The 72,089-nt window shown below is 32.9% G+C and overlaps 3 protein-coding genes across 7 annotated transcripts in view; 1 reads left to right on the plus strand and 2 right to left on the minus strand.

The window, feature by feature from the left end:
* The first annotated feature begins 978 nt into the window (after positions 1-978).
* Positions 979-31,650, plus strand: LOC142983447 (uncharacterized). 2 transcript variants are annotated; one of them, XM_076130320.1, is made up of 5 exons: positions 980-1,432; positions 14,186-14,284; positions 22,322-22,517; positions 29,384-29,634; positions 31,149-31,650. In XM_076130320.1, the coding sequence occupies exons 1-5, from the start codon at positions 1,090-1,092 to the stop codon at positions 31,226-31,228; spliced, it is 969 nt and encodes a 322-aa protein (XP_075986435.1). In that variant the 5' UTR covers positions 980-1,089; the 3' UTR covers positions 31,229-31,650. The 2 variants fall into 2 exon arrangements, with proteins under 2 accessions (XP_075986436.1, XP_075986435.1); XM_076130321.1 differs by lacking the exon at positions 29,384-29,634 and having other exon boundaries at positions 979-1,432.
* Positions 31,651-38,941: 7,291 nt separating this feature from the next.
* On the minus strand, positions 38,942-45,718 carry LOC142983446 (uncharacterized). The gene is made up of 2 exons (XM_076130319.1): positions 43,049-45,718; positions 38,942-42,533 (listed from the first exon to the last, which is right to left on the minus strand). The coding sequence occupies exon 2, from the start codon at positions 42,526-42,528 to the stop codon at positions 39,607-39,609; it is 2,922 nt and encodes a 973-aa protein (XP_075986434.1). The 5' UTR covers positions 42,529-42,533; positions 43,049-45,718; the 3' UTR covers positions 38,942-39,606.
* A 5,492-nt stretch (positions 45,719-51,210) lies between these two features.
* The window catches only part of Osi3 (Osiris 3), a 31,250-nt gene continuing 10,371 nt past the window's right edge, over positions 51,211-72,089 (minus strand). The window contains exons 2-6 of one of the 4 annotated variants that reach the window (XM_076130353.1): positions 67,575-67,729; positions 65,377-65,576; positions 62,119-62,333; positions 61,101-61,187; positions 51,211-51,947 (exon numbers count right to left, since the gene is read on the minus strand). In XM_076130353.1, the coding sequence (XP_075986468.1) occupies positions 61,113-61,187; positions 62,119-62,333; positions 65,377-65,576; positions 67,575-67,729 (645 nt within the window). In that variant the 3' untranslated portion in view covers positions 51,211-51,947; positions 61,101-61,112. Of the gene's footprint in view, positions 52,048-61,100; positions 61,188-62,118; positions 62,334-65,376; positions 65,577-67,574; positions 67,730-72,089 lie in introns of all 4 variants that reach the window. The other 3 variants (XM_076130352.1, XM_076130355.1, XM_076130354.1) reach the window with 3 other exon arrangements.

The following is a 72,089-nucleotide window of genomic DNA, read 5'->3' on the forward strand; positions in this document are numbered from 1 at the left end:
AAGGTTCTATTGAATATTGTGAACTTTAACCTCCAAAGTCTAAGATGGATCAGTAAATTATTCAGGCATCAAAGAATCAATTTAAAAGGGCTGGAAACTTATTTAACAAGTAAAGCGCCGCAGCCGCTTAATGATATGCGCAATTAGGCAAAGTGTCAAGTTTGAGGCAACAGATGTTGCTTAGACAATATTCTTGAATTTCTAATACTTTAGCCTTTTCTATAGACTTGTTTCGATGTAAATGAAACCAATATTTACAAAATAAACTTGTGTTTTCAAACTGTGAACTTTATTTTACTTTTATGAAAGACTTTTGTTCATTTTTTATTGTGGAAAAAGGTTAATAATTTCGCAAGGGACATTTGCTGTCTTGTTACTCCTTTCAGCATCGGTAGTGCAATAGATGGGAAGACAACTCGTGGCAAATAGATCGATAGTCAGGGACTACGTAGTCCAGAGTCATCACTACCGTCATATTTCATATTAAATGCTCATAGTTTCACGCACATTTCATTTATTACTCAACATAATAATATATACGACGAGTGACTGTCTTAGTAATAATAAGGATAACCGAAATAAAACCAAATAACTACCTTAGCAACTTAAAAACTAAATGAAACTAATGGCAGCTTAATCAAACTAATTTACTATGTCTAATATATTATTGTCAATCTAACCGCTATATAAATTTGCTAACACTACATATGAAAGTAAAATATTGATTCACTATACCTATTAGCGACGTATAGCAAAGCGAAACGAATTTTTTTGTGTAGCACTACAAAATATTCAATAAAGCACCTTAAACGTGCGGATCACGGAAAATTGTCGAACAAAAACATTCACTGTGGAAAGAAAAGTGGTATACGGCAACATACACATGCAAGTAAAGAACTCAATGAAAAAAATAATGCACACGCCGCCCGCCGTGGTCAGTGCAGCGTGACGGTAGATAAAAATGATCAGGCGGCCATACAGGGACTCATTAACCAAGTAGCCATCGATCTAGATGGTACGGTAAAACGTGACCCACAAATGGATTGGTGAATTCCTGTGACACAGTGTTTGTGAAAGACGTAGGTGAAAATGAATCCCCTTATCCTATTTGTCGCTTTTATGTTGATGAGGGATGTGAGGGCGATAGTTGAACTGGACTGTAGTGATAATGCTACGTGTATCGATAATATGGCAAAAGAGATAATAAGGAGTGTCAGACAACAAAGAACTGTGAAGGTGTTCGACGTGCTGACGATAGAACCGCTGCAAACGAGGCAGGCGAGGATGGCGAGATCGACTGATTCTTGGCTGGATGCATTCCTGGAGGGCAACGCGTTCAGTTTTGACTGGAACGACTACACCTTCAGAGTGTCCCAGGCGGATGACACGAACGCTCTGGATCTAGAAATATATCAAGGGCGGACTGCTAAAGGTAAGGACGAAATGAAAAAAATACCTCCGATATTTAAAAATTGTAAAGCTAATAATCAATCAAAAATAGGTCAGATTTATATAAATTCATCAAAATCTAAAAAGTGGCCACAATAACCAAATAGGATTCCAATTTCAATTTACACAAGAAAATAAATTAAGTAATTTTAAAGTTAAAAATCACGAATCAAATTCTCCTATATTTTTATAACCATTACCAAAAGTAATATTAACGTCTACGTTTTGACCTGTTTCAAGTTATTTAACGATTTTGTATTAAAAAGAAAGTTTGAAACATTGGCAATGACTAATTGAATGCGCACAATCAGATTAATGCTTAGTGTGTGTTAATTCTATCTATGAGTATGAGCACGCTTCGTTGAGTTTAGCAGACCGTTACACAGTAATGCGTTGTATACAAGATGTTGCTTTAAAGAATCTTTCTCGAATATAACTTCTATGTAAAATTTGGCTTTGGGATATAGACACTTTATTTAGTGATGTTAATGTTTCTCAGAGGAGACAATTGGTTCTATTTCCTTTCTCGATATTTTGCTATGTGTATGGTATTTTTGATTCTTATTGTTTTCTTTATTAGCGTCTATCTCATCTCCCGACTGGACCAGCTTTCTTTCTCCATTTCGTTCTATCTAGGACATCACATTTTTTTAGACGACAGCCTATTATCCATGTGACTTTTCGCAAAATTTTAGCCTGCTCTAAAGTTTCTGGAAGAAATCTGATAACAGCCACCTGAATGTTAGTAATTATGTAAATGCCCTTTTACCACCAGATAGCATTTCTGAACTTTCATGAACATCGTCACATAAAAGTTAAATTATCTATAGAGTATGCTAGAAACATCTAAAATAACCAATATTGAAGAGTAGTTGCTCCTCTAAATCCAATCATACGCGAATTCTATGTTTTTTTTCACGTCATTCCAAATCACAATTATACATTGTACCACTTTCTGAGAAACATTCACGCAGTAATTACTGTGTAATTGGTCATATAATCTAATTGTAGTTCTTACGTTAGATTTATTAGTGTCATGATTTAATTTTGCTGCACGCAAAAGTGATTCATCATCATTAGCAGCATCCACAGATTTTCTATCAACTGCAAGGCATAAGTCTTTGAATTTTATGTCCACTCTTGTCCACATATTTTCTTAGAAAACGATAATTTTAATTTTAACTATATTATTTATTTTGCCAATTAACCGAATGTGTATTAAAATCTACTTCTGGAGTAATATATTCACCAACAATATATTTATTATATATGTCATGTTTGCAATTAAGTTCTATTATTTAGTATTTCTTCAAGTTTTACCTTGGTTTCATATCCTACTACATCAGAATGTATATCAATTGTGCTACCAAATTATTCACTGCTATCAAATGAATAAGTTCCTATATTAAAAATAGTCACTGATAAACCGACAAGTTGCTGTTTCAAAATCTTGCCTCTAAATAATTCCTTCTTAAAATTCTTTGACACAAATGTGAACACCGACTATTTCATGTTGAACAGTAATTATCTCCGTGAAATCTCGTTCCGGCTTTCCTTCAAAAGAATTTAGTTTAGAATCATCGTCTTGAACACTGTTCGTTAGTGTATCAATGAATTATTTATACATTTCGTTTATATCGCCCGCGATCTTTGAGTTTTAGTCGGTCTGAGCACGCGTTTTGAATATTTCATTAACATTACACTGCTTATTTCGAAGTAGCCTCTTGGGTGGGATAAAATGTTTTGTTTGCATTTTCGAGTACAATGTTCAGGTTTTGTTCATGGCTGTTTAATATTATTAAGCGTTTTGATGTATTACACTCTTGTGTGTGATTCGTTTTTTGTTTAACAGCGTATCATGTATAGTAGAATGTTTTGGAGCGGTTTGAAAATTGGGTGTACGGATTTGATGGAAATTTAGTGACATGCAAAGCTTGAAAAATAAAAACCTTTGAACATAACGAAGCAAATTGCGCCCTATTCTTTAGAATTGAAATGTGCTTAACTATTTGTTTTAGTTAGTTTTGTAGTTCTTTTGTCTTGTGCTTTGCACGTTATTAAAACAAAAATTAATTTAAATTACCAATCTCTATGTTCATTTTAGAACCAGCAATAGCATAATATTGTATATTTACTATTAATAACTGTATTAATAGTAACTTCTTAAGTCTAAACAATAAAAAAAAACATTAAAAGTACTGCTACTTATAAAATCGTAATGTGACTAGAAAGCGTGAAATGTAAGTACAAACCTATAAATTAAATAATTAATTAGCGGACAGCTGTTTAGTTTTTAATTACCTCATCTCGAGTTGTAGTGGTTATAATTAGCAACATACTTATTAAGTTATTGTGTAATTTTGTTAATTTTTATTATTATATGTGCGAAATAAGCATATTTTTCTTGAGTAAACTATTGTTCTCCTTTCAATGAAATACGCATATAAGAAAATATATTTATGATCTTGAAACGGCATAGATTAAAAAAAGTGAATCGATTTTATTAGTTTAGTTTCCGATTTGATTGATACGCAAACATTAAAATTGAATTTCAATTAAACTATGAAAATCACTCATTTAAATTTTGATGTTAAGAATTAAAAAAATGCTCACATTTTGATGAAAAATAAATATTGCTGCTTTGGTTGAACCAACTAACTGAAATCTAGGAAAGATTTACTACACACTGAATTTCAAAATCTTCGGTATTATGAAAAAAAAATCTACTATCTGAAGCACTTAATGCCTAAACAAGGCTTGACAAGCGACATCTCCTTTATCCCGTAGAAAATGTAAATGATTCCGCCCACCATCGATTATTGGCCTTTATAATAACTTTTCCAATCTGCATACAAATTTATTTTGATTAAACGTATTGAGGTGAAACGTAATTATGCCATTATAGATTATATTGAAAATTAATATCTTTGAAATTGTGGATGTTTTTTTTGTGTACTTATTATTATTTTTTGTTGGTATAGTATCTATGTTAGAATATAATTTGGTAGTTTACAAACACAAAAAATCCCTAAACGGAGTTTATATTTTGTCATTAAACAGGTCTTATTAAGATAGATAGATCTACAAAATCTACAAGTATGTAGAACTTTTCGTAGCCGATCAGCTACGTCGTAGACCTGTCGTTAGATCAGTCGGATATACATGAATACCTTTAGCGCGATGCTTAAAACTATTTCCTCAAAATTAAATAGAAGTTTATCATTATGGGAACAGAGGAAACAGTTAAAGTCAAGGTATTTTTATATACCTTTGTTTACCTCCTCTTTAAAAGCCGGTGCAAAAAAAATGAAAGAAAATAGTTCAAAATAGCTATAAACATAAAATTTGATTTTATAGGATTCAGAATAAATATTTAATAGTTTTATTAAGCTTTACTTAATAAATTTACTCATAGATAATCTTTCCTTTACTTTAGAGATTACACGATCACACCTTCCTACCTTTAATTACAATCGAATAACTCGATCACCACTATTCCTTTAAAGCAAAAGCCGCAGTATTTTAATTAAGAACACGTGTCTCGATAAACCTTCCACGTAATTGATGAGACGAATTATTTTATCTCTCTACGTATCGAAGAACGATAAAATATGTTAACTATAGGTATAAAAAAAGAAAAAAAATAACAATCCTATACAAATAGTGCAAAGTCTATGCTCTCTGTCTATCTGTTACATTTTAAAGGCTAAATGGCTCAACCGATTAAGATCAAATTTGGTAAAATTACGTTAATTTAATAAACAATAACACCTAAATAAAATTCGCTAAAACCGATACGCCCTCAATTCAATAAATTGGCGAATTATATTATATTTTTATTGATGATTTAGAGGAGAATGATGAGAATATTTTGTTTTGAGACCAACCTAATTTATAATCAATGATAAAATCAGAAAACTGATTTATTTTTACAACGTTGTTTTTTGTTTACTTTCCAGTTCCAATAAAATCCAAACAAAACACTCTTTGTATAGACACCCTTTTCACAGAAAACACACATGAACGTAACTCATTACCACACACAAATACATGCGCACAGACACATTCATACATTGTACCTACATACGAAAATTTGTCTGTTTGCTTGTCTGTTACGCTACACTACACCAATGTTACTGTTACTAGTCTATACTATAATACGTATCTACATATATACTAAAACATATTCACATTATCAGGGTGTGCATAAGGATGTACGAATGTTTGCTACATACGTCTTTTGTCATTTTTGACCATGTTTAAAGCTAAATTAGTATGTTTGGAGAAGATCAAACACTGTATACTACTATTAATCAGATCTTACAAGACGATTATTAGTAAGAGAGATAGTTTATTACCTGGATTAACACACAGAAACCTTTTTACCTCTGTAAATCTTAAAACACGGACGAAGTCACAGTCAGAAGCTAGTAGCCTAATAAACGCTAAGACGAAACTCATCACTTGCTTTAAATGCGAAAGCCTCCTTTCAGTTCGTAATTACAAGGATTTGATTCAGTATACGTTGTGATGTACACGTCTATCTTTAGAATATTTACCACGAGTTCTCACTTTGTATGGGCTCGTTCTAGAATCCTTTGTTTACTAAGATCTCTCTTATTTAGACTAGGTATTCTAGGTTTGGAAATTAATTATGTTTGTCCTGGTCTCTTAACGGCATAAGTGTATGGAATAAGGTAGTAAAAATGTAGAAAATACCAATTCAATTTTTTTATTTTGTTATGTAAAAGCCACAATAATATATACTAGTCTTGTACAAAAATTCATACATAATTATATTACGTCTGTTATACTCGAAGACGTAGACAAAGGTGTATCAAATGTACATACCTTCATTTTTCTATTGCCATAATTTATTATTACACATGTTTAAATAGTAGTAGTAAGAAATGAAAAGTAGTATGCTTCATACGTATTTACAGCTACTCTATTCATATAACTCTGTTCTTAGAATCATAGATTTTGAAGTTAAAATGTCTAAATAGTTCCAGTCACCTTTCCGTTAATTAGCCTTTTAGCAGTAGTTGTTCCTTGTTAATTTTAAACGAAAAAACTGCATGAATTTGGAACCTCAAGTTGAGACTAGCACAAGCTTACAGTAAAGACCGAAGCAGCCTTGAATTGAACTGAAGCGTCAAGTGTGTAAACTTACAACCGGATATTAAAACTGAAACAGACGTTTGAACTAACACAAAGACGTTTCAGTATTCTACCAATAAGACTGTATTCAGGGATTTACTTGTTGTCTTACGCGAGGAATGTAACTTGATGCTATACAACATCCCCTGTCAGTTAGCCATTTGTAAGAAACTCAATAACGACAATACGAATAGTTTTGTATTCGGTTTCACCCAATAGACAAAATAGTTTTTAAGGAAATTTTAAAACACTTAATTTTCCAATTTGACTATAGTTATCCAACTTGAGTATTATATAAATAGGTTAGCAGCTTACGGAGGTATACAAAAATCTGCATTTAGACGATCAGTAACCCGCATATAAATTATGCTTTCCAAGGTTTTCTACTGCGTTATCGGAATATAGTTCTATGTAAATTCGCCGAAATTGATGATTGTTGAAATAACTAAATTTCTTTAAAGAACTCTCTTTTGTTCCTAAATTCCTGCACAAATAGAAGTTTCGATAGATAGAGTACTCGACATCAGATAACAAAAAAAATCTGAACTCCTAACAAACTTGTATTGTGGGTGTAACATACCTGACCTTTGAGAAAAGTAGGCGTTGCTAAGTATATCTTTAGTACAGATTAATATGATAAAAGCAATAATCGTGAAGTATATTTAAGAAAGCATTTCCAGTTATCTGGATGAAATAAAAACATATTATAGTAAAGTCGCTGTTGCTGTGGTGACATACGGAGGTTGAAATTAAAAATGGGCACGGCAAGACTTTTCTGCGCAACGTATTTTTAAAATATGTAAAGTAAAAAGTCTTACTGGTTGTTTTTTCCTTTTGAGTGCATGTCCATGTTAAAATACCCATATCAATTTGATACACATCTTATCTACTACAATTTACTACTATTATAAAGAATAAGTAAAGGTTTACATTCTTATATTTTTTTGGTATAATGCGCTGCCAATTTTAAAAAGGTTTGTAGACTCTAATATAACTAATCAGAGTTTAAAGCTTTTGCTATTTTTGTATTCCGAAACGATTTTTGTTAATTGAAATAAAACTGTACCAATGCTCTCTTTTTCCTTAAAATGGAGCAAAATTTGCAGTACATCAACCGTGAAGGTTTTAATCGATTCTAACCCACGAATTATAAAGACAAAACGCGGCTGCCCAAGATTCAACTCAGTGTATTTACAAAATAGTTTATGACATAATATTATACTTATACATCGTCGCAGAATGTTGGTTGTAATATACTTTTATTACAGGTAATCTAGTTTTCGTCGACATTACCTCAAAGCTATGCTACCTTACCTTTATAATGGTTTCCAGCATCTTCGGGTTTGTTGCTGTTATTTCTCAATTATAATTTAGGTGCTTCTGTGTTTTCTCCAGTTTTATTTCGTACACTACTGACGAATAACAAATATGTATTTGACTTTTGAAATATCTAGAATACTAGTTCCTACGAAAAACAGTTTTGCTGATCAGTTTTTACAGCAAATATCTCTTCGCTTTTCTTCCAGTTCCTATTTACCTACTAAGATAAAAATACGGAAATTTATCAATTTATTTATAAAGGTTAAACTTCTCAACACATTTGAAGATTTTTGGTATATAATTATTATTATAGTAAAAGATTCCGATTTGTAGGTTTCTTTATATTCCAAAAACCAACCTTTGGAAAACGTAGTTAAGCATTACCTGTGTAAACTACGCAAGTCAACTAGTTATTGTAGAACTTTAGCCAAGAAGGCTTCTAGCCTACAAAGCTTTTTGAAATCGTGAATACATTTTCCTTACTTGAAGATCGAAAACTGCGTAATAATAAAACCGAACCTTTGCATGTTACAAGTAAATATCTTTAAGAGGCAAATCGTTTGGGATTACGAGAACGTGAATATTTAAAACGCTGTTGGCTTATATTATGAGGATTCAAGCTGTAATGTTTTTCTTTATAAAGATAAGTCGGTGATATTTGTTTGTATGTTTGTTAAAAGTACTTGCTGACTTGTAAAGTCTTCTACTAATTAAATTAAAACAAAAATAGTTTCCTTTCAGAAATGTGTGTTTAGCTGTGAATAGGTTAAGTTTTAAAGTAATATACAATATGCCATTTTTTACTATTTTCGCGTAATATTGTTCCGAGTAAAAGATAAGCTATAATTTGACTAGTTATTTTAATTTACTCTAAACAAGTCTGCATTGCATATCGACCTGAATTACTAATTAATTGTTACCTATTTTTAAATAAGTTAGGAAAATATACACATTCAATAAAAAGTAAAAAAAAAAAGAAACTGATAAAAAATGAACGTAAACAGACCCACTAGTAAGACTTAGTGTGACATATTTAAGGCCTGTCCTTCGGGAACATTGTGTGTTTCGAAATTTATTTCAACATTCAACATCAAGGAGTGCGGTTCATTTCACCAATCCCCATTGGAAAAGTCAGTCGTAATTTTTGCGTACATCACTGGGAATACGTTGGGAATACTTTATTCCTATTGTTGGGAAATTATTCCCAATAGTACAAGTGTTGTACTGTCTAGAATAATATACACGTGTGACGTGGGTTTCGTGGGTTTATTGGGAGGGTGAAGATTTAAATGTTTTTGTGAAATTTAAAGGTAAAATAGGTATTATATTTTTGTAAAACTTAAAGGTTAAATAATGTAGTTTATTCTAAAATGTGATTTTAAAACTTATTTTTCGTTCGCCTATTTATCTTATTAATATTTTATTTACGAATCCAAGTCAAAATACTCTCAAATAAAGTTGTTTTCTCAAAACATCGCGAATAAAAAATTCAAACAATTAACATCCCCGTTTTCTCTCACACAAAATGCCTTACCGAGAACCACTTTTCAAGACTTTCCATCTGTCTTTTGCTGTAGAAATCTCTCGACAGACGTCTACCTTGACAAGAAGGCTCAACATTGAGGGACCAAAAATAAGACAAATAAACCAGTAATTATAATGTCCAAAAACTTTCCCAAAAGGATTTGAAACGTGAACTTGTCACAAAATATTTAAATTTATTCAATAATTTCCAACTTCTGTGCTTTTGTTAACTTTACTATTGATATCAAACAAATAATAATATATAAAGTTCGTAAAACAAAGGGCCTGTTGTCGTTTTGAAATAATTTCGTAAGCTCAAAGGTTTGTTTCCAGGGGCATGACTCTGAAGTCAGGGGATAAAGGACTTGCGACTGTTAGGGTGACGTTCATAATAAATATACAATTTGAACAAATAAAAGGCTAAATCTAAGTGTTTTTTCCCGTCTTATCCACATTTTTTTTCACTTTTCTATTCTATTTTGTTTTTTTATTTATGTTTAAGTGGAAAGGTTACAGAGTTTACATAAAGCCTAGGACGTCAGATGCTATTTTGTTTGGTTTTAATTCTTTGAAAAATGTTAATGTGATTCCTAGTTATATTAAATTACTAAAAAGAACCCAGTGTAATGAAATTTAACACAAACTGTATAATTATTTATGAAAAATCTTTTGACATCATTGACATAAAATCCAACCAAAATTTTAAACCATAAGCTATATTACAATTTGTAATATACTTTTTATTAATTATTAAGTATAATGTGTGAAAACAGCCTTATAATATAAAAGCGACAATAGATTTCGTTTGTTTTAAGCATTATAGGTATAATATTGGTTCAAACACAAGCGATGAGGAAAGGTCACAGATTTTACCGCCTAGCGCGTTGCTATGTGGTTTCTTAATAAAATATCATTTGAATATTGAACGGTAAGTGTGGATGGCAACAAGATGTTTCTGAAAAACACTTAAGAAAAGGTTGTTTTGGTAATATTGAACCGGAAAAAATCTATTAAGGAACGAAAATAAAATATCTTTGTACCCAAAAAGGATTTGTAGAATAATTACAGGAAATTGTAAAACTAAAAAAAAATCAAAATTTGCAAGCCCAATTTTGTGCATTCGTTCATAAAAAAACATCTTTACTCGAATATCCTGCATTTCTCGGAATTATTGCAATATTTTAATTACCGAAATAAAGAAAATACAACCCAAAAATGGTAGCAAAAATTATTTAGTGTGAGAATTATTTAAAACATTGTTAACAAAAAAAAAATACAAATTTATGTTGTACTTCTATGGGTGTTTACAGGCGTAAACGCTGTCTTACTCAGACAAAACTTCAGTTTATAAATAAATAAATTTAACCCATTAATGTCCCACTGCTGGGCAAGGGTCTCCTCCCGTAATGAGGGAGGGGTTAGTCCTTAAGTCCACCACGCTGGCTAAGTGCGGGTTGGGTTAGTAAAACTTCAGGTTGGGCTAAGTAAAATAAGACTCCCATACTCCACGGACTCCTTTAGCAGACCTCCAGGGATCCACTGACTACTTGCTTCGAAACTCTATCTAAATAACTCAGTGAGAGGGTACTGAGGTAGAAAGCGCCATGATTGTGTCACCTTCCATGGGAATAAACTCTCTTTCAGTCCCCACTTTCCCGTGCTAATTACGAACCAGTAGTTTAATTACGTATCTAATAATAGTATATTGTATTGAAAGCGAATAGTCTCAAGTACGTTAAGAGAATGAAGACTTACTACATTATTAGTAGCTGGATGTGATGTTGCTAATTAGAACTGTGGTCGCTTCTTGTATTTTTCATTTTACTATATTTCATTACTTATCGGCTTATAGGTAGTTGTATGTTTGCTTGTTCGAACTTCATATACTATGTTGTATGCAGGCGGATTTAATATTAAAGACATTGACTACTAGTCTATCCAGAGATTGACTAAAGGAGATCTTTAAAAGAGGAAGGAGAGTAAGTTGAGTCACTTTCTCAAACTCTCAGTCACTCTCTGAACCGTGTTTCTTTTCTTGTAGATTTCATTTTTTTTTTTTGCAAAAGTAAACCTCAAGATTAAAAATGTATAAATTACAAAAACAAACTATGCCATGCTGTAGTTCTCAACGAAAATTAGCAGATGCAGTCTTAATATACCTAATGTTATTACGATTCATTTAGGTCTGTTTCTTTTGAATTTGTTGAGGTCAAAGGTTAGATTACGTAAAAGTGTCAAAATATTACACTATTTTTGACCAGCTGAAATGAAACTAATATCACGAAAGTTAGTCTATCCAGACTTAATATAATATATATCTAATAGTCTATGTTTTCAAAAAGTATGTCGTTAATTGATTTATGCCCATTCCCACATAATTTTAAATGTATATATGTTACTATAGAAGCCCGAACTGTGGTAAATCCTAAGTTTTTTTTTCAAACCACCCAGAAGGAGAAACCCCGCGAAGCGGGGCTCCGGCGACATCTCGACATCATCAAGTGAATAGAGGTAGAAGTTCGAAATAAAAGAATTGTTCGGACTTTTACCATTGAGAGTTGGTAAATCTAAGGTTTTACCGGAAAATCTTAGGATTTACCACAGTCCGGGCTTTTACAGTAACATATATACTATATATGACAAGGCATATTAACAACAATGTAATTTAACTTGATACAAGTTAGGTACTGACAACTTTAGCAGTAACATAACTTAAAACTTATAGTAATTACCCTATCTTGTTAAAATTCATGTCGTATTCACGCAATTTACCAACAGATAGAAAAGTTTCGTATTATTACTACTTAAACTACATAATATTTCTTATTGGATATTTGTATTTCTCATAATATTTTTTAGCGTCTTACTTAAGTCTCAATAATGGATTCTTTTGAGGAAATAATTCATTTTTCACAATTACCACAGATGGGTTATTTTGCGTCATTATCGACTATTGTATATAGGTAAAAGATTTTTGTATATCTTTTCCAAACAACTGTTTTTAGAAATTTGCGATACGATAAATAGAAGTTGAATTGTCTAAAGATTATTCGTTTTACTATATATATTTAATGACAAGTAGTTCAATTCTCTACTACTATCGACTACAGACAACCGACCTATCATCGAGAAATTTTGTATGAAAATCTGATCAGCGCCTCTGACGGGCGTCTTAGAAACTTTTGTTGGCAGTACATTCTCAATGTCAAAATTTCGATAGCTTGCCGGTTGTCGGTAGTCGATAGTGGTAGAGAATCGAGGTAAAGTATTGTACATCACAAGTTTATCAGTGTCCTTCTTAGAAGTATTTTTATCCAAGCAGTTACATCAACCTCTTAATTCATGTTCTTCGAAACGATGTTGGCAGTTTCCATTTTTCCTCTTTTGAAGCGATGACAAGTCGTAATTTTTGCTTCAAAGGGTGTTACTAGATTGGGAAAATAAACGGTTATACTTATTTTTCTTATATTATGATTTTTGATGTGACGGGTGGAAATGAGAAAAGATTATCTAATAATATCGTGATAAACAAGTTTATTTGAAAGAAACTCGTCCTTGGTTTTCCAGAAATACTTTTTTTATGAGTGAAAAAATAGTTTGAGGGATTCTTAAGAATTATTATATACATCAAGGTTATTTAATTATTAGTGGATATTTATAGTTTGGTAATTAAATAAGGTGTTTTGGTTTTATAAACATACCTTCCATCTGTTATACCCAAATACTAAGCGAAGGTATACAAAATACAACCACGTTTTGGCATGGACAGCGTTTGTCTCATTGTAATATGGGTCAAGCCTATTGCTACGAGTATATACTGGATACTGTAGCGCGATTCTGTACAATCGGTGCTATGGAGTATCCAAATTTTGACATTTAGAATGTACTGCCAAAATATTTCCTACGACACCCGTCAGAGGCGCTGATCAGATTTTCATACAAAATTTCTCTATGACAGGTCGGTTGTCGGTAGTCGATAGTAGTAGAGAATCGAGCTATATATTTGAATTTCTTTGTTTTATAAAAAAAACACTGTTCCAATTTTAACAGATAATTGCCAGGATATTGTTTCAGTTATAAAGCTCAGTTTAAAATTCTGTATAGTAAAATCTTCCATTCAGTTCCAAAATAGCCCAATCATTTTCAACCTTTTACAAAAAGATCTTGTACGAAAATAGCAGACCAAATCTCTTCTCCTGTCAGATAAAACATTTGCTTGTCAATTGTTATAAAAATAGACGAGACAAAAAGGAAAATATGTAAATGTTGCGTCTCAACGTAGCTATTATTTGGTCCATTAAACGTTGGTAAAAATCAACGTCTGTCAAATTGATCAGGAAGAAGACAATCGATCACTGCTCAGGTTCTAGGATACCTTCGTAATAGAGCGATTCTTTATGTCTTACCTTACTTTCTTATTTTTGTTTAAGAAGACACACAGGTTTTGCCAGAATATGATGAGCATCATCATCATCATCATCTTTTATTACTAGTTTCATAGGAATTTTGAAAAAAAATGTTTCTGAAAACAATCCAGTCTAATTGGTCCAGAAATCCGAAATTGATTGAATGTTGAAAAAGAGCGGATACTTAAATTTTGAATTTTACACACATAAACGAGTTAGCTGTAACGTATCATGGAATTACTACAGCAAAATTGTATTTTAAGTTGGGGTTTAAAAAATCATCATAAATGTGAATCACTACTAACATTTTCGAAAATTTTTTCCAGATGTTTCGGATCCAAATGCGAAAAAATCAAGCAGCAAAAATGAGGAAGAGAAAGAGGAAGACAAGACACCAAAATTACCTGGTCACAGGTTGGGTTTACGTAAGTGTATATTTTATTATTAATATTACCTGTAGCTATGAAACATTTCGACAGAACAATGAGCCGACCGGTATAAATATTTGTCTCTCACGTGAATGGTTGAGGAATTTAGCCTACACATCAGCAGCTTTTCAAAACTGTTTATGTATTCAAAATATTATTACATGCTCTAACGTTGATAAAATATTTTTCAAATGAGGTTTGTAATGAGTTCAAAAGGATAGGTGCGTAACACAAGCAACAAAAGGTCATGTATGAGAAGATTTATGAATGTGAATGAAGAAAAGATTTTTTTAAAGTACGTGACAAGTGGCACTCTTTGGATTCTGCAAACCCCATAAGAATTTGGTATAATTATTGCTAAACATAAACCAAAAGTCGCCCACTTCGTCGAACTGTTTGTTCGCGCTATACAGAAAATCTACAACACGGATTTAGGTGCAAATTCACCATTAGATTAATATCGATAAGATAATGTTTTTGGGAGCAACCAATATTTAAAATGGACAAAGCCGTGGCGAGAAGCTAGTAGGTATCTTTTTACTGTAAAGTAGAACATAAACAAAAGAATAAAATGAATAACAATAAAATTACAATCTGCAATTCAGGTTCGAGATAAATAAAACCCTTTTTACACCTGTCACACGCATTATACGGAAAAAGGGTATAATGCCTTTGTAATCATTTTATTGCGAAAAGGCAGATAAAGTTACCGGTCCCTTTTATTTAAATGTAATGCAATAATATATGTGATGTATATAGCTAATGTAAATTAGGTAAAGTTAATAAAAACAGATTTTTCTGCTCTTTTTTGTCATCTCAGCGATAACATAAGTATGCTTCTGATGAAAATGAGGTCTCAGCTTCGATTATCGGGTGGTTAATAATGTTTTCAATTTTTATTGGTATTTTTACAAACTCTAACTTACAAACGCTAAATGCTAGTCCTAGATAACAGGAACATAGAATCAACAATATTTAACGAAGTTATGTTAGTGCATTGAGTACACAATGACATCAGTAGCGAGATTCTTTGCAGTTGGTTATAATGAGTATCGAGTGTCTTTTAAGTGAAGTAAAATTTTAGTTTCTACGCTGCCCGCTAGGGACGCTGATTTCATTTTCATACGAAATTTCTCGGTGGTTAGCAGGTTGTTGATAGTTGTAAAAAATCGCGGTAATGTAATTTGTCTATGCCATATACGTCATTACCCTGTAAATTTTCCACTCATAAATTGCATTCCAATACATTTCATCGCAATAAATTTAAATAAAAAGTTTGCAAAAGATACTTCAATATTAGTCGTTAGGTTTCTCTTCAAGACTTTCTGTTATAAATTACATTTTTAATTTATATTGTACGTGTATGTAACGGTATATAATTGCAAATAGAGCATTCATAACTCATCTAGACTCCAGTATCTGGAGATATGCTCTGAATATAAATGTATCGTATAAATAACTGTAAATCAACTTGTCTCGTGTCTATTTCATATCTGATTTTGTTTCTGTTTTATAGCAATATATTAAGTTTTCACGCATTCGTGAAATGTCTTTGTTTCTCACATTTTCTTAGTATAATGCGCATTATTTATGAGTTTATCTTTTTATTTTACTGCAGTATCATTTAAATCAATTTTCTATCACTTAATACTTTTGCTATAATATGGATAGACTTCCCAACCCACACTTGGCCAGCGTAGATGACGAGCGCCACGGAAGGACACCCTTGCCTAGCAGTGGCATATTAATAGGTTAAATTTATTTCATTTCATGCTGACTTCCTACTTCGCGTTGGCTGGATTCAATAAAGCAGGTCGCCGAATGTCGGCTAGGAAGACATAATTTTTGACGTAGAATTCCCTACGTGAACAACTTTTATTCTTGAAATTGACTCTACCTTTTAGTACATCCCATCCAAAATAATTCTACTGTTTTAAACGAATATATCGCTGTAAAAAAGCGATAATGCTAATTCGTGCTGTGTTAGTTACAAATAAGTCTATGGAATTTAAAAAAAACACAGATAGCTAGAAGACAGATATTCACTTTCAGTTCTCTGTAACTCATATTAATGATAAGAAAAACACATAATTGGCCGTTGCACGAAGTGTCTCAGCGTATTTAAGGTAAAAAAATACTGATTGAAATGTGAAAATCTCAACGGCGAGAGTGAGATGTATTCGAAAAAAAGTTAAATGTCAGCTCAAATTAACGATGACGTTCTAAAATGGAATGACATCCAACTGTCACCGAATGACAGATGAACAATTAAAAAAAAACAGATGCACAGGAATCCTACATACAGCCAGTCATCAAATGAGTTTCTAATATGGCGTGCGAGTACAGCGTGCAGTTATTTTAATTAACCCATTTTACTTTTCTCTCGAATCATTTAAGTACATTTACGGTATGTCACGGCATTTCATTATTTATCATCGGTTTTACGGATGAATACCACCTACTTTCTTTGGTGAAATTACCGTTATTTTTTCATTGATTTCATGATTTATTATTCATGTCCGTTTGCATGTTTATGTAGTTCGCATGTAACTATTTTATCTTTTGCATATTTAGTTCGGAAATGGAAGTATAGGTGGCGTTGGCTGTCACGCGATTTTAAAGTTAAAGAAAGCGGATGTTTGGTAATGAAGTTTTAATAACTTAATTGATAGATTACTTGTTTGAGTATGTTAGAAATCGGCTTATTAATAGGCTGTTTTATAAAATTGATGTTGATTTAATTATTGATGTTGTGTCTGATGTTAATTTTTTGATGAGTTTAGTAATTTTAAGTTTCATTTTAATAAAATAAAATTAATTTATCACTAGAATTCGTAGAAGTGGGTGCAATTTTGTGTTCAATGGGAGGCGGTTTTTTCCCATTATTGTCCCACAGCTGGTCAAGAGTTTATTCCGAAATAAGAAAGGTTAAGGCTTGACTGACAAAATTACAATTAAATTAATTTAATTATAAATTTTTGGTATGAACTATTACGCTACTAAAATAGTTTTCTTAAACTTTCTTTGGTCCCTCTCTACTCTCAAACAAAACTTGGCATTATGTATGTATTTATGCATATATGAAAAACTTCTTAAGCTTTTAACACAGACATTTATAACTCAATCCACTCGATTAGTCACGCTACATTGGTTGATTTACATGAGAATTTTCTAATGCAAATTTAGTTCGGACATATGCATATAGATGGCGTTAGTGGTCACGCGATTTGAAGCTTGAAAGCGGATGTTTTGATAATGAAGGCATTAATCAAGTTATGCAACTTGTTACTTATTGCTTCCGTTCAGAACTGCCCATGGTTGAAATATTTCCTGTATGATATATACACGAACCATTTAGAAGAAAATATTTGGTATCGGGGAGAGGCTCTGTCTCACGTGAGATGTCTTTTGAAGAGTATGTGCCAAGATAAGATAACTCAGTAGGACTAGTTCCATTGAGGACGACAAAATCATGTGAAGATAACACTCAAACATAATAGCAATAATAAAAAGAGCAAGCTACCATGTGTTTCTTGCCGTTTCTTAGCACGACCAACAAATATTTTTGTAATGGTGATTCAACTTGCCTATGTTACAGACATTTTTAATATTTTATTTGGAAAATAACATGAAAAGAAAGCATTGCAAATAAGATATAATAAAGCAATCCAATGACGGTATTTTTCTTCTAACCATCAAGGATTCTTTGATTTACAGCAAATTATAGGCAATCACAAATTATTCTAAAAAAATCGGCAAAAGAATCAAGTTTTATGAGCTATCATTTCGTGGAAGTTTCGAGAGCCTTCCTTGTTATTTTCGTTGATAAATGGCGTAAAATTAGTCTTGGAATAACTTGGTGTAAATTAGAACGATTTTTCTTAGTAAATCATGATCTTATAACTCTTGATGGAGTAAAAAGTTTATCGGTAGATAATAAGGCTATAATTTTGGATTCTTCTTTTTAATTCTATTTATGTCTGTCGTACTGGTTTCAGTGTCAAATTTGTTCAAGCCAGCCTCAAGGTCTTTGTGTGTTATATGAGCTATGCTCGTATAACTTGACCATAGTTAACATAATTACAGCTTGGTCAGACTTAAACTCTTCAAAATATGTAGACTCCCTGCAGCTATAAAATCTCTGAACGGCCACCTATATAAGTGACCACACCTCTCTCTCTTCCATTCTATGAATTTAATACAGTAGTGGGGTCAGCCTTCCTGACCTTTCGCCTTCACTTCAAGTGACTGCATCACAGGTTGCTTAAATACCAATTACCAATCTTAAGAGAAACTGGCTACAAACACCTCGTGAAAATAACAATATCAGTAAAATATTGATTTAACAACACGCGTGGGTGCAATTGTTTGCATAGTTTGTTGACTGTCTTAACTATAACACCGCAAGACATGGGTCGACCTAAACAAATAAAATATCTTGGACCCAAAATACAAATAGATGCTAAACGACTCAACGTGTCTTACAAATATTTGCTTTGCGTCAAAGTCGAATTCATGCAACCCGAAACGCTTGCCATCATATAAATAAACTCGAGACAGATGCCATTGAAGTAAATAGAATCTGTATAAGAAATGATGAAGATATGAGAGTCTTAAACGTGATTGAAATTTAAAGTTTAGGATACTTTATTTGATAACCCAATGTTTCAATCGAATCGCATCGACCTTAGTACTTGCTGCTTTTTCATGAGAAACTTACTTGGCTATATTTAGATGTTCGGTACACAGGTAGTTCATAATCGGATTAACACTTCAGCTACTTGATAACTTTGAAAACTTTTGATGCGTACATACATGCGTGTATACTGTTTTATGCAAAATACCTGACCATATTTTGATGGGAACACACAGTGTAAACTTTTTACTCCGTCAATGATTTCACGCAGACGAATTCGCTAGCAGAAGGCTAGTTCGTAATACATTTGTATGTATTGAATGTCTAGTACAACAGAATCGACTTGACATTATTACGGTTGTTAAAGCAATCCTATAATTTACAACAGGCAGTACAATAAAATTGACAACCAATAAATTTCGTTCGCAGTAAACATTCAAGCGATCGAGGCTCATCGTTTTATGAGGAGCTAGATAGTCGCAAAAATATAAATTTTATTCAACCCTCGTAAATATATGGGGTGAAATTATTAGCCTTTCGCCGTGAAGTATAGACGGCTGTAAAATATAAAATTCAAAAGAATACAAATGTATTTGTTCGGTTTTAGTGAAGGTCAAATAGGGAATGATGTATGAAATAGCATTAAATGGTGACAAGATAATTTGTCATTTTTTTTCTTGTGTAAGCTAAAAGTCTGAGATCGGTAAAAGGTTTTAAAATTTTAATAATTGATTGAATTTGTCTATTATCAATAATTTCTGGGGTCGTACTAGCTTTTCGGAGCAAGATAAGAACACAATCACAAAAAACGAATGCCCCTTTCTTAATAAGCTAAAATAATCAAAGTAATTTATGTAATAGTAAGGATCATCGAATACATTTAGTAAAATAAAGCCTCATAATAAAATAAGCGCTGCTCAATCAAACGCCAAACACAGGCAAAGAGCATTCCCAATCGGTGACCATTAATACCCTCTCAATCGCTGTCATGAGCACTAAAGCCAGGCTTTAGGAAATCAATATTCCCATTTATAAATAGACTAAGCCCTAAAATATCGAAGCATATTGCCTGCTCATGTGAATCACATAGCTCTTCAGAATTTATTAAGGTTGCCTTCTGACGGTAGTTTTTTGGGAAATATGGGACGTATCTTATGGCCCGTCGTAATTTTGATTTGGGTACAACCCTTTTGCTAATCGAAAATGTTGTAGTTTGGGATTTTTCTCGCTATCATATCTTAATAAGAAATTTAAACTTTGTTCGTCTAGTGTAAATTGTTGCTGCGTCATAAGGTCTCAGGTTTGAATCACGACAGGGTTATATAATTTTTTAAGGCAGTGGGTTTAGTTTGATAATATTGCTTTACCACTTATTACTAATACGGATATAAGAGGTAGCTGAGGTAAGTAAAACTGAAAAAACACACGTTGTACGCTTGGTGACATAGACGTAAAAAAATATTATTTATTAAGAATGCCGGAATATTAAAAATGATTTATCGTGTTACTTTTTAATTATAAAACGGAAACAATGAGGATATTATTTTATAATTCCTGATATATTAGAAAATCAATTGATTATTCTGAATCGGTAGCAAATCAACTTTCTTTGCGGACACGAATCGATTTGACACCCATCGCTACTCGACCATCACTAATGACGTTACTGACAGACTATTTCAAAGAATTTTACACTTTAATACTCAAGAAATACAGTTGAAAATCGTTTTCTTCATTTATATTTGTGTGGTCAAATTTAGTGCTGGAAATTCGACTCTATTGCTCTTGAAAATAAAGTAACATTTTGAGTATCAGATAAAATTAGTTTTTTCTTCTTGTGTAGATGTTTAGTGTTATAAATGTTGTGCATTTGACGTGTCCGGTTTGATACTATAGAAGAGCATAGATGGCTGCACTGATCTTAATGAGAAGCGTGTTTCAAGTATTTTTACAGGAGTGTTCTAAAATTAACGCGTGGTATGATTGGCGTAGTATAGATAAATCTTATAGTAGTAATTAAAAGGGACATTCCATTACATTTTGATAATTCCTACAGAAATAAGGTATTTGTTGGGCCAATTTTGACGTCAAAATGCCAGTATTTATGTACTAAAGAGTGTTTTTAGTAAGCACAAGCTAATTTGACTATTATTCCAGTTACCTGTTTATTTCAGGTCAACCTTGACGATCATTCCATATATATGTCATGTACAATGTACTTGTTATCAAAGCCTGCTGTTAGGTCAGATTTCCATCACTCGATTTTCACAGCCTAAAACAAAAAACCCTTCTAACCTTCTTAGATCCTCCTAAAACATATTCTACACTAGCTGACCCGCGCAACTTCGCTTGCGTCACATAAGAGAGAATGGATCAAAATTCTCCCCGTTTTGGTAACATTTTTTATTGGTACTCTGCTCCTATTGGTCGTAGCGTGATGATATATAGCCTATAGCCTTCCTCGATACATGGGCTATCTAACACTGAAATAATTTTTCAAATCGGTCCAGTAGTTCCTGAGATTAGCGCATTCAAACAAACAAACAAACAAACAAACAAACAAACAAACAAACTCTTCAGCTTTATAATATTAGTATAGATGAAAAATCTCTAGTCTAACAAAACCCAAGTCTTTAAAACGTGTACCAAACTACCTACATTGACACTAGGTATGGGAGGTCGCATTCTTAACTGTCTGTCTTATCTCACCCTACGTTACTGGGTTTGCTAAAGAAATTATGCAAAGACCTCTGCCAAAGATGTTATCTAGATTAATAAATTACGTTTTGTGTGACAATGTAGTTAGAATTTTGGCAACGGTATATGGGGTAGAATAATTTAAGGAATTTTATTATTAAAATTTTCCCTAAAATATTGCCAAATTTTATTTTGTATGAAAATTCTGTGTATTTCAGTCGCTATCTAGGCTTCTGTTACGCCGATTTTATTCAACAAATGTGTATAAACCATAGCGTCGTTTTTAGGGTCTGGATAAAGCTTTATTGACAGTTTTATGAGTAACCACAATTATTTCAAAATGTGTTATAACTTTTTTTCTTCCTGTCTAGCCATAACGTTGATTATTTATTATAAGTGCGGTTAAAATTATTTTTATTAATAAGCATATTTTTCACAAAATGTGGAATACTAATTTAAGTTTACAGTTTTCGTCGACTTTACCATCCCTTAATATATTTCTACCATTAATTAATAACTATTTTTCAACAATTATTTATCCTAAGGTAGTTGTATTTTGAACATCCAAAGATTGAGAATGGGTTTTTCTTTAACCACCAAGCAGACAGAGCTATTGCTCCAGAAAAAAACTTCTGAGGAAGAATCAGATTTACAGTCGTATTTATTTTTTTTTACTTAAAATCTTCTCTTCTTAATTCCAGGTAGAAGAAGACAAAAGAAGAAAGTAATGCAAGTGATAATCCCTCTGATATTCGGCATGAAGTCAGCCGGTGTAGTAATGTTCGCGATGGCTGTAGTCACCGTGTTAACCCTCAAAGCCTTCATGGCAAGTAAAGTGGCTCTACTGGTCACCGTCGGCATGGCCGCTAAGAAACTATATGAGACTTATGGAACTGGGTAAGTTGGGAGTGTTTTTGTCTCTTTTTCTCATTTACCATGTGATAGAGAAGTCTATATTTTGGATATTATTACTGTCCACTACAATAGTGATAGTAATAATATTGAACTTTTTGACCTTGTTAGTACAAATTAGTTTTCAAATAAGGATGTTACCACACCAATTACCTGATCGGTAATCAATGCTAGATTTTGGCCATTACGTTACTAAATGTAAATGAGAGAGAAAAGACAAAACATAATTAAAATTACTTTTAAATATGAACTAAAAGTTGAAATACATTTTCATTAACTTATAAAGGATTCATAAGCTATACTGAAATCATTATTTCTATAATATTATATAATTAAATAGAATAATTAATCGTAATCCCGTTAAAAGTTTTGGTAGTCTCACAGTACTAAAAATAAAGGCTGAGTAGGATTTAAATTTTATTTGTTGTTTGAATTTTCTCCAGGGTAAAACGGTATTCAAAATATTTTTTTATTTAATTTGTAATGTGAATATAACTGGTATTTTATGTGGATATTATAAAGCAAACGCAACTGTTTTGATATGTGCGTATCTGAGAAATGCTATTACTATAAATTTGTATCGTCACATGAGATTAGGCACAAACCATACAGGGTTTTCTCTTAATAGTTGGTAATATTTTGAAGGTGATTTGAGAGGAGAGATGAAAGTACCTAGTATAACCAAATAAACCCGTAATTAGAGACAGTAAAATCTATTTAAAAAAAGGACTTTATATTTATATTAGCTTTAATTAAACCCCTATTTATCCTTTTGGGCTTAACCTTAATATTAATTAAGTGAAGCGGAAAATTGTATCAAATTACGCTAACCCAAAATAATTTCAATTAACTAAACTATTTTCATTCCGCTCATTTAATTTCGTAACTAAAAACCTTTCTAATTGTTTGTCCCTACTAATTAATTGACTGGAATGTAGAGCTATAATTAACTTTTATTGCTAAGAACTTTTACACATTGGGACAAAAATTACACACAATTAGTGCAGTCAATTAAGCTTAAATTAGGTAAGAATCTCGGAATTCGAGATACCCAGCTGTAAGTCTGTAAATACTTGTATATTGACACCCTAAAAGTTGTCTCAAAACCTACATACGGTAGGGTGTACGCAACTATAAAATTTCAAGGTCCAAAGTCCCAAAAACCGGTTTTTTGAGCTTTTTTTGTAAATATCTCATTTCCTATGGAATTTTTGCATTCGTATTCATTACCAATATTGTACAGTATAAAATTCTCTACAAATTTTGTTTGAATTTTTTTTTTACGGTGAACCGTTTTCGAGATAGAGGGGGGAGAGCGCGCGGTCACAGGATCATTTCAAGTCAACCGGTGCCTCCGGTCGAAGATGCGCCATATATATTATAGTTGATGAACTATCGATAAATCAATGATTAATAAATATTTGTCAATTTCTATTAACTATTACATTATTTTTTATCATTTTTTTCATAACCTATCCACTTTTTATTCAGTATTAATTAACTTATCAACACTTACCTGCCCATGTAATTGCAGAATTTTTCATGAAAATATAGGCACTATATTAGAATTTTAACCTAATTAATATTAATAACTTCTTACATGATGAAAAAAAAAACAAATAAATCAGTATTATTGAAAAGATATAGATTTAATATAATTATGAAGAAAATGATGACACCAATGACTTTTCGAAGTTATGTGTGTATTAGAAATAATTGTCACATGCTCCAACGGTGAAGGAAAACATCGTGAGGAAACCTTGCTTGAATAAAATTTGTTAAATACATTTATTGAGGGCATGCAAAGTCCCCAACCCGCACTTGGCCAGCGTGGTGGACTCAAGGCCTAACCCCTCCCTCATTACGGGAGAAGACCCTTGCTCAGCAGTGGGACAGTAATGGGTTAAATTTATTTATTATTATAATCATTGATTTATCGATAGTTCATCAACTATATATGGCGCATCTTCGACCGGAGGCACCGGTTGACTTGAAATGATCCTGTGACCGCGCGCTCTCCGCCCTTTATCTCGAAAACGGTTCACCGTAAAAAAAAAAATTCAAACAAAATTTGTAGAGAATTTTATACTGTACAATATTGGTAATGAATACGAATGCAAAAATTCGATAGGAAATGAGATATTTACAAAAAAAGCTCAAAAAACCGGTTTTTGGGACTTTGGACCTTGAAATTTTATAGTTGCGTACACCCTACCATATGTAGGTTTTGAGACAACTTTTAGGGTGTCAATATACAAGTATTTACAGACTTACAGCTGGGTATCTCGAATTCCGAGGTGAACTTACTATAATGACTGGACTAAATTATTAAAACACAGTCGGAAAACTTAAGTAGCCTGAGAGAAAATGTAAATTATATGGTGGCTACCATAATAGAACACAGTAATTGGTGTCTATCTAAAATACGCGAGACCTTTGCTTATTCTCTCTTAAATTTTAAGCTAAGTAAGTTTTTATCAAGTTGATGGTTGGCTATAGTCCAACATCTTACATTATCCAAATAAACTAGCTTTAGTATACAGACAACCATTTGCTGCATAAGTCAGCGGATGACCAACTTATTAACTATGATACTTTTGCCGCATGCCTTCATGCATTCTACTGAAATGTTGGAATTAGTAGTAAAGCAAATAGTTTTGAATCAATAAGAATAGTATTTCTATACCTCCATAAGATTGTACTATCGATAGGCTATAGCATATGAATATGCGTTCTACAGTCTACATATTTATTCTAGGCATATGTTTGAACCATTACCTTTTCTATTAAGGTCGAGAAATTCAGAGGCCCAAAACTAATATTCGATCTCAATAATAAATCAATTAAGTAATACATTAAGAATGTCTCAAGTATCAGTCTCTCTTGAAGATAGCGATAGAGTTTCATCAAAATATAATAAAAGCAATTCTAGATCTTTTTTTAATAAAGCTGTTTGTTGGACTGTAAAATTATTTGAATAGCTGTAGGTAAAGGAAAGAAATAATGCTTTGCTAATTACATCCTATATCTATACTAATATAAAATTCTAAAGTTTGTTTGGTTGAATGCGCTAATCTAAGGAACGACTGATGCGAATTGAAAAAATAATTTACTGTTGGATAGCCTATTCATTGAGGAAGGCTATAGGCTATCAAACATAATGCTACAACCATTATGAGCAGAGTAGCAACAAAAAATGTTTCAAAAACGGGGAAAATTATGACCCATTCTCTCTTAAGTGACGCAAGCGAAGATACGCTGGTCGATTTATATTTTAAACATCCTTCCTATTCGTTAGGTGTATGTCTAATCTCATGTATTCAAGGGTTTTAATAAGTTTTGGGATTTCGATATCCACAATTTCTAAATCCGGTTGTCTGTATTAAAATTTCCAACTAAAGTTTAATTAGTCACAAAAGTTTTACTTATTGAAATTTGAGCCCCATTTTTCGCTCTCTTTACTAACTTTTATAATAGTTACCATTGAATTTTGTTATTTTTTAAAGGGAATAATTTTAATACTACAGAGAATAGACTAATTAATCGTTTTAAAAGAAGGTACAATAATTTGTCTATGGGTATCTACAAGAGCTCTATTCATTTATGCATTTTTTGGAAATCTGAGCAAACTGCAAAAACTACATTTATAAATTCATTGAAATAATGATTTCAGAATAGCTACTATATTATTGTTTTAAATTAAACGAACAAAATGAAATTGATTTTACGGACGCCTAAACCATTTTCAAAAATTCATTTCTTACAAAATGTTTCAAGAAAATAATAAATGAAAAATATTTTCTAGAAAAACATTATTTTTTAATTTTCAAAAATGATTTAATAAATACACTTATATTGTAAGATTATATGTCCGTAAAAACAATTTGATTTTCCCCATTTCCCGTAAAATAAGTAATGTATCCATGTTAATACGTACCACCGAGCATGACGAGATCGATTGACGGTGACGACATGCACTCAATCAACTCGAAGACAGTTCCGTTTGATCCGTTTATAACCAATTAATATTTATATTCTCTTAGAAATGAAACTGGACCGAAACACACGTATAATTAAAAGAAACGTAAAATGAAAATTGATGGAAAACATAATGAGTTTTTCGTTGAAATTACTGAAAATATAGAACAAACACACCCGTGCACGAATAAATATCTAGAAGTACATTTTTACGTACCCTGAATAAAATTTACCCCTAAAAATTGTATCGTCCATTGATTTGAGAATAGAATCCACTAAGTACGGTTAAAAATAAACAAATTACAAGCCGTTTTCAACTACAAAATAGTTTACCATACTCCATTTTGCGTCTAAGTTACATAAAATTAAATGTAGGTACCTAAAATACTCCCACACAGAAAGATCGAATTACCTTTTATCAAAAATAGAGGCGCAATATAACTTTTGGCTGTTTAATATTTCATTGACTGTTAAAGTATAAACCACATTTATATGTATACTTCCAAGAACTGATATCATAAATACAAAAGTTTTCCGATGGACGGCTTTACCTCATTTTACTGTTATAAGAGTTGGTACGGAATTTGTATCGATTTTCAATTACGTACAATAAATAATCGATAAACTTGTATTTATATAGTGTTTTCATAATTATATCAACGGATAGTTTATTCGGTCATTTCATTAATTAATCGATTAATCACATGAAAGTTTTGGTTATCATATCTTTCTATGTCAAGAAATAGTGGATGATAAGCGCAATTCTGGAATCAGCTCTCTTAATTTTTTTATCACACAGCCAATAAATCACAAAAATTATAATCATTTTTATAAAAACTTGCAACTTTCAAAATATTTTATAGATATATTTTTATTAGCAGTTATTAATATATCTATAAGATATTTTGAAATATCTATAAATAGTTTCTTCTGCAAAAATCGTATGGTAAATTGATCATTGAACAATTTGGCTGCAGAATGCCGTCTAATCATGCTGAAAGTATTTTTTTTATTGATAGGAAACCTTTATTTAACCAAAAATTAATTATTTTGTTTGTGTGTGAGAACAAAACGTTAGTATATACTTGATAGTTGGACTCACAGTGGTGTTGAATTTAGGGAACAACTGTAGGCCGCTTTACGAAGTGATTTGGTCCAGATATCTTTTATATCCCTCAATATTCTATGAAATCTAGTGTATGAAATATTGAATGTTTGCTCAGTTTATCGTAAAACTGAGCTGAATCTGACAGAACTGTTTTCGATTGTTTTTACAGTTATCCAATATGTTGGTTCATTTATATTGACATTTGAAAGGTAATTTATCAATTATTTTTAGTTCAGCTTGATATAGAGAGAGCGTGTTTCTCAGTTTTTGAATGAGTATCCGATATCCTAACTGCTAGATAAAGTGACAGGCAATGAGCTGTGAAAATTCCCTCTGATTAGCAATCGTATTTTATATTTGATTGTATTTATTCAATAAAAGCTAAACAATGCTGAGGATGAGTAATAAATCATTATCATTCCTTAAACGCGAAGAAAGACATTGTGAGGGAGCCTTGCCTTAAATAACTATTGTAGGAATGCAGTCCCGAATTCGCATTTTGCCAGCATTGTTGACTCAAGGCCTAATCCTTGTCTAATTTTGGGAGCATTCCCGTGTCCAAAATTGGAACAGTAATGAAATAGACAGATGTACTTTGTTTAGTAATAAAACATATATTATTTGTGACATAGTAGTTATAGTTTACTGTAGTTTTAAGTCCAAAAATGTCAATATAAATGAACCCTTTTTGTGTATAAAATGTATTTTTAAATTAACCCTAAAATGGTACATGTACAGTTGACTGATGACTGACTACTGGCTTTGACTGTTTCTTGTCTTTCTCATATTGACTAAACATTAGTCACAAAGTCATTAGTCAGTTATTTAAACTTTAACTTACTAATGGTTTTGTGGTTGACTATTTTCTATCTTCTGTGTAGTTTAGTGGTGACTGTTAAGACTTAACTTTGACTTTGACTGACTTTGGGATGACGGGCAAAAAAGCAAACAATAATTGACTAAAAAAAACTACAAATAATGACACTAGTGTTAGCCAAAAATAGAGTTCGGACTACAGAAGCAATGAGAAGAGCTGGCAAGGAACTCGTGGACTTTTCGGAGGTCTGGTAATCCTACTACTCGTGTAATTATTGATGAAAAAAAGCTTGGAAGTAGATATAATAATATGTAGAATAGATTTCAGTTTGAATTTACCATGCATAAAGTATATAAATAATATTCATTCATAATTACAGACCTGGATTGATTGAAGGTAAAATAAGTTTAATTAGTTTCAAATCTGTAGTATTCACATAAATGACAAAAACTTTTCCAATCAGTTGGCTTGGGGATAGAAAAACGATAAAAAGTAAACAAAAACATTTTAAGTAACAAATTAGTTTAAAAAAATATACTGTCAAAGTAAATACAAAATGATTTTGTGTTATCGGAAAATGAAAAGAAAATTTATTGAAAAGAAAGTTATAAGGAAGTAAGTTATTAAATTATTTAGAGCTCTTTGTGTTTCTAATAAATTGATTGAAATGTTAATTCTGTTCCTTGTCCATTTTTAACGTTTATTGTCTAAAAATCTATTTTAGACATTACTTGGGTTCTAATAAAATAATTGAAAAGTTTTGTAAATATTTTAAAATATATTTAACCTCATGCTAAAAGGCATTCAAAGGGCATAATATAATAAGACAACGACATGACAAGACAAAACTGAAACAAGACTAAATCAAGACTGAATTCGTAGCAGTTTTCCTAAGACCATCAAACCCAGGTGAGTCAATCCATAACAAAATATAATTATCTATTGCAGCGTCGGTTTACAAAACCACCCGTATCTTTACTCGCAATATCCGATCGATTTTCCGAGCGCCTCCTCGCACGCATACTCCGTAAGCGGAGTGAGCCCACAATTCGCGTCACCGGAGATGTATAGCCCCACGGGAATGGGTGCCCATGCGCAGGCCAACGAAATAATACACCAGGGCGACGCGACCGCTCAGCAGTCGCAACAGGCGCCCACTTTACTAGTTAACTCAACAAGAGCAGCGGAAAGATGGGACGGTAAGTCGATACTGCTAAAATTTCTCGAACCAGTCATCGAAGGCGTCAAAACTATTTTAGATCCTATTGCCAATGTGTTTTATGGCGCGATTCCTGCGACAGTCAGAGGTCTCAACTCCGATGTTTCAACGACAAAAAGCGTCGACCCAGATGATGATCTGGATGAATTAGAAATTGTGAAGAAGCCGCGACAGGTATTAGTACCGCAACCTAGGAATATAGCGCAGAGGAAAATGACCTACAGAAAAAATAGGTATAGGCCGAAAAAGTACTCTGAGTTAAAAGTAAGCTTAGATAGACTGAAAAATAATAAGGATTTGCATGATTACATTAAAACTAAGAAATACAAATATAACTATCCCAACACTTACTTTTATCCGAGAGTTAAATATTTTGTGAATCCTAACATATTCTCAAAACCCAATAACAGTAGACTCATGCCCTATAGTAAAGAAGCATCAAATATAGTTAATACGACAGTACTGCCGGTAATTGATAATGATGCTGGTTGGAAACCTATAGTTATATTTAATGAAACGCAACCTAAAAAATTTCATAGGAAGAACAAGCGAAATTTTCGCAAACGCCACCACAAGAAAAACCGCAATAGGCCTAAAAGGAGCGTTGATAACGAAGCTAGATTTTTTCAAGATACCAATGTAGGAACTGGAAGGTTTTTTCTCGATTTCCTTGACTTCTTCTTTGAACAGGACCCCTTTGGGAAAATAGTTGTACAGACTACTAAATATACTAAATCAAAAATTGATAATTCCTTAGACTCTGATGCACCGGGGTATTACAGTTTTGCTTATAATTTAGTAATGATGAGCCTTGAATTCATGGAGAGTGTTTTTGGGGGTGACGGGGATAGTTATGAAGCTACAAATGAAGATGAAAAAGATGACGTAGAGAATAAACTTGTTGAAGATAAAATTGAGGTTTATAAAATTGCAGAAGATAAAACTGAAAAGATAAAGATTGTACCTAATTGTAGTCAAGTTGAAAATAAAGAAACTCAAGGTAGTCGCAAAGTTAATCCAAAATTAAACTAATGTAAAAAAATAAATATCGTATGGCATTTATAGAAGCATTTGTAACTATATTTAAAATGGTGGTGGGTTTTCATTTTCAGATTGTATTATAGTAGCAATCAACGATGTTTAGATTTAAAGGGTTTTTTGTAAATATCAATGAGAATTTATTTATTTGTAATGTGGATTTAGCTCGACGATGTGTACCTGTTAATATTATTTTGTTGTAGCTGATGTGTTTTAAATTTAATTGTTGAATGTCGAGGTATTTTCAGGTTTAAACTCAGTTTTTGAACCCACAATTTTTAAATCATGGAGTTATTTAGGAACTTTTTTGTTATCAGTTTCAATTTTATCTCCGGCGTTAATTTTTTAAAGACAATTTATTATTCAGAAACTGAGTTACCATTTACCTTTTTAAACATAATTTGAATTGATATTTGCAGCATAATGTAATGTATAATCAAACTCATTGTGTTATAGGCTTCCGGAGACGTCCAATGTTTTATGGACAGTCGCGCGCTACTTCAGAATCCTTTTCGGCCTACCGGCGCCGCCATTGAATCCAGCCCAGACAATGACTATGCCCATGTTTGTAATGCCACAAATGTATGAACCCCCGGTCACCATGCCGCCGTCTCAATAAACAAAATTGGACAAAGGATCAAGTGGCGATTTTAATAGCCAAGCTAAATGCCAGCTGCCACGTAGCTTGATCCGTGATTTTGTGATAATCGTGGCAGTCTGGCATTTAGCTGATTAAGAATGGCAATGTTTTAACTTCCAGGACTTTGAAAATCCTTTTTTTTACTTCTCTTGCTTGTCCGGAATTTAAAGCGTTGCATCCCCCACCCTTAAGACTGAGAACTTTTTTGAAATGCGCGAGCTCGTCGACTTTATTTTAATTTACGAGTTTAATGTAATTTATTTTAAGTGTTAAGATTTATTTATTCGGCACTTAGTTAAATAAAATAATGTTAACGATGTTGTTTGGTTTTATTTGCTTTTATCTTTTAGGTTGATTGCATTATATATTACCGAACTCTGTTTGTTAAGGACCACTGTTTTCAGGCCATTTAGAATACCTAAAACACTTCAATAACTTTTAGATCCTTTTACAATATTTTTTATGATATCAAAACATAAAAATTCCTCACCGGCACTTAGAAAACGTGATAGATTCAAATGTTTCTCCTTTATTTTGTTAGAAGAACCCTTAGCAGAAGTAAAATAGAATTAAGTAAATGACGTAACAAGTAAGAAGGTTTTGAAGATCTGGTGCACATAAAAGAATGCGAAAATAAAAATAATGACTCAAAAGCATCACTTACAAAATAAATATGTCAAGAAAACCAAGTTATGTTTTAAAAAGTATTTTATTATAATAAAATATTTGGCAATTCTTATGAAAATGGCTAGTTTTGTACAATCTGTCTTAGACTAGGTAAAATTACATTACATTTAGACGTTAGAATCTTTTGTAAAATAAGTTTTAGACTATTATAATAATATTCTAAAGGTATCATTAGTTGAAATGAAAGCATTCATCCATCTTTCAGCCTTGAGAGCTCTTGAAGCTTTCAAAAATTAATTTGTTAGGTCAATATTTGAAACTAATAATATTTTAAGTACAATTTATAATAAGTAAAATTCCTGAGATCTTCTTCAGTCATTGAAATTGTAAAATTTCTGAGTAATACTTAAACTCTTAATTTTGAACCGATTATTTGAAATGTATTTTTCAAATTGCTTAATTATAACCGCTTAACTAAAGTTAATGCATTAACTTGAACTTTCACAGTAAGAAGATAAAATTTCCCCGAGAACAAGAACTGTTCTGGCGATATTTTTTGCAAAAAGTTTTTAGAAGAACACAGTTTTACGTTATTTATGATACATGTAGCTTACACCAAAAGGCGCCAAAGAAAACCAATAGTAGGAAAAATATGCTGACCGTAGTCAAAAGTTTTTCAACTATCATGATTCACAATACGGTACTGTATTATGAATCATGTGAGTATCCTAGCTAAAAGTAGTTTTGATATTTCTTCAGGTATTACTAATCTATATTTATGAACTAGTAATGACTAGGTTAGTTGAGCATTCTTCTCCAGGTCTTCTTCCAGCTATCCCAGTTATAGTACAGGTTCGGATCCGTGAAAACTTGGTATGTGACGTCATTTTTCTGCAAAGAAATATGATATGAGTATTTAAAAGGCAACGTCACATAAAAATAAAACAAAATCTTAAGGAGAGATAATGGTGGTCTTAAAAACTCTTTTTTTTAAATAGGTTTCTGGGCATAATATTTTTGCCAAAGATAACAATAAAAAGGTGAAGCTAAAAATATTTTGGATATGTTAAGATTAATCTACGTCCTGTTGTCGCACAGCGATAAATTTTATATCCTATCATTATTATAATTTATGTTCTAGTTAAAACGTCTGGATTAAACTTGTTTACATCAAAAAACTAAACTAGAGTTTATGACCTAGAGAAAGATATAGACTTTTTCTTATAACCAATCCATAGGCGGCTAAAACGGGGATGCAATGTAGTCAACACGTGTGGAGCTACGTTGCTCAGCTAGTAGTCTATTCAAGCAAGAAACAAAGTCAGATTTATTCAAATCGTGTTCAATATAATGGCACCAAGCTCCATCAATGTCTCTTCATCGAAAACTTGTCTAGTCAAAAGCAATAGTTATATTTTATCCAAATTATTGGTGTTAGGTTAATGTTGAGATATGGAAATAACACGATATTGTTGTAGATTTTGTTGTACAGAGAACTAAAATATCTGAACAATAAATGTTATTTTGAGCTGCTTCTGTCTGTAATTTTTCAAGGGTAAGGTAACTTACCTTACCCTTGAAAAATTACACTGCCTGTTTACTCTCCTAAAGGGTAAAATATCGACTTACTCAGAAACAAGGCTCACAATCTTTTTTAAATTTTACTCTTTAAGAACTTTCACTAAAATCGGGAATAGCAGTGGAGGAACAGTTATGGATCAACATAATTTTATTAAAAAACTATTATAGAGAACTATAAACTGAAAAAGAAACTAATAACTGAAGTTTACAAATAATATTTATATTTGTAGACTATATTTGTATATTTTGTAGTGTCTAAAATCATATCTTTAACGTAGGTAATTCAGAATTTTCGCTGACAAGGGTGCTGGAAAATATTATACTTTTCTGAAATGTATTTTCTGTTTGTCAAAACACTAGAAATAAGTTATATCCCAGACACCTATCGTAAAACTATAAAACTGATACACTTGTTTGCATAATGTTATTTCAATAAATAAAATGTATTATTTTGTATCGAGATATTCAAATTCTGCAAATAATGGTAGAATGTCGATGTATCCATTATTACTAATGTTTATTAATATTTTGTTAGTTATTTGACAGTTTTATTAAAATGTTAGTTGTTTTTGGTCGATTCATTCATTTGTATTTTGTGCTGAAGTGGCAAATAAAGAGATGTTTTTCATAGTAAAATAATACTAAAAGCATCAATATAAAGGAAAAATCTCAATTAATATTTGCCGTTTGAAAACATGCGTATCTGTTAAGCTTTGACGGCTAACAAAAGGCTTTTTTTTAAAAACCTTTGAAAGGTATTAAGTTATGAGGTTTGAGTTAACTAGTAATGACATAATTTCTCTCCTGGAAGTTTTTGTTTCCCATAATATACTTCACAGGTATGATTCGTACAAAAATTTATTTCTTTAGTCAGCCCGTGACCACGATCTGTGTAACTCGATGGAAACATCAGGTAACTAATTAGGTGTATAACCATTAAAAGTCCCATCGCGATTCAGAACCGTTTAGCTATTTAATGGCATATAGTAGGTACTATATCGTCCCCGTAGAGCGAAAAATCACTAACTAACACTTAAGTGATTTTGAGATACGAGGTGTTTTATGTCTTAAATGACAAAAAAAAATATAACTTTTTTCGGAGATTAGTTATCGATGCATGAAAGGTTTTGTTTTGAAGATATATTAATTAAGTATATGTTATATGTATTAAACCACGAAAATAGTATATAAATTATTAACTGTAAAGGATAATTTGTTTTACCCCAAGGTTTTCCTATTTATCTGTCACTTAGTTACTTTTCACATGTAGTTAGTTAGTTTTCGCACCAGCATTTAAATATTATACTAGTAACTAAAATCAGTTAGTTATTTTAGGAGTAAAACATATTTTACATAACTATGTCTAAATAAAATACCCAACTAAATAGACTTTGCTTATTTATTAATTTATTGCCTAATTTAAAACTAGTGTCCTATCAGTTGAAAAGTATAAAAGTAAAACAACATTCTTAGGCAACATTTATTGAAAAAAAAACTGTCTTTAAGTATACAAAACCTAATTAAAACATAATGAACAAGAACACGTTACAAAATCATCAATAGAACAGCGTTAATGATGTAGCCACATCATTTTCCTCTTCTTCCTCGAGCTAAGTGACGTCAGGCTCACATAGCCTATCCAACACATCGTTACTAACAGGTAAAGATTCATACCAAGGATAAAGTTCGCTTAGTATGACACCTTTGACACAAAGATTTAACAAATCTTTCCTTGCAGGGGTGTATTTACCCTAGGGCTAGAAGGGCTATAGCCCGGGCCGGTTTCCTCTCTTGGGTCTGCATCTTGTCGGGGTGAGGGGGCTTAGTAGAATTGAATGGTTGGGGAAACAGTGATCGCGAGTAACAAAAAATTACTGCGCGTGTCCCTCTGTTTGCAGAGGACACAGGTGCGGGACAGGTGAGCCGTCACACGTCACGACACTGCCCCGAGCTGACGAAGAGCCAGGCCGCTGCCGCCCTCGTCAACCGTCGGTTATCGTAAATCCGTCCATCCTTGACCGAGGGCCTTGCCTTAACCGGCTGGGTCGCGAGGAGACCACCTCTGTGAAAATCCCGAGTAACTCCAGCAGTGGCGCCCCCTTTAGGGGCCTTGCGTGGTCAGAGTTCATTCGCTTTGCGGGGACCCCCGCGCCAGAAAAACCAGACGCAAGCGGCCACTGGGGCACCTCCCGCCCTCCAGTAGTATAAGGGTCACCGGATTATGGGGCCTCTACCTCGGTGGAACGATACTTGCCACCACACTCGCGGGAACTGTTTGGATAATATAAATTTGAAAACGAACCCAAATGATGTAAGTGGGAGAGGCGAGAAGCTCAAACCCGAGGAGATCGGGGGCAAGAAGCCCAGCCGTATTGACTGCATAGCATAGTTGCGGAGGGTCGGAGCACGCCCAGTTTTAGCAAGTGTCAGACAATGACCCTAAGGACAAATTCACCATCCAGCTGGCGGACACCATCCTTACGCACCACTAGGCAGTGGTGGAGGTGGCCGACAAATCCGGTCACCTCAAGGGTGACCTTTATAAAGTCCCTCAAAGACGCTGCCAGGAACGTCAAACTGGCAGTGTCGGAGTCGAGCAGGCAGTATGCCACGAAGGAGAATTTGGCGCGTCAGGCCCAGAATTATCGCTTGCAAGAGGAGGTCGATCACATGTCACAGGCAACGGGCATCAACCCCCGCGCCAGAAAAACCAGGGGCAGCGTCCTCAGCTGTACCTGCTAACGCATTCGCCACGCCACCGCCACCGCACCGCAGCTCACAGGTCTACGGACCAAGGAGAAGCAGGGTAAACAGCCGCGTCTTACAGTGCAGTGGCCTCTAAACCGACGGCTGCCAAAGAGTAGCAGTTCGTCGGGAAAAATAGCAAGGCGCCCGAGGCTACGGAAGCCGACAAAAAGGGCAAGAAAATCAAAATCAAATCATTTATTCATTTAGGTCAAATATTGACACTTATGATAGTCGTTACAATTACTGAATCTACCACTAGCTCGGAAAGGGGGTGGAGCCTTATGAGAAGAGCTAGAAACTCACGGCCACTCTTTTCAATCCCCAAAAGTTTTACAATGTGGTTGATACAATAATTGATCATGCGAGGAGCTGCCAACAATCAGCGATATAGACTAAACGTCAATTAAGGAAAATGAATACAGTTAGGTTATTTATTAGTCTCTGATCATACCGTATGTTGGGAGCACCTACTAGCATGTGATAATAAGAATATGGGCAACAAGTGAGCACATTGGTTGTGAACAATATAAAAGAAAAAAAGTGACAGTTTTATGATTAACATCAAATTGTATGTAACATCACCTATTTGCATCATTAAGTGCCCATATTTTACAATATTTAGACCTACTGCTACTGAGTTTATACAATTTATGGCAAAGTTCCCTAATTTCAAAGAATCCTAATCAAGCGAGCGACTAATCCCAAGAGCTATTGTCGTTTAGATACTCATCAATTCTGTAATAAAAGAAGGAGGAAGAAGAAGGCGCCCAATCTTCGGGCTCCAGCTGCAGCTGAAGGCGGCAAAAAGCGGTGCGACATATAGAGACATTATTAGGGACGCAGAGGACAAAATAAACCAAGCCGACAATGAAATAGTCCGCTTCGGGGTTGCGGCTACGGGAGCTCGAATGTTGAGCTCCCAGGGGTCAGGAACCGGAAAAGCGGATGTCCTGGCCTCTAAATTGAGGAAAGTTATCGGGGAGGACACCTTCCGAGTGTCCAGGCCCACAAAGACCGCGGAACTGAGCATTACAGATCTGGACGACTCAGCCTGCCCAGAGGAGGTGAAGGTCGATTAAAGCCAATTTAATAAATAAAATTGATCAGGACAATGTAAAAAACTAATTTGTTAAAAATGAAAATAAAGTTTAGTTTTTTCATTCCTTGATGGGGCGGAAAGCTAGCGGAGCCCAGGGCGCGCCATCTTAAAATACGCCTCTGCGAATGACTGCAATAATGCGCGGGCGCGGCGAGGGTCCTAAGGTCAAAGGGCGTAATCTCACTAAGTAGCATCGTATCACGGGACATAGTTACCAACCTTTCATCTAGTAGTGTTTTTGCTTAGTGAAAAGTAGCCAAAACATTTTAATTATAATACTCTAATGTGTTATGTCATCTACAGTCAGGGAAAATATTAACCAGAACACTATAGTTAGTTGTCGTTTTTTCTTTTAAACGTCTGGTCTTAAATAATATAGCTCGAAAAATAATTAATGGTAGTTAGTTACTTTTCGCACAAAATATCACATACAATAAAATTACTAAGTCACTTTGATGAGTTTTCGCATTACAATTTTTTAAGACATGCCTATAGGGAGTAATGCGGAAAAAGTAGATAAGGAACTTTAATGCGTAAGTATCTTTTTCAACAAAGAAGAGAAAAAGTAATCAGGTGACTTAGTTACTTGTAACTCAACTGTCACAAATCAAATAATGTACTTAATTAAGTCTCGCGATTTACATTTTTCTAAATAATTACGTTATGAATACGAGAGTAAGACAGAAATATGGAGAAAAAATTACTGATTTTATTGGTATTTATAAGTCGATTTTGAACATTTTGTTACTTAATGACTTTTCGTTCTACGGGGACGATATCGTCTCAACATATCTATATAATGTAACCTTGTATAAACTGAGACGTCATTTCATTCACAATACACGACCTACCACACAGCTCCGGGAACACCCTGCGTCATGTGCATACACGCATTCAAGCATGTGTTAGTATACATTACTATACAGGCAAGCTGTCAATAATACACTGTCTGCTACCCGTCCTTTGAAACTGATGCCATAGAGACGGAAGTGTGTGTACAGATTGTGACGTATTGTAGCCTGCTGTTACAATTAATACATTACGTAACATTTACGTCATATTAATATACTAGCTGACCCGCGCAACTTCGCTTGCGTCACATATAAGAGAATGGGTCATAATTTTGCCTGTTATTGTAACATTTCTTACTGGCACTATGCTCCTATTGGTCGTAGCGTGATGATATATAGCTTTTAGCCTTCCTCGATAAATGGAATATATAACACTGAAAGAATTTTTAAAATCGTACCAGTAATTTCTGAGATTAGCGTGTTCAAACAAATAAACAAACAAGCTCTTCAGCTTTATAATATTAGTATAGATAGAGCACGTTCACATGAAAAGCGCTCAATGTGCATTTTGATAATACTTGTGAACTACAAAGTTCATACGCGCGTAGGCATGTCTACGACCCAAACAATATCGCACCTTGATAACGACAACGTCACTACACAAAAAAGATACTTTTGAGTAATAAGCGATCAAAATTCCAAAATATTCGAAGAATGCAATTTTGGCTTAAATGAAGATTTTTAAGTCCGGTTTTCAGCAGTATTTATAGGAAACAAAGTCAGTTTTAAGATCGGCATACTAATTTAATTTCAACCCCTTTAAAACACGGTATTTTTTGAAAATTTCGTTTAGTGTCACTATCATTCGTAATTTATTTATTTTGTGATATGGCTCAAAATTAGGAATAACGGCACTAAACCTTCAGATTATGAAATAACGTCACTAAAATTAGATAGTAGGTAAATTAGAAATGGTTTTAAATAAAAGAATAATTTATGTATTACAAAACTCTTTATTTCTTATTAAAAAAAAGGAACATTGGCACTTTTATTAAATTCTTTAAGACACTTTTCTCATTGTTTATTAAGGTTAACGTAAATTCAAAAATCAAAACAGGTAACAAGGCTAATGCCGTTTAAATCTACATAAGTAGGTAACTTAACGTTTCACGTCTAGTATAATAATTATACTTAAATCTATACGTTTAATCACAGAAAAATGTCATATACATAAACCTTCTTAATTTTAACATCAAACTAAAAAAAAGTAATAAAAATATCGGCAATTCATGCCAGTAAAACTTCTACAAAACTTGTTTGGTAACGTAAAACGTAAACAGTATAAAAAATTATATTAAAAAGAGATCAAAATTAACATTATAATAATCAGTCTAAAAATATATCAGATATGGCGAGGACTTACATAAGTTACATAATAATACTATTATAAAAAGAAGAAGCATAGTAAAGTGGTATAGCACGTTGTCTAATAAGAGATGTCAAGTCTTCTTTCTTTCTTTCTGCTAAAGGTATTCTTGCGGTATACAATCGTTTTAATGTTGGTCTGGCTCGTCTTTGGCTTTGTAATTTGACTTCTTTAAATTCTTCTTGTACGTATGATGTCTTATAGCTAACTTTCGTACCTGTAGATTCTTCAGTCTTTTCTATTTTTATAATTTTTATATCATTTATTTTGATCGTTTCGCCTTCCGTGTTTTTAGATAACTTATATTCTTGGAGACTTTTAATGTCGTAAAATTCAGTGTGGCTCATTTCCTTCACTTCGTATTTCTTTCCTTTTTTTTTTGCTTCTCTAATGGCGGTTATATATTGGTCAGGAACGTAAATTGGCCCAGATTTGAGAGTCTTTTTAATCTGTTTCTCTATGGTCGAATGAACGGAGTCACCTTCATTCTGAGTATGACCTTTTATCAAAAACTTGTGAGTTATTGACTGTATATTAGGAAGATTCTTTACAGCATAGATATACATAGAAAATATAAACTGGTTTTTCTGCTGGCCGCAGCAATTGTCACTGTAGAAAATTATATGTAACTTCTCAGATGACGAAACTGACTTTTCACGAAGATATCTAAAAACACAAGAACCTATCTCATTGGCTCCTTTCTGGCCCTCAACTTCATTCCAAAAATAACATTCTGTCAAATCGGTCTTTAATTCAGTGATAGTAAAATTTAAACAGTTCAGTCTGGATTTATAATAAAATCCGGAAACGTCACCTTTAGGTACTTGTAACATTGCTTGGAGATCGTAACATGCTACTATATGATTCTCGTCTACTGCTTTTTTATCGTTAGTTTTTTCTTCCCTACTCTTTTCTTTTTCAATCAAATGTTTATTGTAATTCTCTTGAAGCTTTTCTTTTTCAACTGGTTCTGCATTTTTATACGCAACACAATCGCCACACTGATCTTTTTTAGGAATAAAAAAACTTATATTAAAATCTTGATTAAATACCTTCCGATATATATGTATTTTAACGAAATCTTCACCCTTGTCTTCACAATCTTTCTTGTAGTCATTGTACAAATCTGTAATATTCTTACCACCATCAATGTATTCTCGTGTGGTTTGTTTCCTCAAATAATGGCTCTCAATTCTAGGAATACTATCGATGTGTCGTCGGACGCCAGACAGAAGATCCTCTCTAACTTGATTATGTTTTTCATGTTTACCACGCAGATCCGGTTCAATTATCCCAGAAGAATTCAGTTTTTCGATTACAGTGCGTATCGGTCTGTCATTGATCCCCAAAGTCCTTTTAAAGTAAATCTTGCAAACTTTTTGTTTTATGTTGTCAATAGTTAGATAAAATGCATGTTTAGGTTTCCGGTTGCTGTCTATTTTTTTATATTGATATTTGGGTTTTACTTCAGTCATGTGTTTGGCAATAAATTCTCTTTGTAGAGACACAGATCCTAAATTCCAATACCTGTCAAAAATAACTTTTCGCTGATGCTCTGTTAATTTCTCTGAACATTTTAACCGACAACGATCATTACACGTAGGTCCCATTTTCCTCGCAGGTTTCAAGGTATTTGATCTTAAACATTTGTACTCTAAACCCCTATTGCGTAGTTTTTTAGCTAAAGCTGCTTTGTTTACACCTCTCTTTCGTTTACGCGACTTTTTTGACGATGAAGAAGTACTTGGACATTCAGTTGGAAGCTCACAAGGCATGCCAACGTCTCTTAACGAGTCTACGCCATTATTAATTATTCTTATCGCAAGTGTTTTCAGTGGCAATGGATTATTTTTGTTATTGACCACTTGTGATTCTACTACCAACGATTCGTCTTGGTTTTCAGTGGTTTTGTCGTATGGTGGCAACGATAATCCAAACCTGTGAATAACTTGAGTTGCTATAGTTTTTAAAGAGAGTGGGGTTTTTCCGTTATGATTGTGTGTTGAGTTGGAGTTAATAGGAGGGTTGTAATTGTTAACATTGTCTACAGTGAATTGATTATCTGAGTTATTGCTGAAGAGCTCATTAGTGATGTCTGTATAATCACATTCTGGTTCAGGTATACTGCAATCTTGGTCATCCGACGAAGACATGTTGTACATGCCTTTCAGTTGCTGTAAAGTAGATAAAGATTGTATTTCAGGTAATGTAATTGTAGGTTCTTGCTTTTCAGGTGTAACTATTTGTTTTTGTTTTTTTGGTTGAGGACCACCCTCTGTTTTTTTACGTGAGATGGATTCTGTGTCAGAAGAAGAACTACTGGAGTCAGAGTCAGAGCTGGTGGAATCAGAATTGGTGCTGGTGGAATCAGAAGTAGAGGTACTAGAACTCGATCCAGAAGACGAACTTGAAGAATTCTTTCTTAGCGTAGTTTTGTATTGAGCTTTGCAACTTTGCTTAACGGGTTTCTTTGAAGTACTTTGCAGTGAATTATGTGACGATGAACTATCGGCGGCAGAAGGTTTGTATTCTTTATCGTCATCAGAAGCAGGAGAAAAATCTTCGCCAGAACAAGAGGAACACGATGATTTTCTGTTTCGAAAACTCTGCGTTTGCTGCACATTTTTAGGTCTCTCAGTTAAATGTGACTGTTTTTTTTTTGTCTCAGACTGATCGTTCGGCGAATAATATTTTAACGCAGGTTTGTATACTTTCCTATTATTATCTTTCTCAGCAACACGTAAGTTTTCTTTTTGCGATGGAGACACAGAGCTTTGTAAATTATGTGGAAAATTTGGCTGATGATCATCTTCTGAAGCGAATGAGTTATCTTCTGAAGCGAATGAGTTATCTTCGGAATCGAACTTATTCAAATCTTTGATAATATTTTTTAACTTCAAAGACCGCGGGTTCGTAGGTGGCATTGTAACTGTAAATAATAAGATATGTTTTTGTCAAGCTTGCAAAATGCTGTCACAAAACAAACTAAAACGTTTACCAATTAACTTAGAGAGAAATAACCATAAAAATACTAAAAATATAAAGGCTTATTTTCTGAAGTGTCGTAATGTTTATCTTACATTCCATTATTTTTGAAGAAAATTTGAATGACATCGGCTTTATCACTAATATGTCTCTCACAGTTTAAATAATAATAGTGATTTCTTACAAGAAATGACAGTGAAGAGTCACTAAAGAAACTGTGTCAATATCACTTTTTAAAGAAAATTAAACATAGTGAATTCAATTAACTATCAATGACACTTATGACATAATGTCGTTGTAAGTTGACGAAAAAATATGAGAAATTAAAGTAATAGTGTCATTAAACGAAACGTGACATTAACACTCTGAATAAATCGTTATAGATTTGTTAGAACTTAATGTAATAATGTCACTTTCACGATAAAAACGATATAACTTTAATTAAAACATATAACTTACCGGTTAGATTTACTGCAAAACGACACTAAACAAAAAATGCCGTTATCCTTCACAGACCAAGCACTTATCTCTTTAACGTCCCCGTCACTACTAAAAATGTGCCGATATCACGCCACGTCATACGCTCCCCCCCCTTAAACGACATAACGACACCACGCCATCTAGCGGTTTCTATGAGACCTACGTTCACAGGAGTCTTTGCATTTTAAAGTTCATGCCTAGCAATGAAAGGATGCGCTTACAGTAAAGATTACCTGATTTTCGTATAGTGACGTTGTCGTTATCAAGGTGCGATATGTTGTTAGTAGTTATAAATGCGCGTTGAACGCTTGTCATGTGAACGTACTCTTATAGTCATATGCCATCCGTTTGTAAACACAAATACACTTGAACAGAACTAAAGGCTTTTTAAGTGTTGAAAAAATGACAAATTATTTTCAACTCATAATAAGATAATTAAGGAGGCGTCAGGTAGAAATAGTACACTTTCGTTCTTGGCTCTCAAGACCTATACGGCTTAGACAGAAAAAAGGATTAGTTATATAAGTAAGTAATGATTAAGGATACACAAAAACCAAGTTAAACTTAAAAGTTCTGTTATTATAGTTGAATGTAATTTGTAAGAAAAATAAAACTATATTATTATCTCAATATGAACCTACCATAAGCCGTACATTGACAGCCTAAAATATGAACTTTTATGAGATATAATATTGTCTCAAATGGGATTGGCTTCTAATGTTATTGGATGTAGTTTTTTTCGACTGTCACAGTACAAGGGTTAATGTTAAAATATGAAATATTACCAATTTCACATAGAGTCATCTTAGAAGGTCTACCACTCTTCGCAGCTATATAAAACTGTCACGTACTTACATATCTTATACAAACTGACCCGTGCGACTTTGTACACGTTGAATGTTTCAGTTCCGCTTTCAGCCGCTTAGGGGAGAATTTTTGAAAAGTTAAAGTGTTACCTATGACCTAATATCCTGCTAGTTTCAAGTTTTTTTTATTTTGTAAAATATAGACAAACAAATGCATTTTCACATAAACATTAGTAACGATTTTAGCATCATATTGGCTCAGACGAAAAAACTTCGTGCTGAAAACTGAGCACGGGTTAACGTACTTTTCTGACAGATAGATCAAGGTTTTATTTGATAAAAAGTTAGTACATTTATTCCAACCAAGATTTATTTGAAACCTTCGGCGTCGTTTCAGAAGACACTAATAAAGCACCGCTACCTTTTCCACTAAAAATTCTAGCAAATATTGAATAAAATGAGCTATCCCGTGACCTCTTAATTTGCAGACGTATACCCTACTACTTGGACTATAAGTTCGTTGTCTGTGTGTAATAAGTTCCTGAATCTTCCAGTTTTCGCCTTTGGCAAAATTATACGAGTATAATACAGCCTTAAGATTTCTATAGATACGAGTGTTACTCACTACAACCGTAGGTAGTCGAATTATTCGAACTGAAAGTTTAGTAATTCGAGCAAAATAGTCGGTACAACCGTAAGCATTTATAATACAAATTGAAAGAATAGCGCATTATTTTATCGCTCCTTAAAAGGGCCACAACTCAAAAAAAAATGAAAATCGTTTTATTGCAAAAATGACACCTGAACCGCCTATTATATGTTTTTCGCCACTATACCTACCGCTACGCTACATATTGACTCTGCATCAGCGTTATGTCTGAACAAGCTTTCATAAATAGCATAACTTAAGCTTTATATTCCCAAAATCTAACTAATACCATAACGCCTCCCCATAGAACAAAGGAAGCAAGATTGTGAAGTGATCTGATTGAAAGTAAATTGAATTTCTCTCCGGCACGGCGCTACGTGTCAAAACGATATATTGGATTCCATGTGAAATATACTCCGAAGTGCCCGCTCTTTCTAAAGGTAAACAGACTGTCGATTCGATCAATTTATTTTTGTAAAATGTAAAAGATTTTCGCTGGCTGTAAATTGTAGGATTTTTCCACTTTTCATTAAAATATTCTCTTTTATCTTTCAACAATTCTTCGTTTTTAAATTTTAATCTAGAAGATAATATTACTAAGTTACTGTAATCGAATTTAGTTTGGATTCTGTTTAATATCCATCATGTGACTGTATCGTTAGGCCGAGCGAGTATACGTCAGCTTAGGTTCGATTTCCGGGTCGACCAAGGTGATATTGAGCTTATGTAATTAATATTTGAATTCTCTCTATGAGTTTACTCAGCTTGAGATTGTTCAGTAAAAAAATAAATCATTTTGTAAATAGTGAAACGTAGGTGTAGTATATGTGGGACGCGGAGTATCCAATTGGAGGTACCGCGTACTGGCCACTTCATGGTGACTGTTGAAGGAACACCGTCAGGTTTTTAGTCGGTATGCCCAAATTTAAAAACCGGAACGCCTAGCCGGCGGGAGGGCCCGACAGACCCCCGCTACCTCCCTGGAGCGGGACATGCAGTAATGCATTTTCCTGACGAAAAAAAAAAAAGGTATAGTATATGTATGTATATCCCCGTCCTACACCTTCATTCACAACATGCGTTATGTTCTGCTCTCAGATAGAAAAAACAATATAATTACAAATCTACTTACAAATAAATATTATTCAAGCTTCCACGAAAACACCAAAATAACTAGACGCAAATCTATGTGACTAAGCTGCGTTCAATAGACTTTATGAATGTGTACCACGTGTAATCATTCCGGGAATAGATGACCGCTATTTGTATTGTACCGGGAATACTGATCCGTATCCCCAAATGTTGATAGAGAGGCTGGATGATGCCGATTTATATCGACTTTTGTTCAGTTAAGAGGTTTAGAGAAACGTTTTTTGTATAAAAAAGAATCTGTGGAATGTGAGTGGTAAAATCAAATGGGTACTTTAAAAGTTCCCAAAGTGCTACTTGCAGCGAATACTTTAAACAAGTGTCAAAGACATTTAATATAAGACATCCTTTTACTTAGCTGTCAATTGAATGACTTTATTGACGCCTGTTGTCGTGTCGAAGCAATGATTTGTTAGATTCCAGATTAGATTCGCCCAATTCGATTTTTATTTGTTACATTCCACCACATAAAATCACGCTTTTTTCCCACAGGGCTAGACAAAAGCCAATGAATTTAAAAATTTAATGCAAATAATACTCAACGTCATATCATTACTTTAGACAGTTATTTCATATTAAATTTGTGCTTTTAACTACATACCAATACGATCGAAGCCTTAATCTTAGTATTATTTGAATTTTAATCTCCCAGTAGATAATATTAAAAGCTGCTACACTTTAATATAAAACTAATCTTCTTGTGTAGCTATCCACTACATTTTACGACAATTTTATACACCCGTAAAAGCTAAAGTAGCCGTTGACTGAATGCATCAAACGATATATCGATACGGTACCTGGTACACAGTTTATTGCAAAACATCTAACTTGAAATTCAAAGATTCTGAACTCTTAGTACAGTCCTATAATAATATATATTGGAAAATTCACACACGGTCATTTGATTCTTAACTAAGCAGAGCTTGTACTATGGTAACCAAATAACTGATATACATACTTAAATACTTCTTAATACATACTTATATAGATAAATTAACATTCAGGCTCAGAACAAATACTCGTGCTCATCACACAAAGATTTATCCCGGATGGGATTTGAACCCACCACACGCGTATTTGTCCTAGTATTTTACTATTGTTCTTTTCCAATATTAAAAACAACATTATATTAAAATTACTTTGAAGTAGCAATTCATTTAATTAGCATTGATAAAAAGGATGTACATATCTTTGCTTTGAACTCTACGTGAAGGTATACTCGTAAGTATAAAATGTTTTTGGTTTCACTACACTACACCTTATCGTAATAAGATCATTCTGTAATCTAACCAGTTTTCTCATTCCCCTTACTGCCATCTGTTTTTAAATTAACCAGAGCCTAATTGTGATAACCAAACTTCTGACAAACATACTAATTGTATACTTTTACACGAGATAACTAGGTTTAGGTTAACGGTTTGTGGCTCGACAGATAAAGAAATAATCTTGGAACAGAATAAAACTCGAGTTCAACCTGTATGTCATGCAATTAAATAAAATTTATGACAGATGGCTCAATTATATTAACAAAATTAAGTAAAATTTTGCAAGGAAGCGAAATCAATGACTCTATGAATACACAGTCAATCGAGATGATTTTGCAACTCTCGTTTCCTTTCTGAGCAGGTTTTCTTCACATAAGAACAACGAAACGAAAAGAACCTGAATCCTCCTTTTACGACACATCAGGAGCTGAAACCCCTAGGCGCTACTTTTCATAACAAATTTACTACAAAATGGGCAGTAACATTTATTTGACTGCTGTCATTAACATAGAACGATTAACTGTCTCAGTAGGTAGTGATAACATTATCTTTCACGAGCATTGTTAAAGACATTCTTAGCTTCCTTACCCACTAGCGGCTAACCACGGGAGCTGTTAGCCGCGCGGTTACAGATTAATGTGCAACCGTCTGTGAACCGCTACTCATAAATTTATTCCATTAATGTCCCACTGCTGGGCAAGGGTCTCCTCCCGTAATGAGGGAGGGGTTAGGCCTTAAGTCCACCACGCTGGCCGATTGCAGGTTGGGGACTTTGCATACCTTCAAGAACTGTTCTAAAGAACTATCAGATGCAAAGTTGCATCGCGATGTTTTCCTTCACCGTTGGACAAGTGATAACATTTCTGATACATACATAACTTCTAAAAGTCAGTGTTAGCTCGGGTTTGAACCTACGACCACTAGCGTTGGAGGTACAAACTTATACTACTCGACTATCACTGCTCCTTCACCATTAGCTAGTGCGTAAGGGAGCTAAGAATGTTTTTTACAATGCTGCTTAGCGAATCTCATTTCTAGTAATGCTTTGTACAAGATTATCTGCACCTTTTTACTTGGTTATGGAGATGACAGAAGTTCATTTTAGATTGTGCCGTCACTATTTTTAAGTGCAATAGACTGTTGTAAAAGTTTACGACCTTTGTACGGCGAGATTGCGAATTAGGGATTCAAATTCAAGAAATATTTCTTAAAGAGAGTGTCATATATCCATAATCAAAGTATTAAAAAACCGACAGTATCAAAGATAAAATCTTAAGATCCTAGTCTTAATAAATTATAATAATAAATTTAACCCATTACTGTCCCACTACTGGGCGAGAAGTGCGGGTTGGGGACTTTGCATGCCCTCAATAAATGTTTTTAACAAATTTTAGACATGCAAGGTTTCCTCACGATGTTTTCCTTCACCGTTGGAGCATGTGATAATTATTTCTAATACACACATAACTTCGAAAAGTCATTGGTGTGTTGCCTCGGGTTCGAACCTGCGACCACTTGAGTGGGAGGTGTCAACTTATACCACTCGGCTGTCACTGCCTGCATCCTAGTCTTAGTTATGAAAATTACAAAGATGTGTGGATGATTATTGCCACGCTGAAAGAAAATAACAGCAACATAATCTTTGGCCGGTGCCGTATAACGTTGCAATGCGACCAGTAGAATTGTTTTACCTAATTCTACAATTGTAAATATGATTTTTCTTATTATTAGTTACACTTAATTACTAAGTAAACTTAGTGAATTTTATTTTTGTGTGAAAATAAATATTTTTTACGTAAAATATAACTATTTTAACAGAAATGTAAGTATTACAACGAGATACTGAATTTTTGCTACTATTTATGGATCAGGAGCAAAATTATTCAAGACTGCCAGTAGAATAATAAACCTAAAAATAAACTAATATAATATTTAGCGATTAAACTTTGAATTTTCCTACTCTATATCACAACAGTTTCCTTCCAAAAACCAAAACAAAAAGCTGGCAACTTATTTTAATATCTTCCTTCCCTAAGGGAACGATATTATACAAGACATGTTGGCCGAAACCTGACCAAGTTTATGTAGATTTTATCCCTGAGGCCCTAACAAATGTATGTGGCATATTTTAAGGAACAACGCAGATAGGATCGGAAAATGATAAAGAGGGGAGAAATTTATTTTGTTCTGTGATAATTCGCCTTTGCTTTTTATAAACGTTTTTTCTATTCATTTTTGTTATTTAGGATAGATTATTCTCGTTTTTAAAATATTTTGTGAAATACAATAAAACAATTTATGGAATTCGGTTTGCTTCATTGTTATACTGAAGCAGTGTAGTTAATAAATCATGAACATTATTTTAGTAATTCTTTATTTTATTGGCTGTTGTAAAATATTGTATTTGACTTGGGTAAAAATACACAGGTAATTTTTTTTAAATAAATTATATTGATTTAGTGAGTAAAGAAGATAAGTAAATGAATTATACTATCATAAAAAATACTGATTGTAACACATTTTGTTACACCAATCTGCAGCCCTTGAAGTACCAGGCGTCTATCTACGTTGACCCTAAAAGCTGAGGGACGTGGCGTGTTGTGAAAGAAATTGTTCGCCAGTTTAAAAAGTTTCAGGGTTCGAACCCTTAGATGACGCAAGTGACAATATTGAACATCCCTTGGAACCACTCTGTGCTATAGAATTTGGAAAATAAGTTTTCTACTAACCCCATACGGATTCAATAAAATTCACGCATATAGTATTTTCAAAAGTAATTTTACCGATCTTTCTCCGCAACACAATGAACAGAAACAAAACTTTGGCCTATTATAGCGCAGAGTTCTATAGAATATTGAAAATTTACATTTAATATGTACTATAAAATAGTTCCGACATCGTCCACTAGAGGCGCTAATCAGATTGTCTTACAAGTTTAAGGCTTAATTTCATTATTATTATTTATCAGCGTCTGCTTTACCAATTAGCAAAAAATTTAAAAGTAAGACCAGTATAAAAATATGTCTGTAGAACACAAAAGCTAGTTTCCATATAAAATCTCGATATCCTCAGCAAAAGTAGCGACTCTTACCTTTTTTATTACTTTCCAACCTACCAGACGGTCACGTATCGCACGCCTCATTCGCCCAACCCCGATCTTCGGTTAAATTACATTATACTGTACTCAAGAGCACCTTTACTGTCGTTTTAGTTTTCTGACAGTTTCATTATTAGTTCAACTGTAATATACTAGCTGACCCGCGCAACTTCGCTTGCGTCACATAAGAGAGAATGGGTCATAATTTTACCCGTTTTTGTAACATTTTTCGTTTCTACTCCGCTCCTAATGATCGTAGCGTGATGTTATATAACCTACAGCCTTCTTCGATAAATGGACTATCTAACACTGAAAGAATTTTCCAAATTGGACCCGTAGTTTTTGAGATTAGTGCGTTCAAACAAACAAACTCTTTAGCTTTATAATATTAGTATGGATTTGAGTTTATTCTTCTATTCTCATTTTGAGAAAGGGATCAATTGCATCAAATGTTTTAGAATTTGCAAATTGATGTATTGTATACCTATGGGTTTCAAATCAAAGGCCAATGGGATGTTGTCTAGACAGTGTATAGTTCAATGAAACTTTCTATGTAGGTCTACATACAGTTCAATGATGAAGGGATTTGTGACATTATTATAGGTCAAAATGGCATCCTAATTTTTTTATTGAGTATTAGATGTTAGATGTATCTGTTAATATAAACTTATCTATTTGTTTCTATTTGCGACTTCTTCTATGGCAAAATATTTTTCAAGGCAAAAGCTTCGCTTTTTGGTACTCCAAGTTATACACTATCTGCTTACTAGATTTAATTGAAATCCGTTCAACAATTTTTGAATGAAAGAGAAACTAACGCAATTACATCCACACCACAAAATTGCATTTATAATATTAATAGAATGTATATTCGGAATAATTGCAATTCCAGACTTTGTTTTCATACTTACTACATCCATCTGCAGTTAGTAATTTGATCAGTAACAGCAATACATTGTTATGTTAGGACAAAGGTTAATTATTATCATTGACAAAAATAGGAAGAAATTATCTTAATGACGCGATTATTGCTATTTGTGTTTAATTTTACAGATCTGTCTCTACCATTTATTATAAGAGTAAGGAAGATAGCATAACAAAAACAAAAACACAAATACGCAAGAATAATCGCATCATGGTAGGTTAGTAGGGTTACTAAATAAATGGTTAAAACATTAGTATTCATTTCATTTATTCCACAATAAATAATTAGTACAATTAATACAAATATTAATAAATTATTAACATAATCAGGGCAAATGCTTAGTTGTCTTAAATGCGAAATTAGTTTTTTATTGTACAAGTCAGCAAGTACCACTTAGTTAATATAACAAAATAAATAGTGTTATTTACATTATTAATACGTGTTCCTAATAATAATTGAAAAATAAATAAAAGTCGACAAAAAATGAGAATTGAAAATAAAACTCTTAATTTAAAAAAATCAGCTGTCAATTGGCTCTGACTTTCTAGGCTTTTTTTTTGTTATTTTTTGATGATATTCCTTTTTTCATTTCGTCAATATTTCTGGGGTATTTTTGTCAACTTTTATGTAACAAAACCTATTACACTATCTCTATTGCGTTTCCTCTTGGTGGGTTTATGTATATTTATCTCTTTCTACTGCACATAACGAAATCAAGTGCAGTTACGACTAGATGTTCACAAACTTCAAATTAAGGTTTCTTGAACCTTTTCATCGTAAACGACACTTATCCGATGGCGTAGCCAAAAGGAGTGTACTGTATTTGACATTCATGTGTCAATATTTTTACGAAGTTTATTTTCAAGTCTCCTAGCATTCTTTAGATTGTGTAATAAGCATCATTATTGATTATTTGGTTGAGGTAAGTTACGCCGTTATCTCCGTTCACTGTCGACCATATTGACTTTAATCCTTTTTGACCAATGCCTGAAAAGTATTCGTACTTTAATTTCTTTATGTTTAATGTTAGTATTCTCTAAAATCAACCGTATTACTCAGTTCCAAACGATTGTCTTGAATCGGAAGACTGAAAAGAAAAGAAATATTCGTTTGACTATCGAACACAATAATAAAATGTAATTCGTTATCATGTCAGGTTCACTCGAAAGGGGTAGTCAATTATAATGTACCCACATTTCGCGACATGACAACATGCAAAAAATTAATTTCAAAGCAAAAATAAATAATTATATTCAGAATTCCGTGAAAAAAGCAGTGATTCAATAATATTAAATTGTTTAATATAAAATAAAATTTGATATAAATATATTGAAATTTCAAAGCGTACAATTTTGCTATTGCAAAAATAAAGAGTGAAAAATAGGTGCATGCAATAATGAAATATTCTCCTTACGTGTGTGCGTGTCTGCATTTTTATTACTATTCTGTGCAATATATTATTTTACTGAACACTGTACAGTCGTGTGCAAAAGCGTTGTGTTATTTTATTGTGGTCCAGTGTAATTTATTTACAGAGTTTTTAGTGTTTGTTACGGTAATCGGTAAAGTAACCTATAATAATTCTTACAACTGTATGTGTTTTTGCAACAATTTCTACTTTATCTTAATACTATAAACGTGCAAATCATCATACTTTTATGAACATTTCCTATAAAAATAGATTATAATCGAATTACTAAAAATTTGAATACCAAACTCCAGAAAGGAGAACGGCAGATTTCGTACAGCTCAAAGTTGGTGTTGTTTCGTTACAGAATTTGTACCACTTATTAAGGGGACTAAGTCACTTATTTTTATTTGGGAGTATTATTTTTAGAAGTCCGGATTAATTAGAAAGTATTTGTTTATTTAAATAATATTTTTTGGTCCATGGCTTATATTTGTTGACAACTAAAGAAAAAGAAAATCTCATGAGACGTCACTTTTCGTCTGACGTCTACGCATCCGCCAATTTGCTGTTGTTTTGAATTGTGGTTTTGACAGCATCTGAGCAATTTAGCGAACTATCGGGGCTTCTAAAAATGGACATAACTTTTACCTCCCAACTTTTAAAAATATAAGAATTTTAAAATAAGCTTGTGTATCATATTAGCTACCAATTAAAACAAAAAGTAAACCTAAACATGACATTTTATAAGCTGTACGAATTCTTCATATAAACCTGCCGTTCGCCTTTTAGACAAACACTAGAATAGAATTATGATTCCTGTCCTAACAAAGGGGTAATATCCATTACATAATGATAAAAGACTTCGAGAGAGAAAAAGCAATAATGAAGTAGGTATTCCTAATTGCCATAACACCTAGCCTTCTTATCCATGGGTTAAAGATAAACACTTTATAACTGCCTACCCATCCAAGTCACGACCGCTAAAACTTGCCTTACGGCCAAATCGGGATATAAACACCAGAAAATGTGGGAGTATTATTAAAAAACTCTTGAAATCGTTCCATTCCCTTCACAGTCACGTGCGTCATGATAGATGGGAGTAGTTAGAGGTCATTATGAAAGAGGGGAAGAGGGTACAAATGTATGAAACTATAGATCTTCTGTGTATCAGATAATAGCCGTATCTAATATTATGTTAGAAAATTCCGTTTTGATTGATTTTTCTGATGACTTTTGAATGGAATTGAAGTGCTTGTTGTTGGAATCATAAATTATTAAGCATTTAAAAATCATACAAATCAGTTATACCTATCATGTTTAACGCTTTACAGTCCTTCAGTCTTGTTCGAGTCTCCTTTCGGCATGAGAGAGAGTTTAGGCCTTGAATCCATCACACTAGTACCCAAGTGTTATTGAGTGCATATTGCTGCTATGGATAAAGATTGCTTTTTTCGTTTTCAAGAAAGCAATGAACTTTTCCGTTTTACAAATTTATTCATATGACGCAACAAAATCATCTCTAGCAGAATTTTTAGAAATGATTATGACGTAATTCTTCAATATGATGTTTTATGTCATTTATATAAATAATTATAGAACCAATATTATTAATTGATAGTCCATTAGACAAATAGCTAAACTAATCACTCAGCAGCATTTCTATACTGAATCGGAGTCAAAGTTGTCAAACCGAATGTTCAAATTGCCTAAACTGCTGCGATTTCTTGATAGAATTGGCATGCTTCCACGAAAATCCTTTCAACTTGACAGTTGCTTTTGGCTGACTACTCTATCCGAATTGGTCACTTTATTCCATTTCATACAATTTTCGCCTTTAAAACCAACATGTTTAAGTTTCAGATTTCTTTGCAGGTTCTCCAAGCATTGATCGAAATGCATTTCATATCATCAATCTTGCGGTGAAGACCAGATTTGTATTCAGAATACGTTGGAAGTTATTTTTCAATATTATAAATGTTTCTGTCGTTTTAGACTATTAGATTTTAAAGTAGAGCTTATAACTGTTGCTTTTATAAATGGTAGGTGTCCAGTATCAGTATTAAGGAGTCTTTTTCTTGACGTGTTTTGCTATGCAACTATTTATATCTGAGGAATTTTTTTGTTACTCATTCTTACAATTACGGCTTGGTTTTCTTAGATATCAAGTAGTTAGCTTATCAGGTGAATGTTTTAAGTGAGTTTCATTCTTTATCTATTATATAGGTCTATAGACGCTAACTATAAGCCGCAGAATTAGCATGCACCGTCTTTACTTACATAGATTTTATTGTCATATAAAACTCCGAAGCTATGTAAAAATGCGCAAACATTATCATTTTACTCTTAATTCGCTTTTCTTCTATTGATTTTAAAATTTCAAACTCACTCATGATTTTTGCTTCGTATGTTATTTCCTTGTAGGTTGTATTGCTATTTTCTGCAGAAAAAGTACATTCAAAATTGTTTCCTCAATAATTTTACATATTGATCAGTTCACCTTTCTGTACCTTTTTATTTTTGTATTGAGCTCTTTATTTAATTTATGCATGAAGCCCCGCGGGATATTGACCTGAAATATACTACCGCAGTTCGATTCCCAATTTGTAAATATTTTATCGGAAACTCTGATTGCGAAAGAAGTTTGAACTTAAGGCTTTTGAAGTAACCTTAACTTTGTCAGGTAATGACCCAGAGGATGAAAGTTGACCTGATTTATATTGAGCTTGATTTCTGTAGTTCTTTTTATATAAACTAAACGACTGGATATTTTAGATTGTTCTGATCTTGGACTGTTCTGGTACTTCAGAGTATAGGTGCAGACATTGGTCTTGACTCAATCAGTTTGGCTATCTATATCTATTGTTTTTTCTTTTTGTTTTAACCGTTTACTGCCCCACTGCTGGGCAAGGGTCTCTTCCCAAACGAGGGGGGAGACTATATTATTAGTAAATTAATATCATTATCTTTTGATTTCCTCTAAAACATGTTACGTTTACTTTTTTTCTTTCATTAAGCATCTGAAACCAATCCTCTATTAAATAAATAATTACTGCATCTGCTTATCACTAAAGATTTATTTATAATAGTCAAACATCTCATCTTTTGAGATATACCTCTTTATCCAGTTAGCCCCCTTACCATATGTAAAATTGTTAGTTAGACAAATAGTCTTCCCATTTAATCGATCAAATCCTTTACAACCTTTACTAATAAATCAATCTCAATAGTTCGAAAATAACCTACAATATCTGTTTATATCCAAAGGTTTATATCGACTCCATGTCTCGACTAAAGATAGGTGGATTAACGATCTCTGACGGGTGGTCTGATGAGTAATGATTCTAGCTTTATGGATGGATAGCCATCAATATGAGGACCACTTATCCTAATATATCAATGGATTTGTGAAGAGAAAAAATAATAGCTTGAAGACCAGGTTTTCGAAGATAAGTGTTAGTATAATGATGTGATAATCATAGGTTTTTATACTGCAGAGAAATCTTGAAAATCTTAAAGTTGAGCTGGATTTATTCGATGTGGTGATAAAATGAAAGATTTGGATTCATGACAATGACTCTAAATGACTAACATATTAAATGAATAAAATATAATGACTATTGAAGTTATATCTATAGTTATATATGTATTAATATCAATTATATTACGTACGTCATAATCATACGTAAAATGAGAAGCTTTAATGAAACTTTGCACGTCTTAAAATTCTTTAAAATAATGCTGAAAGGAATGCAAAGTATTCATCTATACTTTACCAGCGCTGTAGAATTTTGGCTTAACCTCTCCTATTTCAGAACACCTTTGCTTAGCAGTGAATTAGTAAACAGTTTTTGTTTATTTTACAAAACTTTGTTTTCTTCGCAAATATATTCATGCATCAAAACATTGAAAGTGCTTATCTCCACACCTGTACTTCGTAAAACCAATATCTGGTAACCCACGTTTAGAGCTTCGGTAACTTAACATACATGTATTGCATACGTTTGCATACAAATCCTGACTTACAGAATCTTGTTCAACAAAAATGGAAATGGGTGTACATTTTGTTAAACATACTTGCATTTACCATTTTCTGTTCTTGTCTAAGGTAAATACAGATATTTTAGAGCTTTGACTGGCGCAGGGGCTTTGTTCTCCAAGCCGATACCATTACGTCGCGAGTCCGTGGGTTCGATTCCCACACGGAACAATTATTTGTACGATCTACAATGTTGTTTCGGGTCTGGTTGTACTTTGTGACCGTTGTTTGTATGTTTGTAAATGTCCCCGCGACACAAGAGCAATTCTTAGTGCGAGAGTTGTCTTTTAAAGATTATGGAAATAATTTATGCAAAGTCATATCTTTGTCAATACATTTCAAAACTTTGAATATTGGTAACAGAATCTATTTTGGCATACTCTTAAGATGGACACAACAAAAGAAATGTAAATAATACGGAAACTGCAGATTAGTTCTAATAATCTAGGTTTCAATGGTAGTCATTATTGATGAAAAAATTATAAAATGCTGGCTCAAACCTTTAGAAAAACTAAATTGCTTTCTTGCGTAATATAATTTATCTTATATGTTTTTGTAATATGTTATAAATTTTATTATAGTATTAACAAGTAATCTTAAAAAAAAACCCTCATCAAAACAAAATTTTGCAGAAAGAAATTCCTGATCCAATCAACCATTCCATTTTCCTGTAGGTACACAGTACTACAACTCAAACCCACGCAAGCAATTTTATTCATAAAAATTCAAATATTAAACATGTCAGTTTGCATTCCCCTCAAAAGCGAGAAAATAAAGAAAATATTCAAATTGAAATCGTTGCTTCAGCTAGACTTTACAATATTATGGAGTCGTCGAACGCATTTTAAACTCGCGACGTGACTACTAACTATATTTTTAGAAGATTATTTATTGGGACTTAATGAAAATCTGTTTTCTTGAACGTGAGGTCGATAGCCGAAGTAAAGTGAAAAAAGATGGAAGCGGTCGTTTCGAACCGATGCTGTATGCAAATTTAGCGCAGGTGTCTAGCTTTTCGGATAAAAATGCAATTATTGCTGACAGAATAATTGAGAAAAAATAGTGATTCAAACTTTTCATATACGAATAAAAATGAGACCATATTAAACATGATATCAGATTAAAAATAAATACCTAAAGAAATTTCTACTAAATTAAAACTAATTACGTCGGCATTTCATGCGTCAAAGAAACCAGTGACATCTAGTGTATAGTTTCAGAACTATAAATTACATAAATAATGACAGTTATTAAACCGTAAGTTAAAAGTTTTGCTCATTAGATTTGTGAATTGTTCCAGTAACATGTTGTGACAAGCCCCTACGGCTTCAAAAGGTTAGATAAACCTACGGAACTTCATTTAACATCTAATAGAAAATTACAAATTAATATCGAATATATAACTACCAACAAAACATAATTATTTTATTAGACCTTCACTACAAAATTTACGAAAAATTAAGGCGAGTTTAATTATATTTGACTCTAGTGATAAACATATCAACGAGAAAGCACTTAATCCCGTTTCAAAACAAACTGTTTTCTAACAAAAAAGTGATTAAGCTACGTTTTAATATTTTTGAAATGCTAAAATTATTTTATCATTTACGGTCGGTCACGTTTCGCTACGTAATTTTTAATTCCAGGAAGACTTAAAAGGTGTTCGCATACAAATGTGGTTTGGTTTGAAGATTAATTTTGGAGGACACGCCTGACTGGGAATCGTAATGTTTTTAATCTGAGAAATAACAATAGTACCTACGAGAGCTATATAATATTTTGAGGTCATTTTTGACCATTAATTGTATATTTCTGCTTTTAAAGAGTATCAAAGAAAATTTGACTTATGTGATCGACGCGGCGATAAAAACACCATATAAGGTTTCTAAGTGGTATATATTGTAATGATGATTATATTATGAACTAAACACATTACACTCCTTTTGGACTACTTTACAGTATCTATACTTCATACACCTCTCCCTACTTTTAAGTAAAACACTTGTGTTATGTATATGACTGTTTGATATACGAGAAATAGCCTCCATATTATATATATTTTCAATTAGATTTTTTATTGCATTATAGTTACAATTTATCTTTTCGATTTAGATTATTCCTATTTTTGATAAATTTGTGGGTGCATTTGTTATAAAACGTTAAATATTTAAATCCCTGATTATTATATTTATGTTCTACGTACACTTTAAACTGAATTCGTTACTTAAATTCGTGAAATCCTCTAACATAAATGGCATTACGTAATAGGATTGTACAAATTATGGTCGCTTTCGCAACAGGACGGTATTGGGGCGCTTGAAATATCATTATATTTATCTATTATATCTTTAACTTGCTCCAAATCAGATAGACTGTCGTCATGTAGATCGAACCACTGAAAATAATTACTTTTTATTTAATGAAAAAAGTTTTTCTCCAAATCTAACGAAATGATCGCCAGCAAGTTTTGTTCTGAACTAATTTCATTAGGCTTTAAATGTTTTACGTTTATAATATTATGTGTGTTCGTTTTAATTTATTCAAAATCAGATATTCGATTTGTGAAATTATGTGTCGAGAATATTTTTTATATTTATTTGGTTCATACCTTGAACAAACTGTGATAATATCATTGAAGTAAGTCAGTGAGTAGAGACTTATGTTATGAAATTATTTTTAGGACGCATGCAAAAATACCACCCATTAATGCAATTGCATGCTTCAGGCATTATATTCATTAAAACAAATATTTTGTTGAATTAAGTGAGTACTAATATAAATAAATTTAATATCATTCTTCTATAGCTCAATTCGTTTTAATTTTAATTGGAAACTAAAGTATCACATATTAGCAATATCTTAAAAAAAACTATAGGGTATCGTAAACTTTTAATATAAAACGCGTATAAGACCTAATTACAGAACGAAGTAATAGACAGTTTTAATCACATGTGTACAAGTCGCGATAGTTTAAAATAGTTAAATAAAATGGCTGGTAATTTCTTTCAATACCGCATTACAACATATTACATCAAAATGTAAAACACCCCTATCTTTATCACTTCCTATTACATAGTATCACAATGTTTACGACTTTCTAACGCATTTTTGACGATGTAAAAGATTTAAAGGGATTTTTTGCTGTAGTTAAGCTTAATGGATTTTAAACTGCTGTATAATAGTTATTTTACTTTTTATATGTTTTTTAAGCCTCTACCAACATTTGCAGGATAACTAGGAAATGGCAACATTTGTTTTGATAATGTACAATAAATGTATCTTTTGTTACACTTCAGTAATCAATAAGTCACTTCGGAATTTTTATAACTGCATTGAAAACATTGTGTATTTAAACAATTTCGGCCAAATCATACATTATTGAGAAAACACGTGTTGTGAAGACCTCACGTAACTTAAGGAGGACTAAATAAATAAAAATCCTTACCTATAATAATATTGATGTCGTACTTTTAAAAATGCAATTAGGCTATAAAACTTCGTCGTATCTGAAAATCTTTAACTTTATCGACTAGTAATTGTCGAATTGCTTTTAAAACTGAATTTGAATGTTTATTACTTTCACAGTCGCGGCGTTTAGTTCAAGCGATGGAATAAAGCAGATTTATTTCACGATTTATCGGCTTACTAGAAGCTCGTTTTACGCCAAAACTGGTAAATTCACTCCAAACTTTTGTCGCAGATATCTAAACGTTTAATAAACATTTTTTTGGAATACCATACATCTAGTTTTAGTCTTCCGTAAATTTATAATTCATCATATTTTAAATTTAAACCCACCTTATTATATCCCGTAAACTTACTCGCTATTGCATCAAAACAGAATAATTTATCAATACTGGAGCTATTACCGCGATTAAAATCGATAGGGCTACTTAAACTACCGATTGTTAAAAGCTAAAATCACTTTTCTGTGTATAGATAATAATATTCTCATTGAGCGAATTTCTTGAATACGTTCTTTAAAGTAGTTTTGTTAAGTTTCAGGTAAGTTCCCTAATGTCATATCAAAGTTTCAAGACAAACGAACTATTTTCTATTCTAATATTCTACTCTTGAATATTCATGCAAAACTTTGGGAGCCCAATTTGGACATGCAAAATATCAATTGGCATGCAACGTTCAATCTCGTGCCAGACTGCAGCCGTGCATACAAATACCTTGTTAAAACTACACTTGAACACGAAAATTGCCTAGTTAGCTTTATTTGATTAGATAAGATGAGGTTGTTTTAATGAAATCTTAATATTTGAAAAATATACAACTCATTAATAATATAATATATGAAATGTTAACTTGAATGAGATGGATTAGTCCTTAGTTTACGAAGCCTATGGGAATGCATCTTGACTGTTGACTACAAGAAACTTTTTTTGAATGTTCAAGCAGTAGAGTAGGATTTTTGTTTTGCGTGAATAATGTTTTTTAGTGAAGTACCAAGTCCTATAGTTTATTAAACTGAAACCTATCTCTTGTACAATATTAGAATCATAAAACCGTTCAAAAATAAAAACTTAAGTGTATGTACATTTAGATAATAAACAATTTATCACAAATTTTAAATCTAATTCTCTTACAAATATATTTCGTAATTTACACAAAATTGACTAACTACCTGAAGAAAAAATCTTGTACTTACGTAGATCAAATGTGTAGTGTTCGTGTTTTTACTTACTGTGTTCTTTGTTCAGTATTGTGGTGTGTGTGTATCGTGTTCGAAGGTATGCCAATTCCAATTGTGGACCGTAGGTTCGACAACCACCTGTAGACAGTGACTTATTCGCACCTAATTCATAGATCAGAAACATAACCCATCCCAAAACTGACTAGACTCTACTTGAGTTAAGGAATTCATAGAAAGTTGCAGTCACCGGCTCACAAACAGATGACCACAATTGCGCTCAAAAGGATCCGTGAGGTAAGCAACTTTTGATGCGGCTGCTTCTTTGGTGGGTGGCCGCTGAGTATTTCAATCAGTAAAAGATCAGTTGATAAGGCAGCCTCCTTCGGATTCCCTCAAAAAGTAGGTTCTTTTTGAGCTGAGCGTCTTCATGGTTTGAAGGCACGTTAAAAGTCAGACCAATAATTGTCACTCAAAGTAACTGACAGTAGCAAAAAACTGACTTTTTAGTGTTATATTGAAGAATGTTTCTCCTGTCAAATGTTTGTCTTTCTAGAGTAGACCATGCATTGTGTTCTTCAAGCTATCATGCAAGTGCAGTGAACAACAGGAAGTAGAACAATGAAGGAAGAAGTTTTGCATTCAGTTAAACTTGCCATGCGATATTGCGGAGTAACTTCCTCATTGCACTCCGTACTCCTCAACTCAAGCCGCATTCAGAACCGTCACTCGTATTTAAGGCACGTACTGTCTTTATAGTAGACGACAAACTACAGTAACTACGTCATTAATAAGGATTTCATATAAAATTAAATTAGCCGATCATGTATTTTATCAAGGTTTTCTTGACGTTTCGGCGCAAGGTGACACTAGTTAGAGCCACTAGCTCATTGTAATCAGTCAAAAATTAAACATATTTAATCATGAACAGCTCAATGAGACAAATGAAGAACCTAAATACGTTTCTGAATGCGGTTTCAAGTCAATACAAGTCTTCAAGTCATGCAAGTCATAGAAAAGAAAAAAAACCAAGAGCATTCAATATCATTTAATGCATGCTTTAGTCGGTCACCTGAGAAGAGAATAATTTCTTCAATCCGATGATGGTGGACAACAGTAGGGCGATCTTGGAGATCAGGAGGGCCTTCCCGACCATGAGGGCGAGGACCTTGAAAGTGAGGGCTCCGAAAAGACCGAATTTCAACGCGGCCAGGGCTAGAACGGGCCCAATGTTCTTCTGGCGGGCTCTGCCACTCTCAAATACTTTGGGTGGCTTCAGTGCTACACCTGGAATGCAGAAAAAAGTAAATTAAATAAGACGTACGTAATTTTATTGAAATAGTTTTGGAACAGTATACAATAAGGTCGTTAAAAGATTGTATTGTTATTGTACTTTAGAATTTGACTGTTTAAAACTTATATTTATTATTCATTTCAATGCTTATACAAACAATGTAGAGGTAGATTTCATGCTAAGGGCCTTCTCTCGAAATGTCACATTCAATGTTTAGTTAATCTTTTAACGCGTCATGTAGTCAATCGAATATACATTTTACTGCTTTCATATTTTTTTAAAGCTCATACAGAACATGCATTAAATCTACAATGATGAATACATCAATACGCTACCAACTTACTGCCACAGCAGTCAAAATAAACTAAAAATTAAAAGGTCAGGTTTCATATTACATTATGTTCAAAAATATTCGTTTTTGCACTCAAAGCCGATCAATGCCATCAATGATTCAATCAAAATCGCGTTTGTAAAAATATTTTACTTTTCTTTTATTTATATTTGGTTTGGTAATGTTAAGCTTTATTGAATTCGGTATGCATCTAAAATATTTTCGTACAGATTATGCATCCGAAATTGGACTGGTATTTGGAAAGCCATTTGATCCATTTTGTATGTTTGTATTATTCAAATAACACAGCTATTTAATAAACAGGAATATTTTGTGAATTTTTTTTGACAAAAGATCTTTGTAATAATTATATTATTATCAAAAGTAAATGCTTTAGCAAATGATTTAAAATGCGACAAAATTAAAAGAAATCTGACATGGAACAACTTTCCAATTGAATGTTTTTTAGACCTTTGTCTACTTATATAAAAAAATATTCCACGTAGGAATTGAACCAGCGAACTGTTTTCAGCAGTAGAGCCATAACCGCCACAATAGCCACTGTACTAAACTCACTATCTTAATTTATGATGATAGTAAAGATCTATACAAAGTATTCCTAAAGTACTCTAACCAATAATGTTGTAGCTCTATATAATTAACTCTGCCATTAACGGATAAATGGACTGAGTACATTAGCTATCATTAGAGCTATAAAACAAATGGAAGCTCTATTAGTTATATGGCCCATTAACCATGTTTCTCATTAATCATATCAAATAAACAATCATTATTTTATATCGACGCAAATTAATTGTTTAGTGTTCTGAACGCCTGACACTTTTATTGCGGCAATTTATTGATGCTCGTACACAATTTGCTAACAATTTTTTGTCAGGCGTTTTTTTACTTTTTTATAAATATGTTTTACAAATTTCTATGAGATCATTATGTATTTAGCTGTAAAATCTCATTAAGGAGATTTATTTTCTTCGTACTTATTACCTGGAATTGGAACAAGCTTTAAAAGTAGGTTAACATCTTTATTATTTTGCAGAATTTAATTTCTTCGTTTATTGCTGCGGAGCACGCTTTACTTTTTTGATACTATTCTTAAAGCAAGTATTATTTGTGAGATATTATTACCAATAAATAAGATTGTAACGTCATTCAATACTTTACTAATAAAACAATTTTAATCAATGAAATTTTAAATTGATATTTTTGCCTACACAAAAAATAACTTACTATCTTCCTACGATAGAATTTTATTAGCCAAGAATATTTTAAAGAACATTTTGCGCTAGAATATCCTCCACAGTATTCATACAACACCCACATGGACTTCTCCCCAACATCGAACAAGTAATGTAACCTCCAGGCGAGATTACGCTGATCTAATTATACCGCAAATTCACCTCACTAATGAATCCTCTGGGAGGTATAATCGACCACTGTGTTTGCCAATGGACAATGTTTTTGGGAATGTATTCGATAATGTGTACTTTTGGAAAGTAATACTAGACGAAATAGTCAAAGATGGCAATTTTTTTTCTGTAATATGATAGTGAATCTGTTTTAAATAAACATAGTAGGTAATAATACTATTTATAAATCACTTTAAAATAAAAACAGCATTTTGTTCCGCTGTGTTAAAAAAATATATCCAATGATTGTAGTTAATGGTGTTATTTTACTTAAAACACTATGCGTGAAGGTAAGATTGAGAACTGTCATAAATTTATGTGCAAATGGTAAGTTTTGTACATGGTCAATTAAGCTGAATCCGAATGAAAGTAACAAAATTAAAGTTCAAGAATAACGCTGTTACCTGCTACCAAACCAAACTAGAACGTTACCTTTTACATGGCAACAAAGTGTACCACCGAATTTACTTAGCCAAACTATCAGTCTATTCAATACATTTCTATAAATGTCACGACTAACAAAAACCTAAAGTCCCCAGTCTCTATCAAGGCAAGAAGTAAAGCGAACTTTTTCAAGTTAAAGTAGTTTTAAAGAATTGTAGCTAAGAGCCACTGAAAGTCCCACGGATTGTACTAGAGTTTTAAACAAAGCTGCATTTGGCACTTAGAAACTTTGTCACTGATTCTACTTCTGCTTTATTTATTTTTAGTGCAGATTTTATTAACCTTTTAGAACTGTAGCTGGATTTAGAAAACCTTCAAACTGTAATACTAGTTGTTTTTGTACGGCTACTTCAGTACATTTAATTAGACTACAGTTTTCTGGTGGATCTAACATCTTTTTTTTTACCATCGCGACTAGTGTAGGTGGAATTTATTTCATAAAAAATATCACGATGTTATAATTCCTCGAAGACAGTGTAATTTAAATAAAATCTATAGGTACTCTATACTAACATAATATAATAAATTGTAGAGTTTGTTTGAACGCGCTATTCTCCGGAACTACTGGTGCGAATTGAAAAATTATTTTATTATATACTTACTTATATTATACAAATAGAAAACTTTAAACTTTCTTTTTACTATTGGATAGTCTATATAATATATAGACTATCTATAATATATAGGTAGGCTGCATAACAACACGCTACGAACTTTAGGAGCAAAGTACCAGTAAAAATATTACAAAAAAGGAAAAAATATGACCCTCTTATATGACGCAAGCGAAGTTGCCCGGGTCTCCTAGTACAAGATATGTAAATATAATACACTCACCAACGCCAAGGCTTCCATCCTTCTCCTGTTTGCCAGAGATGACCAGGTCGGCGTCCTTCAGCAGCCTGTACCTCAAAGACCTGGAGCTGGCGAAGTGCCACAGTTTGTCAATGATCAGCTGCTGGGCTTGGTCTTCGAGGGCTGTGCCGGCTCTGGCCAAGGTTTCTGATTTCATCGGGATGTCCGCTGCGGCGCCTTGGCTGAAAATGGTAAAAGGAATTTGTGTTATAGTATAGTACTTATAGTCTTTTGCTTTATATAAAACAATTTGGCTGTGGGGTCCTGAGTTTCTGCTCTATCCAGGGAAGAAGTTATATTTTATTCTCAAGCTATGTTGTCTTGATATTGACTATCTTTGATGGAAAAACAAGAAAAGGTGTACGAAGAACTACTTTGCCTTAGTGTTTTAAGTCACTGTGTAATAACTACGGTACTTTTTTGTTAAAAAAGTACGATAACTTTAAAAACGTTTAACGCCAGATCATTTACATGAAAATTGGAAACGTAATTCCGCTTTAAAAGCCTTTTAAAAATAATCACTTGAGGCATTAAACATCGTAACAAGTAATCGAAAGCGATTAAAAAGGTCCCACAGTAATATCATAAAGGTTTTTAAACTACATACGTTAATTTATTCCGTCATTAATGAAGGAAACCTTTTTAACTGAAATTTTGTAAACCCTTCCGACGGTCAGAAAGTTTCATAAACTTTTCCTGAAAGGTTTTTAATTAGGAGTTTTGACGTTGTAACTTTTAGTTACATTGTTAATGACTTTTCTTGGTTTTGTTCCTTTTTAAATGATTTTAGTTGGTTACAAGTAATTTTGCTTGTTTAATCTATTATAGCTTGTGAGGACAGAATACGTTTATCATGTATTTATTATTAAAATACGTTTACAGTATTCATTGGGCAAACTAAGTGAAGTTAATTATTCAATAATTTAACAAATAATCCAAAGTTTCTAGGGATCTTAAAGATGTTGGTTGCTATTAATATAATCCTTTAAATTACAAAATAGAATACTTAGTCAACATTATCAACTAGTAAATCACAGCTGTTAAATATACGAGAATAAAATTTTATGTCAACTTACATTAATACTAGGTAATAGTTTCTCTCGCATAATAAGTTTTATTCCGTTTTAAGTAACTTTTTAGGTAAATATTTCACATAGAGTAGTAGCTCATCATTCACCAAATTGATACTAGGCCAGTTACAGCTTCATACCTCGTCAATTAAACACAATATAGTACCTAAAACAAGCCTAGAACATTCTAGAACACTGTTCATCAAGTTCAGATTGAACAGTGACAAATCGTGTGCGGCTGAACATTGGTACAATTTGTCATACTCCAGATAGTGCAGTCTTGATTGATATATTTGGTTGCACGTGTAATGGATCGCTTAGTGCGCGAGGTAAGATAATTGGGGATTATATTGTGTTTGTAATTGTACGCGAGGGGTATCGTTAGTGAATTAGAACATTACTTAAGTTTGTAATTGTATCGTATCGCTAGTAATTAGACTATTGCGATTGAATAACTACAAAATGTATGTATGCTTTAGGAACTGAAAATTGATTTATATCCTGTAACGAAAATGCATTAATGTATGTCGTACCTATAAAGATATTTAACAAATTCGTGCCTATTTATTGTTAAGAAAAAAAAATCTACTGAACATCATAGTTTTGCGATCAGAGGATCGTTTTCCTTTCACTAGCACGATTTCCATACGATAGAATTATCAATATAGATCTTATAGGGAATCACACCAACGCCTTTCTAGTGTATTTTGAATGAAAAAATTTTTGACAAGCAACTTTAAATGTCAATAACAATATAATACAAAGACGATAGTTGTACTAGGTAGTTCAAATGCTGTAATTTATCCTTCACTCGGTACTATTTCAATTCAGACAGAATTCAACTGTATATTTATCAGCTTAGCCTTTCTTCCAAACTATGTTGGAGCCGGCTTCCAGTCTCAACGGATGCAGTTAGCTGCATCCGGCGACATTCATTATACCAGTGTTTTACATGGACCGACTGTCTATCTGACCTACACAATCCAGTTACCTGGGTTATACCACGATGCCCTTCGGTAAGACTGGTTGTCAGACTTTCAAGCTTCAACTCTGTAGATACGCTAACTTATTCATCAATAGCATATTAAAATAAGTCGTAATCTTTCTTACCTTTCATCAACAATCATGACATCTTCGCCGAGCTGGAAGGACGCTGTCCTGAGCATCCTGTCGACGTAGCCGACCAGCTCGATGGCGATGCATGACGAGGTCTCTCTCGCCACGCATTTGTTCGTTAGTCCACGCTTTAGCGTTTCTTCTGGTTTCTGGAAAGATGAAAGAATTGTGTTAGAACTGATATGTTTATATGTTTATTTATAATAATCAATTTGTACGTTTCTTCTCTTTGCAGGTATTTTTCTGTAGACGGAGCTTTTTTGGTTACCTAAAAAACTACCATTTTGTAATTGTATTAAATATCCTTAGATAAAATCGCTAACTTAATTTAATTCATAAATGGTGTCTATTGTATATTAAATAAGAAAATATATAGAATAGAACTCGAATAGAGCATCTTAATTTACTTCAGCCCAGTTGTACAGTTTTAACATACAAAATATCACGCCTTTTTACCGTAGGTATAATAGGCAGAGACCAAAGAACGTCACTTAGTACAATCCTTACAAAATTTCTATGTCTTCCTTATATAGTTTTTTTTCTAATAATATACTACAATAGATCTAGCGAACATTGGCAATATCAAAATCATTCTAGCAAGAAACATTGTAAAAGGTTTTCGCTGTCTTATTCCCTTCATCGGTATTTTCCTCATACTATAGTGATAAATAGTGTACACGTCGTAAACAGAAATATATATATCAATCTATCTCGTAAAGGGTAAAATATTTGCTGTCAATATTTATAAGGATGGAAAAGGATGAATTCTGCCTTTTCGTTTCGAATATAAATGTAAAAGGTTATGTGGAAACTGTCCGGGTATTTCCGGAAAATGTTTCTCTTGTGGTTAAAGTGTGAAGTTTAAATAAATAACTGTAAATTTTCAGATATTTGCAAAAACATTGAATAATAGAAGTATATATCTCTACTAGCGCAGCTTAAAAATAATAATAAAACCAGTCCTTTACCTAAACTCCTGTTAAAATTATCACACAAGGAATTTTGATAAGAGAGTAAATTAATGTAAGTTCGGAAAAAATAATTTTGGCATTTATTCGAATTACACACGTGATTTTTATAGGCTACCATTTCTGCGTTTAACTTTGGTATTTTATATTCATTTTCAATCATATTAAAAAACCGCCCCTTTCACATAGGTACAGTAGAGCCTAAAACCCTAAGAAAATGGCTTCATATAATTCCATCAATAAACATTCCGCCGTTGCGTATCATCAGTTTAACGTACATTGTTCTACAAAACGGTCATATTCACAGTTCATTAAACATTCAATACACATTATTTACACTTTATTAAACTATAGAAAACTTCAGACATTTTTATATCTGACCGAGTTTTGTACCATCGACTTTATTTATCAAATAGTTTATGAAGAAAACTCTTCATTAACATGTTACTGAGAAAATCTCTATTATTCCTTTTTGCTTCATAATTCATTAAAATGCGTTTTATCGTAGCACAATTTAATTCCACTCCAACCAATGCTATTGCATTGCTTTCTCATTAAGAGGTTGCCCTTAAAATTCTCTTGAATTTCCCATTTAAAATACCCTTAACGCGCTAATCCCATCACAGTTATCGTGCTAGGTATCAAGATGTTTTAAGCAAATATAGTTTTTACCTGCGACTATAATTAAATTTGCTTTTGCTAATCTTTTTTAAGAACAGAAGTATTCTATGCAATAATCTATCCAATAAACAATGTTCTAAATTTCATCAAAATCCGTTTAGTAGCTGGCGTGATTAAGATAAAAGCATGCATACAAACATCCAGACTTTCGCATTTATAATATTAATACGATTGATCAGCAATTCGAGCGTTCTAAAAGAAAAATTTATCAAGAACAACTAATTAAAATCAAATACTCGACCAGCCATGTGTATAAAAACGCATTACAGTATTTATTTCTACCGAATAAAAATACAATTTCGTGTAATAACTCACACTGGCTATCTATTATGATAATACAAATTCTCGAATAGAAAACCTGTACTAATCAACACGCGACTTCATAATTGAATGAGTAACAATGCTTTCGGATTCCGCTTCCGTACACTTGAGTGCGTATTGTGTATGTTTTATTGCAATTAACAAGTGATCTGTGGATGAATGGATGATACAATGACTTATCTGAGAGCTTTTTGTGATATTAAAGCGAAGAATTTCCATCTCAGAATATTGTTTTAATTAAGCATTACAAGTTGGTATTTTATTTTTGCATAAGTGTAAATGTAATTGTTTTTTGTGTTTCTTTGTTGTCGAAAAGTGAAAAAGTACTGAACGGCGTAGAATTAATTAAGACAGCGAAGGATGTAGGCTACAAGAAAACCAACTGTCCAGCAGGCTTTAATCGCGTGTAATTTCTATAAAATATTTTTCTTTTAAATACTTCTCATAATACTTTCAATACGAGGACTAATTTCTGAAGGCAGCCTAAGAGCTATTAGTCTTTTTTATTTCGGATTAAAACATTCTCGGTAGTGGTCCGTATTTTGATAAGGTGCCTGGTATATGGCAATAGTTTCACCTCCATTGCATAGGACTTATATTGTTTATCATGTTTGCCTACACATCAACCTGGTTACCAGACTGGACGTTATGTACGTATATACTAAGTTTCCTAGAACTCCTCTACGACAGGAAACGTAATTAGTGTAATTACTCCCCACACTACTGTCTTTGACACTTTGAATGGAATCAAAGGACAAAAATACCACATTAATTAACATTCCCAGACATATGAAGATAATTACCTTAAATGTATCTCTTACACGGTTTATGGACCCTAATTATGACAAAAACGACTCTTAACGTAACATATGGGCAAAAAGATGGTCATTTAACCCAAAAATATGAGCATTACAATCTCAAATATACAATAGCATGAAATGGGAGTGTCTGGACACAATTCTTGTTACATTTTAAGAGGAAATTATGAGTTAGGCTTGATTTTTTCCTACGCTAATGTGGGTCGAGCGTTTGTATGAACACGATGTTCTATGGGACACATGCAATACGCATACTATGGTGCATGAAAAATGTAAACAACCGATACAGTGCATGGTTTGCTACACACATACCTATTCAGTTTGGTACGTTACGTTCAGCAATATTTTCCGAAAAACAAAACCGACTCGACTCACCACCTTTTACCGATCTGGATTTTTCTACACTTATTCGGTTTTACCGCCCGGCTATGCCGACTAATGCCGAACCGAATATGCGTGTAACAAGTCTAAGAGGAAAGACAACCTAAGGGAATGAAATTATAACCACTGTCTGCTTTTTATTGGTCCCTTTATTTTAAGTTCTCTGATTAAATGCTTCGGCCCTCCACTTTGTATAATTTTACTTTTCTTAATTTAGATGTTTTTGAGCCTTTTTGTAAAGGGATTTTGGTTCACAAAATTAAGAATTAGGTTTCCCTTTTTGAGGTTTAAGGCCTTGAAATGGTTGCTTGATTGCGAAAACTAGATTATGACCCAGAAATCGTCTTTTGGTAGACGTCCAAACCTCTTAATTTCGGGTGTCTGAAATCTGAATTTGGATGAATTAAAATATAAAATAAGTTAGTAGCGTTAGACTTTTGTAATTTTGCTTTTTTTGTGCCAAGTATGTTTTTGCGAACTTGAAAAGCGGCTTCCCACGTCCGTCCCTATGTCTGTATGTATGTATGCTTAGATGTTTAAAACTACGTAACGGATTTTGATGTGGATTTTGTTTGTAGATAAGGTGATTCTAGACGAAGGTTTATGAGTGAAATAAAATTGTAGTAAAATGTAAAGGTTTTTTGTGTAAAATAGCTGTTAAAACCGGGCGAACCCATGGCGGACCGCTAGTGTATAAAAAGTGCAAACCAGAATTAATTTTCCAACAAATTAAAAACTTCGTCGGTCCATTAAGTGTACTATTTTTACAAAACTTGCAATCTTGGTGCTAAGTTCATTTCTTGAGTAATAAAACTAAAACTGTAACAGACGGAGGCAGTCGGCTCAAGGCAGAGGCTGAGTTATTAATAATTGAGTGTAAATTTAGCTTAAACCGCCACAATGGCTTGAGTTATTTCCAGATCTTAACCTAGTATAATAATATGATTTGTATTTCCTGCTTTCTGATTCCTTCCCTATTTATTTGTGAAAGACAGGAACTAACTTTCAAATCTAGGTTATGGGATCTTTTACGACATACATCACAATTATTTATGTCGTTAAATCAGTCCCGAAAGAATTGATTGTAATTAAGATTTATTTTCGAGTCGAAATAGACAAGGGGATTTTTTCCGAGTGAGATTTCCCGAAACCCGCAAATAGTGATAGCAATCGTTGCCACTACTTTGGCTACAATGACAGAGACAGTCAAGATGAACTTAGAAGTTAAATATATATCATGATTTAATATATGCAACATGAGCGTATCCTTCATAATACTCGTATTGTTGTAAGTTTTGGCAAAACTATAATTCGATATTTGATTTAAGTAAATTAGATTT

Source organism: Anticarsia gemmatalis, chromosome 24 (genome assembly GCF_050436995.1).
Source record: "Anticarsia gemmatalis isolate Benzon Research Colony breed Stoneville strain chromosome 24, ilAntGemm2 primary, whole genome shotgun sequence".
Lineage (NCBI taxonomy): Eukaryota > Metazoa > Arthropoda > Insecta > Lepidoptera > Erebidae > Anticarsia > Anticarsia gemmatalis.

Excerpts from the sequence above, each read along its gene's own strand:
- LOC142983447 (XM_076130320.1), top strand. The coding sequence starts at position 1,090 with ATGAATCCCCTTATCCTATTTGTCGCTTTTATGTTGATGAGGGATGTG. Across the intron at positions 14,285-22,321 it reads TGGTCACAGGTTGGGTTTAC|GTAGAAGAAGACAAAAGAAG; the intron begins GTAAGTGTATAT and ends TCTTAATTCCAG. Across the intron at positions 22,518-29,383 it reads TATGAGACTTATGGAACTGG|CGTCGGTTTACAAAACCACC; the intron begins GTAAGTTGGGAG and ends TATCTATTGCAG.
- LOC142983446 (XM_076130319.1), bottom strand. The coding sequence starts at position 42,528 with ATGCCACCTACGAACCCGCGGTCTTTGAAGTTAAAAAATATTATCAAA.